At 37.7% G+C, this 72,089-nt stretch overlaps 3 protein-coding genes across 3 annotated transcripts; 2 read left to right on the top strand and 1 right to left on the bottom strand.

The window, feature by feature from the left end:
• Positions 1-26,807: 26,807 nt before the first annotated feature.
• LOC131640440 (uncharacterized) lies at positions 26,808-27,482 on the top strand. Its single transcript, XM_058910833.1, has one exon. It carries the CDS (start codon positions 26,808-26,810, stop codon positions 27,480-27,482), a length of 675 nt encoding a protein of 224 aa, XP_058766816.1.
• Positions 27,483-29,911: 2,429 nt separating this feature from the next.
• On the top strand, positions 29,912-36,364 carry LOC131640439 (uncharacterized). Its single transcript, XM_058910832.1, has 7 exons — positions 29,912-29,948; positions 30,066-31,295; positions 31,338-32,196; positions 32,453-32,825; positions 34,422-34,935; positions 35,494-35,647; positions 36,304-36,364. Exons 1-7 carry the CDS (start codon positions 29,912-29,914, stop codon positions 36,362-36,364), a joined length of 3,228 nt encoding a protein of 1,075 aa, XP_058766815.1.
• An 8,988-nt stretch (positions 36,365-45,352) lies between these two features.
• On the bottom strand, positions 45,353-45,847 carry LOC131640438 (AT-hook motif nuclear-localized protein 23-like). The gene has a single exon (XM_058910831.1). The coding sequence runs from the start codon at positions 45,845-45,847 to the stop codon at positions 45,353-45,355; it is 495 nt and encodes a 164-aa protein (XP_058766814.1).
• Positions 45,848-72,089: the final 26,242 nt, after the last annotated feature.

Here is a 72,089-nt window from a genome sequence, read left to right as displayed (position 1 = left end):
TTTGATATGGTGGAAGAATATGGAATTTTAGAGGATGGTGGTTTTTGCTGAGGGGGAAGGTCAGAATCAGAGTGTAAACTAGAAGTGTCTACACTATCAATGTCATTGATTAACTTCTTAAGTTGTTCAGAAGTTCTAGGGATTTTGAGAGAGAGGATCAGCTGTTGATACTTGTTCAGAACTATTAATATGTACAGAATCAGAAATAGTAATACCTGAAGGTTTCCTCTACTTCTTAGCTTTCTTTGTAGCAGGACCTTCTCCAACAGTCTTTCTCTTCTTCTCTTTTTTCTTCTTATCCCTTTTGATTAGTTCATCCAGAGTTGGAAGAGTTCTTCCACGAAGCCAAGCAGGATCAAATTCTGACTTGTCTCTTACACAAGATTCCAGATAGAAAAGGACAGAGTCTGAAAGTTCTTCCTTGAAGAATAGTTGGAAATTAGCAACTGGAATTCTTCTGACCAGAATATCATTTACCACGGTTGGAGGAGAGAGGACCTTTACAATTAATTGCATTCTCCTCAAAGTATGGGCAGTCAGAGTACTCCCACTAATAGTAATCAGATCTTTAACTGACCTATCTTCTTTCAGAACATCAATCAGACCACTCTCTGTCAGAATGTCTGATATCAGCCTTCCCATAGGAATGGTGTTCTTGATCTTAGGATACTTCAGACATTCTGCTTCTCTTGATTCCTTCACATGAGTCCTTAGATGATGGAACATAATGTGAGGTAAATCAACTCTCATACCCTTTCCAATGCAGTACAGAAGGAACTGCTGGTCTTGATTTATATAGGTTGTAGAAACAGTTGATTTTCTATGGTTGATAGTTCCAAAAATGATCTTAGCCTAAACTCTGTATGAAGGTTTCAGATCCTTGGTGTTTGGTGAACCTTTACCAAATGTAAAGATTTTTGGGTAAACTGTTTCCCAATCTGTTCTTCCAGGAATAGCGCCAGTTACTCCACCCAAGCCTTGGAGATTCAATAACTTCCTTATGAGATTCTCAGTAATTGAAATCTCTTGCCCTAAGACAAAGGAGATAATGGCGTTGGGGGTTAGGGTAGCATGAGACCAAAAATCCTTTACTAAATCAGGGTAAACTGGTCCAATGAGACGATCAAAGTAGTTTGCCCAGCCTTAAACTAACATGTTCGTCTTGATGTTGAAGTTATGCGCTTGAAGATTTTCAAAGTCTACCATGAGTTCACAGAGAACTTATAAATATGCGTATGGCATCAAACAAGGTTTTATAGGTTATGTGAGAGCCGATTTCTCTTGTTGTTGAGCAGAAGCAGGTTGCTGTTGTTGTTGGAGCTAAGATGCAGACAGGTTTGATAAAGACGAAGCCATTGATGAAGAGAAATTCAGAAATCTGGGTTGCTTAGGTTTAGGGTTTTGGTAGAGACGAAACAGAGAGCAAAAATGCATAAACAATGAAGACGATGAAGGAGTGAAAAGAGAGAAAATGAAGATATAATGAGTTTATAAAGACATGGATTTGAAAATGAAATGCAATGAGATTCTGAATGCAACGGTTACAGAATATGAATTAATCACATTTAATGTTAAGAGACGTTAAAGGAGATAGCGTGAGATTTGAAAAGATTTGCACAGTTACATAGGGCGGCATCTAATCAACTGCACGCATGTTTGTCCCTTCTGATGAACACGTGGTCATCATCTGGAATAGCTGGTGACAGCTATTTTGCTTTAACAGAAGTTCTGAGTCATACATAGACACATGAAACGTTAGTGATAACAGATTCAGAGTATCCATATGAACATACATAATCAGAACATCTGATAGGTAAAATACGCAAGTAAATAAATCAACATCTTCAGTCTAATCCATATATCAGATCATCTCAACATCTTCATTTTGGGCATAAATCCATACTGATGTTCTTCAGAATGAACTTAAACCTATCTTCAGCAAGGGTTTTTGTAAAGATATCAGCCCATTGGTGGCCTGTATCTATAAAGTTTAAAGGAAGAACACCCTTCTGAACATAGTCCCTAATAAAGTGATGTTTAATCTCTATATGTTTAGCTTTAGAATGTAAAATAGGATTTTTAGATAAACAAATAGCAGAAGTATTATCATAGAATATAGGAATGTTACTCTCATATTGTCATACCCCAATTTTTGCCCCATATATTTCATTCATTTAGGTGTGTCACATTTTTATTCACCATTTCATATTTCATTCAAAAAATTCTAAAAAAAAATATTTAGTTCATGTCATTTTACTTTACTTCATCGTTTTGCAAATTATTTGTTTTACCATACCTTTACTTCATCCATCACTTTGAATATCTTAACCATTGTTTTTTGACCAGTGATTACTTTGCTTTACATCAATAACATCTTTCCAATAAATGATTTTGATTTCGATAGATGCTTTGAGCCTTGCATTAAAATTTCCGTTTTTGAATGAACATTTTATTTGCAAGTAAGTACTCATCTTTCAAGGAAGTTCAAACAGTTGAGAAACTTGGTCCGTGATCTTATCAGGGGCATTTCACTTCAAGGTCCTGTTCAAGACTTATCTCAGCGCGAGCTATTCGCATAATTGGTTTATCAAAAGATCTCATTCAAGACTCATGCTGGGGCAAGCGCTTTTCAAGCGCACAGTAAAGCTGTCATTTCAAGAATTACTCCAGTCGGAGCCATGATCAGCTTGTTTTACATCAATCAATCAATCTGGGGCAAACCTTTTCAAGAAAATTCCTAAGCAGTTTACCAGTCCTTCTCAAAGGATCATTAGTTCAATACAGTTTGCAAGAAGAGCTTTTGGCAATATTCTCTGTGTTGAGGAACCAGATGTCCTTTTCTGCCGCACAAAAGAGTATGCCTCAGTTGTCACAAATAATTGCATTTCATTAATCATTCATATCATGCATAGAAATAAAATTCATGCTCATTTACATTCTCCGAGGTCCTGTTGTTATCAACATCTTACCTTGAGATCAAAGTCCAACTCACTTGGCATCAATCAAACAATTTTATTCATTTGTTTCAATTTGTCTTTGTTTATCCGATGCTTTTCCGGATATGTCTCTGTCGTTCTGATGCTCTCCCATAACCATTTTATCCAATGCTTTTTTAGATGTCTCTGACGCATTTTCGGGTATAGGTATCCTTTGCGTTCAATATGTCTTTGGTTGTCTCTAAGATTTTCATAGTTTGGACTCCTTACCATCCAATGCTTTTCTGGATGTGTTTTCCGAAGATTATTCAATGCTCTTCCGAATGTCTTTAAAGATGCGTTCTAGAGTTTATTCAACGCTTTTCTGGATATCTCTGATGTTTGTTTCTCGTACATTCAATGCTATTCTGGATGTGCTTGATTGCTTTCCGAAGTTCATTCAATGCTTTTCTGGATGACTTCAATGTTTTTTTTCAAGAGTTTATTCAATGCTTTTCTGAATATCTTTGGTGCTCATCACCTTTTACCCAATTGTCTCTTTCATTAAGTCTCTTACACATTCCACTGATAGTTTGTCTCTTGTGGCGCCTTATTCCCCACAGAATTCAAAGTCTGTCTTTCATATCATACCAATAAAAAATGTGTCAAAAAAGGAGTTCATGCATTGCATTTCATTTGCATAGAAAGGACAAAAATTTGCGTTCTTCTGTATTTAATTACCTTCGGCCATTGATATCACGAAGACCAAAATCTTTCATGTTATTTGGCTCGAGATAATTAAATAGGGGCATCTGTCATACCCCAATTTTTGCCTAATATATTTCATTCATTTAGGTGTGTCACATTTTTATTCACCATTTCATATTTCATTCAAAAAATTCTAAAAAAAAAAAAAATTTAGTTCATGTCATTTTACTTATACCAAAAATTATATTCTTAGTAGCTTTATTTAGATTTACATTTTTTTCCTTTATTTCAAAAATCTAAAAAAATATATAATCACCATAATTTTATATTATTGTTTGATCTTAATTTTAACTTCAATTCAAAATTGAGATATTTCCTTTAAAATTGAATTGTTGTGGAGATTAAAATTAATTTATAATATAAAATAATTCCCTTTTTTTTTTATTTCATTATTCCTTTTTATTTTATTTGTCTTTATTACTACTTTTATTATTTTCACTAACCATTTCAATTATTATTTTATCATTATTATTGTTTGTCTATTGTTTGTTTAACTAAATAAATATGGGAATGAAGAAAATGTAAGTGGCCCCTAGCTGGTGTTTATTGTATCAGGTTTCTATGTTCACCAAAATTCCAATAACAACGGTCCAAAACCGTGCTACTGCCTGCACAAGACAAAGCTTGCTGCTCCCATTTTTCACCACAATAACCATAACACAGTCTTCATCAAAAAGTAATAAAACAGAGCTACTGAATATGTTCAAATTTCTTTAGTTTTTCCTCCCAAAACCTCACAAATGGATCTATAAGAATAAAACTCATACACAGCACAAAGGGAGGATTAACCTACAAAAACTCTGCACAGAAGAGAACCACTCTTAAATCTCTTTTCACTCTCAACCTGCAAAAGAGATCCAAAAAAATTCTGTAGAAAAACTTAAACCTTCAACACACATAACTTCAAGTCACCTTCACAAACCTCATGAACAATCACTCACCATAAACACCAACAATCTCTACGAAAACTCTGTTGAAAAGTCACACGAAAAACTCTCTTCAAACTAAAATCGGTTGAAACCTTCTCTTGCAGCCAAGTCACTAACCTTCATCCATTCAGACCTTCAATCATAACACTCATAAACTTCCTCCATAACTCATCCTTTAAACTTTATTCTGCAAAAGTACAACAAAAAACTAGATTCACAAACTCACCTTCATACACACAGCGACGACATCAGATTCGCAAACCTTTCATCATCACATAGCAGACCGAACAACATTGTCGTCAATGACAGAATAGCGAACTCAGAATCAGCATCGTATCTGCGCTTCTTTCTCAAAGAGATTCTCCTCCACATCGGTAAATAATTTCTTCTAAACTCTTATTTCCTTTTTCCATGTATGATTGATAGCCATCGAAGCTTATGATTTGCAACTTTGTTGTTCGATTTCACATCTGTAGCTTTTGTCATATACTTTCTAGATGCTGTATGTTTAAATTTTTTGTATGTTGAAATGGTGTTACTGAAGAGAGCACGAACAGAGTAGAGAACGGGACCGCGAGATAATTGAGAGAGGGATGAGAGATCGAGAGAGGCAGAGAGTTCGCGTTTTCTTGTGGTTGTTGTTGTTTCGTTCATGGAGAGCATGAACCGAGAGAGGAGAGATCGGTTTGTTGTTGTTCGAATACGAGTGAGAGAGAACGTGTTTGATGATGAAACGCAGAGTGAGAGAGAGAGGACATTTGACCCATTCCATTCATTGTTTTAAATTAATTTTTTTAGAATAAAAAAATATATTAATGTCGAGAGTTAATAGGGATGGAGGCGGCTCACTCTTTTTATCTTTAGGGTGTGATTGTTTGAAGGAATAAAATTATAATTCTTGGAATATCATTCCTTGAAATATTGTTGTTTGGAACTTTATTTCTATCAATGTGTTTGACAAATCAATAAAGTTGTTAGGAATATTTTTAGATTTTGTTTTAATTAAATTGTAAAAATTAAAAAGTAAATTTGTTAAAATAATATGAGAGTGGGAAGTTATGGTTGGTTATTTTATATTCTCATGGGAATGTAAGATTTCCATCCTTTTACATAAAAATGAAAATGAAAAAACTCATGAACAAAATTTATTTCTGGGAATAAAAAGTACCCGGAAATAATTTATCAAAATTTGAAACAAACAAAGGAATATGTGAATTCCAATGTCACATTCCTGGGAATAACATTTGTATCTCCAAAACAAACACCCCCTTAGGGTTTTCTAAACTTTAGTTAGCTCCTGGGCTGATGTCATGAAGCCCAAGTCCAATTTCCTTACTATACACCCCCTCATGTATGCTGCACACCCCTTACCTTTGGACTGAATCTTCAAGTCTTGGGCCTATGCTTTGAAATTCAAGCCCAACGTTTTCTTTATTATTCACACCCTATGTAGCTGTTTTTTTTAGCCCATTTTACTATGTTGTTTTATTTTAACTTTTTTATCTTGTTTGCTTTAATTTCTAAAAAGAATATCAAAAACATGTTTTTTAGATTAGACTTTTATTCTCTTATTAAAAATACCAAAAACATTAGATTAATCTTTCAATTAAAAAATAAATAAACTTTGGTCCAATGCCAAGTCGTTTCAAATAATTTCTCGATCTAACGTCGAGTTTCATCCTTTCACAAAAATCTTTTTTTTTTTAAAACTACACCGGAAGGTTGAGTGACAATTGGTGAACACCTCTTGAATATCTCGATCTTTTGAATCAATAGCTTCTACAAAAATTCTTCTTTAAAAACTATACCGAAATATCGAGTGACAATTGGTGAACACCTCTTGAATACCTCGATTCTTTTGGGTTTAAATACATTAAATAAAGTTTTTTTTTAAATCTTTCTTAATTAAATCAAGAGATCAAGTGACAAGAGGTGAACACCTCTTGAATACCTCGATTCTTTTGGATCAAAACACGTTAAACGTTTTCCTTTTTTTAACCTTTCTTAATCAAATCAAGAGATCTAGTGACAATTGGCGAACATCTTTTGAATACCTTTGATCTTTTGAATTAAAACATATTAATTAAACTTGGATAACAAGTGACAATTGGACTCGCATCCTTTTGAATACCTTGGGTAAAGAACGCGCTAGGTGAACACCTATGCTCAAACACTTTACTAAACGTCCGCAAACATCCTCTTTCATTAACTTGGATAACAACTGACAATTGGATTCACATCCTTTTGAATACCTAGGGTAAAGACGCGCTACGTGAACACCTATGCTCAATCCTTTACTAAAAGTCCGTCAATATCCTCTTTTACCAATGTGGATAACAAGTGACAGTTGGGCTCGCATCCTTTTGAATATCTTGGGTGAACAACGCGCTAGGTGCACACCTATGCTCAAAATTTTCACTAAACATCCCTTTAAAAAACAACTTCAATTTCATTCAAACCTTTTTGCCTTATGGCTTTTTTCATCTTAAAATCTCTTTTTATAAACGAGACACTTATTCAATTTCAAAATGCGAACATACTTCCACATGTGAAGATCGAATATCTTCCACTCGAATGCGATGATGGCCAAAATCTCGTCTTACTCTTGATTTAGTCATCCATTCTTGTAGTGATCTCTTATCCAAGTGTGCGTAGTATTGTCTCTATTTGAAAGCAATCGAGTACCTCTCACTAAAATCAACCAACAAACTTTCGTGGTTCTTCGCCCGAACTACGATTGCTCTGACTTTCCCATTGCACGAGGGAATACGTAGGCACAAGACACAAACGTCTTGGCGAGCATAATAATAAAAAAATCATTTCCTTTTTTTCATAATAATAAAAACCCTAAAAAATCTTTTCTTTTATCTTTTCTTGATTAGTAAGCTAAAGAACACAAACATCTCACTAACACTCAAACACAAAACTAACTAAATGGGTCCCATCAAGTACGATGGAGGTGAGGGGTGCTAACACCTCCCCCTTGCTTAACCGACTCCCGAACTCTAATTTGGTTGTGATGACCATCTTATCCATTTCCTTTTTATTCGTGGGTTTTATCGATATTCTCCCTTTCCTTTTTGGAATAAATAAAATTTGGTGGCGACTCTGTTATATTTCGAGTGTGTGAACACGTCGAGTATTATTTTACCGCTACACATATATCTGATAGTCTTCTAGTTGAATTTTCATCTAGAGCATCTGTGTACTACATCCAGCAGCATCTACATATTCTGCTTCTGTTGTAGAGAATGCAATTGTTGCTTGCTTCTTGCTGTATCAGAAGATCAGGTTACTTCCCAGAAACTGACAGCTTCTAGAAGTAATTTTTCTTTCTACTCTATCTCCAGCGTAATCAGCATCATAATATCCTACTAAGTTGTATTCTTCAGATCTTCTGTAGACTAAACCAACATTAGTAGTACCTTTCAGATACTTAAGAATTCCCTTAACAACAGTTAAGTGAGTTTATCTAGGATCTGATAGGAATCTAGAACACAAGCATACATTGAATAAAATATCAGGTCTAGAAGCAATTAGATAGATAAGAGATCCTATCATACCTCTGTAGATCTTCTGACCTACCTTCTTGCTTACCTCATCCTTACCTAAAACGCAAGTTGGATGCTTTGGTGTTTTAGCTTCTTTGCTTTTAGATAATCTGAACTTCTTCAGAAGTTATTTGACATATTTAGTTTGATGAACATAAGTTCCTTCAGCAGTTTGGTTGATCTGAATGCCTAAGAAATACTTGAGTTCTCCCATCATGCTGATCTCAAATTCTGCCTGCATAGACTTAGCAAACTCCTTTCCAAGTGTAGCATTAGATGTTCCAAAAATAATATCATCAACATAAATTTTACAAATTAAAATATCCTTTTTATATGATTTACAGAAGAGAGTTGTGTCTACTTTTCCTCTTGTGAAACCATTATCCAGAAGGAAAGAACTTAATCTTTCATACCAAGCTCTGGGAGCTTGCTTCAATCCGTATAATTATTTCTTTAATTTAAAAACATGTTCTGGAGACTTAGAGTCTTCAAAACCAGGAGGTTGGTGGACATATACTTCTTCATCTATATAACCATTTAAAAAGGCACGCTTAACATCCATCTGATACAGAGTGTTGTTATTCTGAGTGGCAAAAGAAATTAACAATCTAATAGATTCTAACCTGGCCATTGGTGCAAAGGTTTCAGTATAGTCAATACCTTCTTGCTGACTATAGCCCTGAGCAACCAGTCTGGCTTTGTTTCTGACAACTTCACCTTTTTCATTTAGCTTGTTTCTGAAAACCCATTTTGTTCCAATAATATTGAATCCTTTAGGTCTCGGAACCAGATCCCAAACATCATTCCTTGTAAACTGATTTAACTCTTCTTGCATAGCAATTATCCAGTCAGCATCTTCCAGAGCTTGATCAACAAAAGTTGGCTCAATCAAAGACACTAAACCAAATTGACATTCTGCATTGGTCTTTATGAATGCTCTTTTTCTGATGGGATCATCTTTATTTCCAATTATAACATCTTCTGGATGAGCAGAGTTGATTATTGAAGATCTTCTGAGTGTTGGCTCTTCAGATATTCTTAGATTCTCTAAAGAAGCTGCAACTTGATCTTCTGAATCATCGTTTCTTCTGGGTTCTTCATGATCTGTATCAGAAATGTCTATATCTGCAAAAATTCTCATTCTACTTTAGCTTTTCAATTACAAGATTATCATCAAATCTGATATTGATTGATTCCTCAACTATCAGAGTCTCAGTATTGTATACTCTGTAGCCCTTAGAGCGTTCAGTATATCTAAGAAGGAAACACTTCTGAGCTTTGGAATCAAACTTGTTCAGATGATCTTTAGTATTCAAAATATAACAAACACATCCAAATGGATGGAAATATGAAATGCTGGGCTTTCTGTTCTTCCACAATTCATAAGGAGTCTTATTTAGAATAGGTCTAATTGAGATTATATTCTGAATATAACATGCTGTGTTAATTGCTTATGCCAAAAAATGCTTAGCCATATTAGTCTCATTGATCATGGTTCTGGCCATTTCTTGGAGAGTCCTATTCTTTCGTTCTACAACTCCATTTTTGTTGTGGAGTTCTAGGACAAGAGAAATCATGGGCAATACCATTTTCTTTGAAATAAATTTCAAAGAATTTGTTCTCAAATTCACCACCATGATCACTTCTGACTTTTATGAATTTGCATTCCTTTTCAGATTGAATCTGATTACAAAAGTCAAAGAACACAGAATGTGACTCATCCTTGTGTTTTAAGAACTTTACCCATGTCCATCTGTTGTAGTCATCTATAATGACCAATCCATATTTCTTGCCTCTGATTGATGCTGTTTTGACTGGGCCAAACAGATCAATGTGCAGAAGTTCTAAAGGCCTAAAAGAGGAAACAACATTTTTAGATTTAAACACAGGTTTTGAAAACTTCCCTTTCTAACATGCTTCACAAAGAGCATCTGATTTATATTTCAGATTAGGGAGTCCTCTGACCAGATTGAGTTTGTTAATCTGAGAAATATTTCTCAAACTAGCATGACCCAATCTTTTGTGCCAGACCCACTGCTATTCGTTAACAGACAGAAGGCAAGTAACATGTTGGTTCTTAAGATCTGAAAGATCAACCTTATAAATATTGTTCTTTCTTTTGCCTGTAAATAGGATTGGGCCATCCTTCTGACTAACAGCTTTACAGGACATTTGATTAAAGATTATGTCATAACCATTGTCACTTAATTGACTTATGGACAATAAGTTATGAGCTAATCCATATACTAAAAGAACATTAGTTATAGAGGGAGAATTACCAATACATATGGTTTATGAGCCAATAATTTTGCCCTTCTGATTCCCTCTAAACTTTACTTCTCCAGCAGATTTAAGTTCCAGATCTTGGAACATAAACCTTCTTCCCGTCATGTGACGTGAGCACCCAGAGTCCAGGTACCATGACATGTTTGTTTTTTGCGCTGTGAAAGAGATCTGCAACAGGAATTATCTAATCCTTAGGTACTCACATTCTTTTGGGTCCTTTGGGGTAAGTCCTTCTCATGTTCTGATTGAACTGAGATTTTACATAAGTTTTTCCAGAATGGGCAACAACATGTTTCTTTGTGTGTGTGATGTGGAAAATCTTAGAGTGAGATGTGTGTTTGATATCATGAGAATGACCATACTTAAACCGTTCATGCAGAGGTTTGTATTTAATGATCATTTCATTAACAGATTCTACTCTATATGGGATTTCTCCCTCAAAACCTATACGTATCCTTTTGTTTCCACTAACACCATAAATCATAGAGGCTAGCTGAATTCTGCCTATACCTCTAGATAAGAACTTTCTAAAGCTCAAGTTATATTCTTTCAGAATATTGTTAGTGCTTGGAATAGACGTGTCTGAGCTTGAAGATGTTTTCAGAGTTTCAACATCTTTAGTTAATTTTAAAACTTTTTCTCTTAGCTCAGAGTTTTCTATTTCAAATCTCTTAGCTTCAGATACAAAAGTTTCTTTGAGCTTTTTGTATTTGAGACTAAGTTTACTCTTGACTTCCAAAAGTTCTGATAAGCTAGAAACTAAGTCTTCTCTAGTGAGTTCAGAAAATACCTCTTCAGAGTCTAAATCAGAGGTAGATTTTTCTTCAGCATCAACTGTTGCCATGAGTGCTATGTTGGCTTGCTCATCTTCAGAGTCTAACTCTTGATCAGATGAATCAGAGTCATCCCATGTAGCCATCATGCCTTTCTTCTTTTCAAACTTCTTTCTGGGCTTTTCCCTCTGAAGCTTAGGACATTCATTCTTGAAGTGTCCAGGCTCTTTGCATTCATAGCACACTACCTTCTTCTTGCCAGATCTCCTGTGTTCAGAAGATTCTCCCTTTTCAGGTCTCTTGAAGTTCTTGAATCTTCTCTGCTTGCTCTTCCAGAGTTGATTCACCCTTCTGGATAAGAGAGACAATTCATCTTCTTCTTCTTCTGACTCTGACAGGTCAGATCCTTCTTCTTCTGCCTGAAAAGCGTTAGCACAATTTTTATTTTTAGATTTTAAAGCAATAGACTTACCTTTCTTCTGAGGCTCATTTGCATCTAGCTCAATCTCATGACTCCTCAGAGCACTTATCAGCTCCTCAAGAGATACTTCATTCAGGTTCTTTGCAATCTTGAATGGTGTAACCATTGCCCCCCATCTTCTGGGTAGACTTATGATTATCTTTTTAACATGATCAGCTTTTGTGTATCCATTGTCAAGCACTCTCAATCCAGCAGTCAGAGTCTGGAATCTGGAGAACATTGCTTCAATGTTTTCTTCATCTTCCATCTTGAATGCTTCATACTTCTGGATGAGAGCCAGAGCTTTTGTCTCCTTGACTTGTGCATTTCCTTCATGAGTCATCTTCAGAGATTCAAAGATGTCATGAGCAGTTTCTCTGTTTGTGATCTTCTCATACTCAACATGTGAGATTGCATTTAACAGTATAGTTCTTGATTTGTGGTGATTCTTGAACTCTTTCTTTTGATCATCACTCATAGCCTGTCTAGTAAGCTTGACTCTTTGAGAAGATACTGGATGCTTGTAGCCATCCAACACTAGATCCCATAAATCACCATCTTGGCATAGAAAGTAACTTTCAAGTCTATCTTTCCAATATTCAAAGTTCTCACCATCAAAGACTGTGGTCTATTGAATCCATTAAAGCTAGAGTTACCATTGTTTCTTTGTTCAGTAGCAGTTGGTATTGGAGTAGAAGAATTTGTCATAGCGTGTTTTTCTTCCTAAATCTTTTCTCTAATACGGTTAAGTGTTTGCACTTAGAACCGGCGCTCTGATGCCAATTGAAGGAGTGAAAAACACTTTGAAAGGAGGGGATTGAATAAGGGTTGTTTCTTAAAATGATAGATAAAAGATAATCACACAGATATTTTTATCCTGGTTCGTTGTTAACCAAAATACTCCAGTCCACCCCTTACAGAGTGATTTACCTTAACTGAGGATTTAATCCACTAATCAGCCTTGATTACAATGGTTTTCCACTTAGACAACTTCTAAGTCTTCTAGAGTATACAAATCACAACTTGATCACTTTAGGAATTTCCTTTTACAAAAGTAACCAATGTTACAAGAGATTAGAAATGCTTCTCTATAAGCTATAACCACCAAGTGATTTTTCTATCAAGATTAAGTTCTAACACTCACTAAGATATTACAATTTGTGAGGTTGAAGATGAAGTTTTCTTTGCTGTTTGTATGTTAACGTTTTGGAAGCGTAATGGTACTTAGAATGAGCGTTGTTAGCTGCTTCAGCATCAGAACTTCTCTTATATAGGCAGTGAGAAATGTGACTGTTGGGTAGCATTAAATGCTTTGTGTGAATAGTACACTGGTGCATTTAATGTTTCACTCTTTTGTCAACTACCTCGAGCCATGCTTCAACTGCTTTTGCTGACTTTGCCTTTTGTAGGTTCTAATGTTCCTTTTGTCAGTCAGACAGATTTGACGTTGTAGCCTTTTCATATTGTACTTGCTTCTGGACTCAGACCATTAGAATGACGTTTGAATATCAGAGTCTTCAGCGTTGGTGCAGATGCAACTTCAGTCATCAGACTTTGGAAGTGCTTTGTAGCGTGATACCATCAGATCTTCAGATCCTTGCTTCTGATTGCCATCTTCTGATGCCTTCCAGATCATGTTCTGCTTTTCTCAAAACCATCTTCTGATGTCTTCCAGACCATGTTCTGATGAAGTCATCCAGATCTTCTGGACCAGAGCTTCTGAATGCTGATTTAGTGCATTCTCTTTTAGACTTTTCCTGTAATGGAAAACGTGAATAATTAGAGTACCACATTGTCTTATACAAAATTCATATATAATGTTATCAGCAAAACTAGAAATATTGATCAGAACATTTCATGTTCTAACAATAACATGATGGTTGCACTTGCTTTATCCTAGATGCTTATTTCACTAGTGCATAAGTTTATGTAATTTAGGTTATGGATTTCAAAACTAAATTAGTTTATGTAATGTAGGGTATCAGTTGAATTATGAAATGTATCTCTGTTTTGGATCAATGGAAAGTGTGTCATTTTAATTGTTGCATATTCAACATTACAATTCTATTACCACTGCATCATGAAGCTATATCAGTTTATGTAATGAAGCTATATCAATCTAATGTGTATCAGTTTGAATTATGATGCTATATCAGTACAAACAAAATAAGATACCAAACATAAAGATACCATTGCACAAATTATACCAAACTTAAATATACCATATTCAACATTGTAGGTCTATTACAATCATAAAGATAGAAAACATTACAGGTCTGTTACATATGTTCCATCATCACAAAATAAGAAGTTTTTCAACCCTTGCACAAAATACCATTACATATGATCCATCATCACAAAATAAGAAGTTTTTAATAGTTGCACAAAATAAAACATATCCCAACTAAAACTACTTAATCAATCTCTGCTTTTTTTTTCTTCTTCCATTTCTTCAAAGACCTAGTGGACACTCCAAGGTTAGACTCATGAGCACTTGTTTTTTCTTCAAGCTCTCTTATTGTAATTGGTTGGTCAAGTGATCCTGGACCTATAATTGGCTTCTTGAACCAGTTCAACTTGACTCTTTCACTCTTCCTCCTCCTTAATGTAGGGACTGGTTTTCTTTCCTTTTTTTAGATTGAGACGGACTTGTGTCTACAATATAATACTGAGTCATACTTGTGTCTACAACTTCATATTGCTCCACATTTGGCATAGCAGTTGCTGGCTCAGACTGTATATCAGTTGGGTTGACAGTTTGATCCATATTTGGCACCTCAATTTGATCCATAGTTAGCTGAGACTGTGCATCAATTGGCTCCACAATTGGCAGAGACTGTACATCAGTAGGGTTAATAGTTTGATCCACATTTAGCACCTCAGTTTGATCCACAGTTGTATGAGACTATGCATCAGTTGGCTCCACAGTTGGCACCTCTGTAGCTGCTACTTTTTCCCCCCAACTTTAACCTTTCTCTACACAGTAAAAAAACAATATAAGTTACTGTCATACCCTAATTTTGACCCCCCCTGAGGTGTCACACCTCCAGACATTTCATCAGCCTTGGACAGGTACATAGAGCAGTCACCTGTTTATCTGTTGCTCAATCGAGGATGCTCAAGGATAAAGGAGTTCAGGAAAAGGATCAATCAATGAGAGATTGACCTCTAATACAATCACATGACTCAAATGATTCATTCATTCACCTATGATTGATTAGGCACCAGTCATCAAGACTCAGGTTGGCTCAGATCACCAGATTAGGGTTTTGAGCCCATCAAGGACTGAAATCAAGGACCACATTTGGGAAACCCTAAAAAGCTCCAAGACATCACTAAATGGATTCAATCATCTTCAAATGATCCATATAACAATATCCATTAAGCATTGTACCTCAATTCAAGATCTACAATCATCAATTTCATCTGGTCGACAATTAGGGTTTTTGACCTAATTCACCAGGACAGTCGACTTTTAATCAGGACATGTATCCACAACTCAAAACATGGCTCAAGAACTTATATTACCTCAATATAATACTTTCATACCATTCATTTGAGGAGGAGAGCTTGATTCATCACAGAAGTCCAAGATTTCATTTCATTTGGAAAAAGTCAACTGTACAAGATCACCTTTGACTTTTAGGATTTTAGGTCAAACCATGACTTTTAAGGATCAATATCATCAACATATGATTATTGAAGTCATTTGACCAAAGAAAATCAAGAAAATTCATCAAGGATAAAAAAGTCAACAAAAGTCAAAATTAGGGTTTTTAAGGGCATTTTGGGAAACTCAAAATTTCACCTACACAACTCAAAAAACTCCCAACATGAAAGTTGTAGATCTCACAAAATAAAACTACTTCTCACAATGGAACTTTTTTCAAGAGATCAATCATTTAAGAGATATGAGCTTTGGAAGTTATAGGTCATAAAAACTCAGAAAAAATTCCAAGTGTTTTTAACCTACTTTTCTCCAAACTTTGGGCCTGTTTTTCACAATTTTCCCAAGAGATTTTGAAGAAACTCCAAACTAATGAATTCAAGTACATGTTAAGCGCTTTCCAAATTATGCTTAACCTTCTCCAAATTCATTTTGAGCTAGGAGTTATGATGGTTCAAAGTTGGGCTCATGGAGTAAAATTATAGGTCATGCCTAAGTTTGAAACTTGCAACTTTATGCAAATTCCTACACTATTTGGTACCTCTAAACTTCAGAAACATTATGAGGGATAAGAGAGGATCAAATGCATCATTGCAAAGAGATTGAAGAATATTCAAAAATTCAATGCCATGTGATTAAGTAATCATTACAAAATGGAATATTAGTGAATCATCAAGGAATCTTTTCCTAAGCCAATTGGAAGCCATTCTGCATCAGAATTGTCCCCTATGATCAGAAAAGATCAATGGATGGGGAGCTAGCTCGAAAACACCATCAATGCATCTTGGAGATTCCTTGAATTTCTTCATGGCCAAGAAACCAAAACTCCCTCATTAAGCAAGCTTACTATCTCCAATTGCTCTGAACCTTTTGCCTATAAATAAGAGAGCATACCTCAGTAATAGAACACACCAAAGCAACAAAAATCTTGCTTTTTCTCTTCTTCCTCCATACTTAAGGTTTTTCAAAGGCTCTTTGGCAAGAAGGCTCGGATTCTTCAAACCAGAGCTCTTCCTTTGAAAGTAAGTATTCAAACACCTCAAGGGAGGTATTTAGAAGTGATCCAAACACCTGGAACACTTCTGTACATGGAGAATCATCATCTTCACCTCTCACTTGGGGCTACATCAGTTGGGTTCGAGCAAGAGGTTCTGGGGAGTTTCAACTCAAGCCAAGCATCTCAACACCTTCCTGAGGGATCACTGAAGCTATCTGGATCACTGCAACAACTCTGTAGCACACTTTGATCAGAGCTCGATCTCCATTTTGAGGTAAGTTACATGAACTTCAAACTCCATAATTCACGCATGATAAATTAAAAATGAAGTTACCAGTTAGTTTCTGCACCTTTGAGGATCATTAACCCTCAATCAATTGCATCATATCATGCATATAGAGTATTTCATGTTAAATTTCAGTTTTAGGATTCGTACTGTTCATGCGTGCGAATTTTGAATTACACTGAAAATAAATGAAATCAAAGGATACCATCACGATCCTTGTCCAAAAACGAGCAAAATCCATGTTTACATCTTTAAGTTTGGTTGAGAAACGAATGAGATAGCAAAATAAAAAAATTTGAAGCTTGAGGTTGAAGATGAAGATGGTGGCGCCATTTTTCAAATTTCCCAGGAATGATTTTATTTTATTTTGAATGATGGGTGTGTCATTTACGAATTCATCGTAATGTCACAATAGCTACAGCACGCATCCAAAGTCTCTCTCTTGCCCATGGTCTGGGGTTCGAACCCCCCTCAGACCTTTTGTTTTGTTCATTTTTATTTTTTTCCTTTCATGCACTTATTTTAAAACATAATGAGCTGAAGGTATATGTCTAACAAGTCACGCGCGTGGTTCAAATGGTAAGTGTTTTGTGTGGTGATCTAGAGGGCGTGAGTTCAAGCCCTTTGGGAGACAAAACCTTATTTTTTTAACACTTTTCTCATTCAATTTCTTCACAACTTCACATAATTATTTCACCTATCAAATCAAATCATTTTTACTTGATTTTTCACACACTCTTCATTTAATATATATATTTTAAGAATAACCAAAAAATTACAAAAAAAAATATTATTTTGATATGTTTTAATTAGGTTTAAAATCACATATTTTAAAACCTAATCTCTTGTAAATATTTTAGAGTACTACGGATATGTAGGGTGCTTAAAACCTTCCCTATGTATAACCGACCTCCCGGACTCCAGAATTTCTAGTCTAGGTGAATCTCCACACTTAGCAAACTCCTAGGGTTTATTTGAGATCTTTTTCCCCTTCCTTCTCGTAGGATAATTAAAAAGTTCGTGTGTTATCGTAGGAAGAACTGAAACAAAATTCATCCCGCAACGGGCACATTCTCCTTCCAAATTTCGCGTGAAGGGTCTAGCGTGCCGTCCTCCCAAGTGAGACGGGGGTGGTAAAAAAACGACACCACAATTACCCATTGCTCAAAAACATAAATCGACCAATATAAAAACATAACAGATCATGCCTTTCTTTTAAGTGCAGCAGGGTCCTGTGTGAGGCTCTTACATGTCAATGCATTGTGACCAAACTGATCACCTTTAGTACACTTGTATGTAACCCCGGGTCTTCTTTTCCTTGCACCTTCCTCACCACTTTCATGAATCCTTTCCTTTCTAGGTCTACCATGTCCTTGCTTGTATGTTGGGGGCTGCAACTCATCCATCTTAACTTCTGGCCACATGTCCTGCCCATTGATAGGTGACACAGAGAAGCCATAGCAATGTGCATATTTTCCCTTGTGTAGTATTCATCAATAAAGTCACCAGGTATTTGTTTCTTGTAACTTAAAGCAGTTACAGCATGTCTACAAGGAATTTCCACCAAGTCCCAAAAGTTATAGCTACATGTTTTTTTCTATGTCAACTATGAATTCTTGGGTGTTGAAACTATGTGTCACATGGAATTTCTCATCCATAGGCCAAGTTGGTAGCCAATGACTACTATTGAACACTTCATTATTTAACCTCTTCCTAGGTATAGGCACAACTCTATGTTACCATTTTTCAAGTTTGGTTGCAGTGCTACCATATTCATTAGACACTTCCTAATCCACTCACACATAGTAAGAATTAGTTTGTCTCTAGCAAATAAAATTGTAGCATTAAAAGATTCAGAGATATTATTCATTAATACATCACACTTAGGATAGAAACTAAAGGCATGCTTACACCAACACTTGGTAGGAACAACCATCAACCAATTCCATGCATTCAAATCAACCTTCTTCAACTCATTCATCTTCTGTACCCAACCTTGATGGTATGCAGCCTTAGAAGCTCCCATCATCAAATCCCTTATTAGGGTTCCAACACCAAACTTCTTCTTGAAACTAGCATACAAATGTCTGAGGAAAAGTCTATGTTCAATCCTGTCAAACATCTCCTCAAACACATCAACCAGACCTTGAAATTAAAGTACCAATAAACAATTAGGCAACAAATCTAAAGGCAACAACAATTAGGCAACAAAACTATAGGAAATAAAACTAGTACTTTTTTGTTGATTGGAAATAAAAACATATCTTCTCTCTTGACCAATATCTTCCATCAAGAGTTGAATGAACCATCTCGAACTTTCCTTTATTTCAGTTTCAACCACACCAAAGGCCAAGGGGAAGTATTGATCATTTGGATCCCTTCCAACTGCAATTAGAAGTTGGCCACCATACTTAGTTTCTAGGTAACATCCATCAACCCCAACAAAAGACCTACATCCATTTATGAGCCCTTTCTTGCAGCCATCAAAACAAAAATAGAAAGATACAAACCTAGGTTGGATAGTTTTTTGCATAGTAAGATTAATATCTCAACATAAAATCTCTCTTGAGGAACTTCTATTAAATTATTTCTTGAGGAACTCAACTTAAGGTCTCATCTAAGGGGATCAACTTAAAGGTTCACATAAGGGATTCAACTTACAGAATCGCTAAGGGTCTCAACTTAAAATATCCCTTAAGGAACTCAAATGAAAATCTTACCAATGGAACTCAACTTAAAGTCTAGCCTAAGGGGTTTAACTTTAATTCACAACGGAGGGACTTAACTTAAAGTCTCTCCTGTGGGATCCAAATTAAAGTATCGCCTCAAGAATGAAGCATAGAAAAACACAATAAGGGAGGGGGTTAGTTGGGGTTTTAGAAAAAATAAAACTTTAAATAAGTTGGTTATCCTAGTTTGCTTATAAACAAATCTACTCCAGTCCACGCGCCAAGTTGATTTCGCCTCTCTCAATTGAGGTCTTAATCCACTAATCAAATCTGATTACACAAACACGAAGACTACTATCAATGTCTTCTTGAGATCAAACCACAACTTGGTTTCTCAAAGAATTTCGACACAAAACAATTATACAATGTATGTTTACAATTGCTTCTGAAAGCTTTATCACAACTGTGATGTTTACACAAATTTTAGCATAAAAAGAAAGAGATAAGTTGATCTATGAAAATGTTTTAGAGAACTCTTTGTTTGTATGCGTAGGATCGTGAAATGATTCTTCTTCGTAGTTCCTTTATATAGAAGTTTAATTCAAAGATCCATTAAGAGACACATTTGCTGGTTTTGGAAGGATGATGAATTGAGAATAATTTCCTTTCCAAAAATAATGACATGCAATATGATTGATAATTCTTTCAAACGGTCCTTTCTTGATCCTATAATAAATATATTTAATTTTATGTTGGATCTTCTGAGCTTCATAATATCTTGTTTGTTGAATGTATAACTCAGAACTTTAGTTGTGATGATCACATCTAAGGTTTCTCCTAAGGGATTTAACATAAAGAATCTCTAAAGGATCAACTTAAAGTCATGTCAGAGGGACTCAACTTAATGTTTCTTCCATGGAACTCAAACTTAAATCAAGCTCGAGGGATTCAACTTAATCTTTTGCATGAGGGATTAAACTTAAAAGTCTCGTCGAGGGACTCAATTTAAAGTCTCGCATGTGACAGCCAACTTAAAGTATTTCCGTAAAAACTCAAACTAAATTGTTTCCTAAGGGACTCAACTTAATGTTTATTCTGATGGACATAACTTAAAGTGATTCCTAAGAGACTTAACATAAATTCTTTCCCGAGGGACTAAGCTTAAACCCTTTTCTAGAGGGACCCAACTTAAGGTCTTACTTGAGGAACTTAACTTAAATACTCTCTTGAGAGACTCAACTTAAATACTCTTCTAAGGGACTCAACTAAAAGTATTGCTTAAGGTACTCAACTTAAAGTCTCTTCCCAGGGGTTAAATTTAAAGTATTTTCTCAGGGACTTATTTTAATGTCTCTCCTAAGGGACTGAACTTAAAGGCTCGACTGAGGGGCTAAACTTAAAGTAACTCCCAAGGGAATCAACTTATTATCTTGCTCAAGGGACTCAGCTTTAAGTCTCACTTGGGTTACTAAAATGAAAGTCTCGCTTAAAGGACTCAACTTAATATATCACCCGAGGGACCCAACTTAAGTTCTTGTTTAAAGGACTCATTTTAAAGACTCTCCCAAGGGACTCAACTTAAATTCTCGCTTGAGAGATCCAAGTTAAAGTCTTGCCTGAGGAGATAAACTTCAAGTATCGCCTGACAGACTTAAATTAAAGTCTAACCCGAGGGATTAAACTTAAATTTTCCCTCGTGGGAATAAACTTAAAGTCTCACTTAAGGGAGTCAACTTAAAATCTCACCCAAGGGAATCAATTAAGACCTAGCCTAAGAGACTCAATTTAAAGTTTCTCATATGGGACCCATCTTAAAGTTTCTCCATAGGGAATAAACTTATAATTTCGCTTGAGTAACTTAACTTAAAGTCTCGTCCGAGTGATTCAATTTAAAGTCTTGCCCAAAAATAAATTATCTTTTGGATGGATTAAGCCACTTTGTCCTTTTGCAAAGACCTCATGCTTAAGGAAAGTGAACTATTATTATTTTATGGGCCTTAACAAGGGATACCCATTTGAAGTAGGGCCATCCAAACCAACCTTCTAGATCCACTCATTCTTGTAACGTGGGAATGATGTGTTTTAATAATAATTTAATCAAATTTAGTCAAGGGATCATAATCATCTCTCCATAAGGCAATTGACTATATCCTGGTGTTGCACCCCAAAATTTGCCCATTTATTTATTCTCCAATTGGCCGTCACATCACATTCATGTGCATACCTCATATAGGCTATTCATTCATTACATTCATCCATATCATGGTTACTATTCAGATTTGATAAGAAAAGAGCTTCTGCAGAAGAAATTCCTGATAAAAAATAAAAGAAGATTTGAAGTCTGATTATATGGCATCAACCCCATTGAAGTCCTCTTGAAATTAGGGTTTCACAATCTTCAACTCAAGGCATTGATTGGAGAATGTAAGCTTGAAGTTCATCTGGTCTTCTCGAATCAAGGTTTTGACCAAAGTCAACGCAGTTGACTTTTTGGTCAACATTTAATCAGGAGATGATTTTTTTATGAAAATATGGTTACCTTGAAGGAATATTCAGTGGGTTGTGTTGATTGAAAATTGATTGAGAATTAGATCGAAAACTGATTAATCGGGAAATTCAACTAGAATCGAAAAATCAGGAAAAAGTTGACTTTTTGGTCAAAGTCAAAGTCAACTGCTCAATTTTGAGTGTTGGTGGAAAATCGGTCAAAGAAAGTCAAAGAAATAAATAAAATCAAGAAAATGTCAAAGTTACCAAAAATGCAAGTTAGTTGAAAATGGAAATTGCCATAAATAGAAAGTTTCACACTTAAAATTTTTTTTGGAAGATTGAGAATTGGTTGGGTAGCTGACTTCATGGTTGACTTACACGTATTTCAATGCTGCATTTCAAAAAAGTCAGAACATAAAAAATATCCTATTCATGGCCCTCTACAATTTTGTAGTTGGGAAGATTTTCATTAGAAGTCTAGATCATGAGATAATAAAGTGTGAAGATTGAAGAAATTCATTTGTGCATGTCATGGGGCTGGGCAGGATCTCAAAGTCATGTGCAACATTTTCACAAGCACGTGGCGTGCCATTTTTGAAGTTGATTATAAGGAGAAAAAAGTATCCATTTGACTCAATCTCAGTATCAAAATTTTCTCCTTCATGCCCTCTACACACTGTGCCAAGAGTCACTCATTTTGAATGTGTGGTTTGGAAAATATGATGCCTTAAAGTCATGACCTTGCCGAAGTATGTATGGCCAAGATGCGGGCCAGAATGTAGGCCATGCGTGAAGCAATTGATCGAACAGGTAGCGTGCCATTTTCAAGGCCAATTATAAGGAAGCATGAGGATCTACTTGATTCAAATCCAATGTCAATCTCTTCTACTCCTTTCCTTCTTTCATATGGTACTAGTTTTATGACCATCCATCAAACATAGAGTGGGGTATGAAGCCAACAAAGTGAGTGTCCCAAGTGGTTAGTTTGCACAAGAAGGCGAGTCAGCATTTGCATACATAAAGATATAGAAGACCATGCTACAATTGTCAAAACTTATACACTAAGTGTTAAGAAATACTACTCTACAATGAGTCACACCAAAACTCCCATACACCACCATGCTATATAAACAAAACCCTTCACAAAATCTCGGAGAGGCATTCATTTTTCACAGTTTCAAAAACCTTCATTTTTTCCACTCTCTTCTCTCGACTCACTCTCTCACTCCCACGTAACAAACTCTATAACAAACTTCAAAACCTCCATCAACGTGCAACCTTCAACCACCATCCTCACCACCTTCATCTTCCTCCTTCATCAATCACCACTACCACCTACTTGCGATCACCATTTTCACGTTATCCTCAAGCAAAGATTCATCATCCTCACTGACTTCTTGCAAGATTCAAAGGTTCAAGTTTCCACCTGAGTTTATTTCTCAGGAGTAAGAGCAAGTGCAAACTCGCCATAGTCTCGTCCAAGATCCAAGTGCAAAAGGAAGTAGAAGTTTTCCGAAGGCCTTCGTCTGAGATCCGCATCAAGTAAGCTCTCTGCTCCTTACACTTAGAAGCATGTATAGGCCTGGAACCCGTCATCAGGGATTGGGTTAGGACAATTAGAACCACCATGTTTTCAAGTATGTGTTGCATTCTATGTGAATTTTTGGATCTTGAAGTTTGATTTCGATTTCTGTGATATGATGCTTATTTGAATGTCTGAGTTACGTATTCGAGTGATATACCTCATAAATATTGTTTAGGTTTCTTGGATCTGTGTTTTCATGGAGGTAATAGATGTTAGGGTTTCTGAGTGTGCTTCGGTTAAGAACTTAGAGGAAGAGTTAGGAAAATCAGAGGCCATATTCGTGATCAGCTCGAAATTCTGAGTCGGAAGGTGGCCTCTTTTATTATTTTTGCGCGTATGGACATTTTCCGGCGGGGAGAGGTGCCGGAGAAGATGACCGGAGGAGACTAGCTCCGGCGACTGTTTGTTGTTCATGATAGGTATACGCGGCTTCATGTTATTGGCATGCATCCAACGTAGCGTTTTTCTTTTTCTTAATCTGGCTGATAGTTTGAATAAAAGTCTTGCTATGTGTTGCTCTCTAATTGGCTGGTGTTCATTTTTTTGTCACGTAGTGACTTAACTCTTTGCTGACCCATTGATATCATGTCTATGTGTTCTATTATATGTCACATGCTGATTTAATATGCTGTATGTAATAAAGTAACATCACGTACTGTTAAGCAAATGGAATATTAATAAGTATACGTACTACAGTGTATGATCACATTGGAATTAAATAAATAGAACCATGCTGATTGTATACAAAAATGGATTAATGATAGTAATGTGCATGCTGACGAGAATAAAATAGAAATAGTTACAATGCTGAGTGTGTATAAATGGAAACATAATAATTGCAAGCTGTTTGTAGAAAAGAAAAATGAAATAAAATCTTTTTGAATGTTTAAAAGAGAATAATAAAAATAGAATAGGTGATAGGTAGTAACGAGCTGGGCCTTGTGATCCACAGGTCTAGCGTTTTTTTTCTATTTCCACCCTTAGTTTCTGGCCCAAATGCTATTAGCAAGAAAACTCAGTTTAAATTTTTTTACTTTGGCACCCCTGGCTCTTAGGCAGAATTACATTTTATTTGAAACTTATTTCTCTTTTAACTTTTAATTCATAAACCTGTTTTGATTCAAATAAAAAAATACTAAAAATATGTTTTAGATACTTTAGGGTGTTGAGATGATTGTGATATTTTTTGTAGAATTTTAGATACTTTCGGTTTGGATACCTTGTGCGATTGAATTCGATTGAGCGACTTGTAAACTGAATTTTGTCAATCTTTTTTTGTGTGTGATCAGTAGAGATGCATATATTGTTACATATTGAAAACCAAGTGCTGATTTTACTTTTTGATAGGGTTTTGAAATAGTTTCTTTAGTACCCGATGTTTTTACGTTCTTAGACGTTGCTTATTTGTTTTCACTCATAAGTGAGTTTATTTTGGGTGATATTTTTGGATTCTTTTGTATGCGTAATATAGAGTATTCAAGGAACACATAGGACCTGACTTTTAATTTTTTTAATCATCTCCGCTATCCTCTTTTGCAATTTCCTTTTAAATGTAATAAAAAGTTGTTTTTGGTTGTAACCTTGTTTCTCACACTTTTACTTTGCCTTGTTAGGTATTGATTTCTTTGATACTTGTTAGTATTAAAAGTGGGATGATGATCCCTTTGCTTATGCTTCTTGATAAGTGTTTTGTTAAATGCTTTTCTTGTGTTTTCTTCTCATCTTGCTGGAGTTGTAACTCCATTCTTTTGCCATGTTCCCTTAGACTCTTCCTTCTTTGTTAAGAGGAATTGAGATAGGTTAGGATAGTTATCCTCAACCTTAGGGCCATTCTTATTTGTTAGCATTAGGTTAGAAATGTATGTTCCCCTTTTGCATAACAAACAAAAATCAATAAAAACACAATAAAACATTAATAAATAGTGAAAAATAATAAAAAGGAATGGAAACTCTCGTCCCTCTTGGTTAAGGGGATCACTTGAGTGGAAATTCCTAAACTTAAAAAACACAAACCAAGAGTCGATTGAGTCTTCCTTGTTTAAGGTTCACTCGAGACGCTCGACATACTTTTCTTTTGCTTTTAAGAGCATGTTACTTCCACTCTAATCCCAGCGTGAGTCTCCAAAGGTCGAGCGGCGGAGTGTGATGTAACTGTTCACCAAAAATACCAACAAATCCTAAAAAACATAGAAAATCTTGAGCAGAACTACGGCGCTCTGATTCTTCTTAAGAGGATACGTAGGCATATAGGCAACTATAGCGAGCACAATAATTATTAAAAAACTTTAGGTTTAATCATGCATTGCATTAGCGATAGATACACCCTTTAGATAGAAACAAACATAGGTGGATACCATCGAGTACGATGGGCGTGAGGGGTGCTAGCACCTTCCCCTTGCGTAACCGACTCCCGTGCCCTGTTCTCTGGTCGAAAGACCTTGTTCTTGTTTCGAGTTAGGTTTCTGATATTTCTTTCCCGCGATGGGATGAATATATTAGTGGCGACTCTGATTCCATTTTTCGCGGTAGCGACAGCTGGCGACTCTGCTGGGGATGTGATAGACCTGTGCTGGTCCATTCCTAGCGAGTCGATCCTAGCCTTTGTTTGTTTCTTTGGTTGGGTGTTTATTTATTTGTTTAAATGTTTACCTTTTGTGTATATGTTTGCATATCATGTCTATTTCCTATTTGCATATCATGCATCTGGACTATATTATGGGTCCCCGTGGGGGCCACATATTTTCCTGATCTGTTTTGCAGGTGGGGGGTTTGTGTGAGGTAAAAGGCCCACTACCCAGGCCAGTGATACTTAGGATTAGTGTGGATGCCCATGTCAACTCCCGTAGCGTTTGGTACGATCGAGCTTGACATGGGGTACCACGACCAGGCGAGGTTCTTTCATGGAACATTGTGTCTGGCACGTTTGTGCCTCAAACACATTGTACCCCATGGGAATCATTAACCCTGGTGACCACTAGGAACCACCTGTCCGTGTCTAGAATTCATACCCGTGAGATTGGGGTGGTACAGGATACTAGCCTTCATCATACCCGGATTTCTATTTTGCAATCTGAAGCCGGAATTTTGAACCTGTTACATTCAGTATAATCCAAATGTCTAGATATGCGAGAGAATCAGTCTCTCAACACATTGCACACATATCACATCACATCACTATTATATCCACTTTGTTTCGTCGTGGGAGGATCCTAAAGTCTGTTTTGAAAAAAAAAAGAAGAAAAAAAAGAGAAAAAACAGAATATTACAAAAAAAAAGGAAAAAAAAGAGAAAATGGATATAAAGAAACAAAAGAGAAGACTTTATGATTCTCCCCTAAACGAAACACATTCCATCATATCATTTAACATGCATGTTTCATTTATTTTCAGGATCTTTTGGCTTTGTCTCCGATCAGCATACCGTTCTCAAAGATGAGGCCTGGCAGAAAGAAGACCTACTCCTACACTTTTCCGAATCCGAATCTTGATTCTCTCAAGGGATTGGCAAGTCAGATTACACTGGATGAGTTGACCAAGTTCAAACAAGATTATGGGAGGATTCTGTACTTCCTCAAGACACCGTTTACCAAGTATGAATGGGAAGGAGTTCACACTTTGCTCCAATTCTACAACCCTTCTCTCCGTTGTTTCACATTTCCTGACTATCATTTGGGTCCTACCTTGGAAGAATACTTTTTTTTTCTCGGCATCTCTATCAAAGAGCAGATACCATATCATAGTATGATGAAAGCTCCTACTTCTATTGAGATTGCAAAGGCTCTTTATTTGAGCAAATCAGTTGTGGAAGCAAACCTCAAGGAAAAGGGAAATTGTCATGGATTTCATTTGGAGTTCTTGGTTCAGAAAGCTTATTACGCTGTTGTGGCTAAGGAGTGGGACACATATAGAGATTTTCTGGCTTTGAGTATCTATGGCATAGCAATGTTTCCCAATGTGGTCAATTTTGTTGACATGAATGTGATCCATATCTTCATTCTGAAGAACCCAGTTCCTACGCTCCTGGGTGATGTTTATCACTCAATACATCACAGAAATGACCGAAAGGGGGGATTGGTTCAGTGTTATGCTCCATTATTGTATCGTTGATTTAGGTATCATCTTCCTGAGCGCGGCCCTTTCGTTGACAATAGACATACATCAAGATGGTCCGATAGAATCATGGTGCTGGTAGCCAAAGACATTGTCTGGTATAATAGGTCGTTGGATGACGTGGAGATTATTATGGGTTGCGGAAAATTTAACAATGTGCCTCTCATGGGTTTAAGAGGAGGAATCAATTACAATCCCATCTTGGCTAGAAGGACTTTTGGATATGCTTTTGTGAGTCCCCCTGAAGAGAAAGAAGTTGATGATGTCATGTTCTACCATTTGGTCACAAATTCTGGTAAGCTGGAAGAAATGGTACAAGCCTGGAAAACAGTTTGTCGGAAGGGTAAGAAGCACTTTGGCCAAAAGGATTGTGCTACTTATGAAGCCTACACTACATGGGTGAAATTTGTGGCCGAAGCTCAAGGGATGCCTTTTCCTCCTAAGGATCCCTTATACCCTCCATCTGAGGACCAACCCAACATTGTTTCCATGCCATGCTACAATCAAACGGTGAATCAAAATAGGGAATTAACTGAACAAATGGAAACAATGCATGTTAAGATGGACATTGCTCGCCAAGAGAAACTGTCCGCGAATACATAAATTAAAACAGAAAGAAAAAGAACTTGAGGAATTGTATGCTGGTGGGAGTACCTCTAAGAAAAAATCACGAATAGCTGACAATTCTAGAGAAAGGAAAATGAAGGAGCAATATGAGGCTCAATTGGCAAAATTGACTGAGCAACTTCAGATTCAAACCGAGAAGGCCCATTCTGAAAAGACACGTCGTCAGAAGGCAAGCAAAAGTCTATTTGAGGACCAAGGAAAATTGGAAGCATGCTATGCAAATGTTAGAGAATTGAAAAGCCAGGTGGAACGCAAAAATCAAGAGAACACTCAGGCTCAAGAAGAGGCGAGGTACTGGGAGTTGAGAAACCGTCAAATGGAAGTGATGCACACCAGAAAGGACCTGCTAATCCAAGAACTCATCCTGAAACCTAATCATGAGGATACCAAGATTTTGTTCGATGAGATGAAGGCTTGGAGCGAAAAGTATATTGGAGAGAGCGCACTTCGTCATGTTGACATGGAGGGTCCTCCTTAGAGATGATTTTATGTCGGACCACCACCAGACTTGTTGGTTGGGGTTCTCTTTGTTATGTTTGTATTTTGTTGGCTCATGTGAGCGGGATTATTTGTACTTGGTATTGCCAGAATTGGGTTTTGAAGTTAATGGATTTGTTTCTCATTCCTCGTTATTGGTTTCGTGATCTCATTATTATCTTGTGTTGTTTGATTTGAGACAAAGCTAAAGAATCCTAAAAATAATAAAAACATGACATTCATATGCACACCATGCACGCATGCATTTCATACATTCATGTATAACAGGTACATCATATGGTATTCTTGTTTGAATGATCAGGTTTTCTCTTTCAGCAATTGCACCTCCACCTACGCATCGCTATTATACAAGGGCTAATCAATCACTGCAAATGGATCAGTTAAGGGATGATCTTATCCAGATGAGAACTCAGGTTACTGCTCAGATGGCTTAGTTCATGGAAGTCATGCAAGGCATGGCTGATCGCCAAGAAGAGCTCAGAATCCGGATGGACACAGTTGCTCAGGTTGTTGCGGACCCCCCGCAAAGAAATTCTGCTGATATCCGTGTCAATGGTGAACCTGTGAACGGAGGACCTGGTGTAGTCCCTCCTGCTGCTAATCAAGGTAATCCTCGTGGGCCTCCCCAGCCTACTCCAGAAGGACAAACTACACAACAAATCAGAAGGGTTGCTGCTATCCCCGTGTTGGAAGAGGACCGACACGAGGATTTGTTTCCTGAAAGTGAATGGGGACTTCCAGATGATGCTGGAAGGATGTTTAGAGGTCTGGAGGAAAGGATGAGGGCAATGGAAGGCCAAGGACTTGGTATGGACATCAGTGATTTGGGATTAGTTCCTGATGTCCGTGTGCCACCGAAGTTCAAGATACCTGATTTTGAGAAATACAAGGGGAATACTTGTCCTAAGACACATGTTCGAGCTTACTGTCGCAAAATGCATGTATACTCTAAGGACGAAGGATTGTTGATGCACTTCTTCCAAGATAGCCTTACTGGGGCATCCTTGGAGTGGTATATGTGGTTGGAGAGAGCTCACATCCGAAGTTGGAGAGATCTGGTTGAGGCCTTCGTGAAGCAATATCAGTATAATGTTGACATGGCCCCAAATCGCACTCAGTTACAGAACCTAGCCCAGAAGTCTAATGAGTCCTTCAAGGAATATGCGTAGAAATGGCGCGAGTTGGCGGCTAGAGTCCAACCACCTATGCTGGAAAGAGAGATGATGGATATGTTCACCAATACTCTGGAGGGCCAATATTACTCCGCCTGCTCTGCGTCCTCGAGCTTTGCCGAGTTAGTCATGATTGGTGAACGTATTGAAAGTGGGATTAAGGCTGGTAGAATACAGAATCCAAGTGTTGTTAGTTCCTCCTCTGGGGCAGGGGGGAGGAAACCGTATAACGGATTTGCTAAGAAAAGATAGGGTGAAACGAGTGCTACTTACTATGGTAAAGGCAAAGGCCATGCTTATCAACGAGTAGTCGTTGTGACCATACCGAATGCTCCTCTTCAACAACAACAACAACAGAGGTATCCTTCGCGTCAGTATCAGCAAAAGCCGAGAGCACCAAGAAATTTTGATCCCATACCTATGACATATGCACAACTACTTGCTCATCTTTTACATCGTGAGTTGGTGCAACTTCGTACCATGGGCCCTCCACCTGCTAAGCTCCCTCCTAACTATGATGCGAATGCTCACTGTGATTTTCATTCTGGGGCTGCTGGTCATGATATTGAACGTTGCATAAGATTCATGCATAAAGTGCAAGATCTGATTGATTCAAAGGCTATTGAGTTCACCCCTACTCAAGGGCCTAACGTTGTTCAGAACCCTATGCCTCCCCATGGAACTCATGCTGCAAATGCCATCGAGGTTGTTGAAGACGCTCGCTTGGTCAAGGATGTGACCGAATTGGGATCTCTGTTGCCATTATTGAAGATAGAATTATTGAGGATGGGTCTATACTCTGGTTTTGGAGAATTATGTACTGATTGCATGGCCATTTCCTCAGTTTGTGACAAGGGGAAAAGTGGGATTCAACAGTTGATAGATAATGGGTATCTACAGTTTGAGCATGTGCGACATCCTGAATTAGTCAAGAATGAAGTCAATGTGGTATCCATTCCTTATACTCCTGCCAAGATTCCGATTCCTGCCAGAGCACCTCCTTTGGTTATTACACTGCCTGGTCCCGTCCCGTATACTAGTGAAAGAGCAATCCCATGGAATAATGGAGCAGAAGTTTTCTACCAAGGGACCAAGCATGAGATTGAAATTCCAGTTGAGAAAGAAGATGTGGACAATGTTGTTGGCATTGGGCGAATGACAAGGAGTGGTCGTATTTTCAATCCTCCTCAAAATGCTCGCGATGATAATGCAGAAGCCCTAACTCGAGATAAAGGAAAAAGAGTGGCAGAAGATACAGTGGATCAGGGGCAAAGCTCTAAATCTGAAGATACAGTGGCCAAAGAGATGGAAGAGTTCCTAAAGATCATCAAGAAAAGTGAGTATAAAGTGGTTGACCAGCTGAGTCAAACTCAATCAAAGATTTCGATCTTGCAGTTGCTCTTGTGTTCGGAGACACATCGAAATGCTTTATTGAAACTTCTAAGTACTGCCTTTGTCCCTCCGGAGATCTCAGTGAATCAACTTGAAGGGGTGGTGTCAAACATCAACGCTGGTAATTGATTGGGATTCACCGATGCAGACTTGCCTTCCGAAGGTAGAAACCATAATAGAGCTTTGCATATATCAGTGGAGTGTAAAGGGACTATGTTATCACGTGTTCTCGTGGATACTGGATCTTCTTTGAATGTATTACCGAAGTCGTCTTTGATGAGGCTAGATTATTCTGGCATTGAGATAAGGCCGAGTGAATTGACGGTGAGAGCCTTTGATGGCTCAAAAAGATCAGTGTTTGGGGAGGTTGACTTGCCGATAATGATAGGCCCTCAGCTCTTCACTATTACTTTCTTCGTGATGGATATCCACCCGTCCTACAGTTGTCTCCTAGGACGCCCATGGATCCATGCTACTGGGGTCGTGACTTCCACATTACATCAGAAACTCAAATTTGTGACTCAAGGAAAGATAGTCACAATATGTGGGGAAGAAGAACACGTGGTAAGTCATCTTGCGTCCTTCAGGTATATCGAGGTGGAAGGAGAGGTCCACGAGACGCCTTGCCAGGCCTTTGAGGCTGTCCAGACTATCAAGATCCCTTATGTTGAAAATAAGAAGTTGGAGGCTCCCATGTCTCCACTAAAGGAAGCTAAAGCTGTGGTTGAATCTGGTCATCCTGAAGGATGGGGCCGAGTCTTGGATTTACCAATCAAGCAGGATAAATGTGGGATTGGATATCAGTTGGGTCAGAGTTCATCTAATGGGGCCCCCAAGAAGCCTGGAACCTTTGTTCCAATCAAGTTCTCTAGTGCTGACATTGTCAAGGATCATATTTGTGTTGCTGATGACGATATGGATAGCGATTATGACATTGAAGAATGGATCAAGCCGTGTGTCCCAGGACAAAAGCTTCTCAATTGGTCGTCCAAAGACATCATCTCAATTTCTCTTGATCAAAAGTAATACTGTTTGTTTTTGTTTATCATGCAATAATTCATGTGTTCTGCCCAAGACACAGTGAACACATGTAGGGCATCTTTTGTTGTTTTTCAATGTTAAAATCATTAATAAAAGGACGCTTTTGCATTTCAAACATTTTTGTTCCCTGTCTTTCTTTTTAAATTTTACATTTGTTATAAATAAAAAAATGGCAACGTTTCTTATTCATCATCATCCCTCCATTCTAAAATAAAGCATAAATCATAATTCATGCAGATCCATTTCTCCTCCAGATTCTGTTGATAACGATCTTGCTATGCCTCGTTATGACTTCGACAATCCTATCAACACCGCTGAAGAAAGGGATAAAGAAGATTGTGAACTCCCTGACGAGTTGGCCAGATTGTTGAAACAAGAAGAGAAAGTGATCGAGCCACATCAAGAGCCTATTGAGACGGTGAATCTTGGCACCGAAGAGATGAGAAGGGAGGTTAAAATAGGGGCTTCTTTAAATGAGTATGTGAAAGAAAAGTTGATTGGAATGTTGAAAGAGTATTCTGATATCGTCGCTTGGTCTTACGAAGATATGCCTGGATTAGATACTGATATTGTTCTGCACAGATTACCTCTTAAAAAGAATTCTCCGCCTGTCAAACAGAAGCTCAGAAGAACACGTCCTGACATGTCCAAGAAAATCCAGGAAGAGGTTCAGAAGCAGTTTGATGCAGGTTTTCTTGCTGTAACAGTTTATCCACCATGGGTCGCCAATATTGTACCTGTACCTAAGAAAGATGGGAAGGTACGAATGTGTGTCGACTATCGAGATCTGAATAGAGCGAGCCCGAAGGATGATTTCCCGCTTCCTCACATTGATGTGTTGGTAGATAATACTGCTCAGTTCTCAGTTCTCTCCTTCATGAACGGTTTTTCTGGTTACAATCAAATAAAGATGGCGCCCGAGGACATGGAAAAGACAACATTCATTACGCCTTGGGGCACCTTTTGTTACAAGGTCATGCCGTTTGGGTTGAAGAATGCTGGGGCAACCTATCAAAGAGCTATGGTGACTTTATTTCACGACATGATTCATAAAGAGATCGAGGTCTATGTGGACGACATGATTGCAAAGTCCCATACTGAAGAGGAGCACCTTGTTCACCTGAAGAAATTGTTTGAAAGGTTAAGAAAGTTCAAGTTAAGGTTGAATCCCAATAAATGTACCTTCGGAGTGAGATCAGGAAAGTTGCTTGGTTTCATCGTAAGTGAAAAGGGTATTGAGGTCGATCCTGCTAAGGTAAAAGCTATACAAGAGATGCCTGAGCCGAGAATTGAGAAACAGGTTCGTGGGTTCCTGGGAAGGTTGAATTATATTGCAAGGTTCATCTCACACCTTACCGCCATGTGTGAACCTATCTTCAAGCTATTGGGAAAGAATCAGGCAATAAAGTGGGATGACAATTGTCAAAAGGCATTTGACAAAGTTAAAGAGTATTTGCAAGAGCCTCCAATCCTCATGCCTCTAGTGGAAGGTAGACCGTTGATTATGTACTTGACGGTCCTCGAGAATTCAATGGGGTGTGTGCTGGGTCAGCATGACGAGTCCGGTCGAAAAGAGCACGCAATTTATTACCTTAGCAAAAAGTTTACCGATTTTGAATCAAGGTACTCACTACTCGAGAAAACTTGCTGTGCTTTGGCATGGGCTGCTCGCCGACTAAGACAGTATATGTTGACTCACACCACTTTGTTGATTTCAAAGATGGATCCGATTAAATATATATTTGAGAAACCAGCATTGACAGGAAGGATCGCCCGTTGGCAAATGATCTTGACAGAATATGACATACAATACACTACTCAAAAGGCCATTAAAAGTAGTGTAATTGCCGATTATCTTGCGCATCAACCTGTGGACGATTACCAGTCTATGTACTTTGAGTTTCCTGATGAGGATATAATGTGTGTGGCAGAGACTTCCAAGAGTCAAGATCAAGATGAAGGACCTGAACCAGGGGCGCGATGGACGCTCGTGTTCGATGGTGCCTCCAATGCATTAGGTAATGGTATTGGGGATGTGCTTACTTCTCCGACAGGTTTTCATATTCCATTCACGGCCAGGATTTGTTTTGATTGTACTAATAATATGGCTGAATACGAGGCTTGCATATATGGTATTGAGGCTGCCATTGATTTGAGGATTAAAAATCTCGCAGTTTATGGAGATTCTGCTTTGGTGATTAGTCAGATCAACGGAGATTGGGAGACACGCCACCCTAACCTGATTCCCTATAGAGAACATGTTGTGAAATTGGCTCAATACTTTGATGAGATCACCTTTGATCACATTCCTCGAGAGGAAAATCATTTGGTTGATGCTTTGGCCACTTTAGCATCCATGTTCAAAGTCAAATGGGACAATGAAGCACCTTCAATTGTGATCAAAAGGTTGGATGAGCCCGCGTTCTATGGCGTTATTGATAACGTGCCTGATGAGAAACCATGGTTTTATGACATTAAGAAATTTCTGGAGACCCAAGAGTATCCTGAAGGTGCTTCCCTTACGGATAGGAAAACTCTGAAGAGACTATCTGCCAAGTTCTTCCTTGCTGGAGGTGTGTTGTACAAGAGGAATTTTGATTCTGTGTTGCTCAGATGCGTGGATGGACACGAAGCAGCAAAGATCATGCAAGAGGTGCATAAAGGATCCTTTGGTACACATGCAAGTGGACACACCTTGGCTAGAAAAATATTGAGAGCAGGTTATTATTGGTCGACCATGGAGCATGATTGTTTCAACCATGTGGTGGTATGTTACAAATGTCAAGTGTATGCAGATAGGGTTCATGTACCTCCGGTTCCTCTGAATGTGTTGACATCTCCTTGGTCGTTCGCTATGTGAGGCATCGATATGATTGGAGAAATTAAGCCTACCGCTTCCAATGGATATCGTTTCATCCTCGTTGCCATTGATTATTTCACCAAGTGGGTTGAAGCTGCTTCTTATGCAAATGTCTCCAAGCAAGTAGTGACCTGCTTCATCAAGCACAATATAATCTGTCGTTATGGGGTTCCTGAGAAAATTATCACTGATAATGGATCCAACCTCAATAGCAAGATGATTAAGGAATTATGCGAGAACTTCAAGAATAAACATCATAACTCCTCCCCTTACAGGCCAAAGATGAATGGTGCAGTTGAAGCGGCCAACAAGAATATTAAGAAGATTGTGCAAAAGATGGTGGTCACCTATAAGGATTGGCATGAGATGTTGCCCTTTGCTTTACATGGTTATCGTACTTCGGTGCGTACTTCCACAGGAGCAACTCCTTTCTCACTAGTATATGGCATGGAAGCAATTCTTCCGGTTGAGGTCGAGATTCCTTCATTAAGGGTATTGACGGATGTGAAACTCAGTGAAGCTGATCGGGTTCAAACTAGATTTGATCAACTGAACCTTATTGATGAAAAGAGGTTAGCGGCCATATGTCATGGGCAAGCCTATCAAAAGAAAATGAAGAAAGCCTTCGACAAGAAGATCCGTCCCCGACACTTTCAAGTTGGTGACCTCGTGCTCAAGAAGATCCTGCCTATTCACAATGATCCTAGGGGAAAGTGGACTCTAAATTACGAAGGGCCTTATGTCGTAAAGAAAGTCTTCTCAGGTGGCGCCATGATCCTCTCAACTATGGATGGCGAAGACTTCCCACTTCCCGTGAATGCCGACGCAGTTAAAAAATACTTCGCATAAACCTGATAAAAATAAAATAAAAGAAAAGGATAAGATCAGGCAAAAGAATGAAAAAGAAATAAAGTACACCCGCTAAGTTGAAAACCCGAAAGGGCGACTTAGGCAAAAAAGGGGTCCTGGTGGATTGAAAACCTGAAAGGGCGATCCTGGCAAAAGAGAGACAAAAAAGCGAATGACTGTGTCGTGTATTAAACCCTTGAGCATAATTAGTAACCCCGACCAGAGAACTCAGAAGGATAAAGATCAACCTATTCATCCGCTTCAGAAAGCAAAGCAGAAGGAACGTCGAGGGTCTACAAGGCATAGCAAGATTGGAACCCAACGAAATCTTTTCTTACGTTGCCATGTTTGTAAATGCTATTTGATTTCTTTTTGGTAGCCACCTCTTTAAGGGGGCCACTTCCGGATGTACTCGCCTATGTTGGGCAAATTTTCATTAATGAAAAAATATTTCATTCAAAAAATTCCTACATCGTTTTATTTTTACCGTTTTGTTTGCAAGGACGTCCAATTATTTTGGTAAGCATTGCATTTCTAACATCGAAGTTCTACAAAAAGAACATGATCTAAAACAGATAGAATTGCTTAAGACTTAGAGTACTTGGGGTGGTGGACGAGGTCGAGCCACCATACCTGGGGCATATTTGTTTGATTTTTTTTGCAGGAATTTCCGATCATTCAGTATAGTCAGATGCCGGTACCCACGCTTCAAGAAGTGTCAATTGGGCATATTCCCTTAAGATGGAGCCCAAGGGTTTCCTTTTTTCAGAATCCGGGAGTTTATTTCTCTTTGGAGCTTTCATCCATGGCCTAAAATCTATGCAGTGATGATTAGATTCCCTTATCCTTCAACAAAGATGCGGAAGTTCAAAGGGAGAGGTTCAATCTTCAAGTTTCCAAACAGGATGATGGTAATGTCTCTCAAAAGTGCCATCGTGCTTCCTTCCTCACAAGTCTCCTGGTGTGAGTCATCTCCATGCAGAAGTTACATATTGGGGTCGGTCAAGAAACTATCTGGTGTGGCCTGACAAAGTCAGGACATCAAGAAGAATTCCCCGCAAAGTTCTCTAGATAAAAGGCTCTCTCCGATATTCATCCACCCTCTTTTGCATATAGTAATCATTGCATCTATAAAAACGCGTAGCATTTCCATAAATATGGAGCATTACGCCATGAAAAATCAAACATGCATCAATGCATAAGCCAAGATCACATAAGTTACGCAGACAAATTGATATATCCCCAGAAGAGGTCTCACTTTCTCTCTCCAGTGTGGATGGGATACAGAGTCATTCTTCGTCAAGATCATTGTCTCTATAGTTATTTCCCATTTGCTGAGCTCAATCGTTTGGATAACCCATACTTTGCGTGTGGAAATTTGAATGATTGTCACTCTTGAAGAGTTACACCCCGACTGCTGGCCTGTGGGATTCATGTAGTTCTTGCACTCTGCAAGCATCGATGCCTCTTGAAAGCCCAGTGTTTACTGGCACCCCCTGATTGATTCTAGTCAAGTCCAATGGTTATTGGCATCACCTTCAAATCCAGTGTTCATCAACATCCCCAATAGAGTCTAGTGGTTACTAGCTTTTTCCTTAAAGTCCTGTTGTTACAGGAATCCTTTGGTTAGGTCTGATTGTTATTAGTCCTTTCTTTCAAAAGTCTGGTTGTTACCAGCAAAAGTCCTGTTGTTACAGGCATCCTTTGGTCAGTTCTAGTTGTTACTAGTCTGTTCCATTAAAGTCCTGCTGTTACAGGCATCATTCGGTTAGGTCTGATGGTCATCGGTCCTCTCCTTCAAAGTCTGGTTGTTACCAGCAAAAGTCTAGTGGTTACTAGTTTGTTCCTTAAAGTCCTGTGGTTACAGGCATCCTTTGGTCAGGTCTGATTGTTATTGGTCCTTTCCTTTAAAGTCTGGTTGTTACCAGCAAAAGTCCTGTTGTTATAGGCATCCTTTGGTCAGTTCTAGTTGTTACTAGTTTGTTCCTTTAAAGTCCTGTTGTTACAGGCATACTTTGGTTAGGTCTGATTGTTATTAGTCCTTTCCTTCAAAGTCTGGTTGTTACTAGCAAAAGTCCTGTTGTTACAGGCATCCTTTGGTCAGTTCTAGTTGTTACTAGTCTGTTTCTTTAAAGTCCCATGGTTATGGGAATCCTTCAAAGTCTGGTTGTTACCAGCAAAAGTCCTGTGGTTACATACATCCCTTGGTCGAGTCTAGTGGTTACTAGCCTTTTCCTTAAAGTCCTGTCGTTACAGGCATCCTTCGGTTAGGTCTGATTGTTATTGGTCCTTTCCTTCAAACTCTGGTTGTTACCAGCAAAAAGTCCTATGGTTATGGGCATCCCCTGGTTGTTACCAGCAAAAGTCTAGTGGTTACTAGCCTTTTCCTTAAAGTCTTGTGGTTACAGGCATCCTTTGGTTAGGTCTGATTGTTATTGGTCCTTTCCTTTTAAGTCTGGTTGTTACCAGCAAAAGTGTAGTGGTTACTAGCCTTTTTCTTAAAATCCTGTGGTTACAGGCATCCTTTGGTCAGGTCTGATTGTTATTAGTCCTTTCCTTTTAAGTCTGGTTGTTACCAGCAAAAGTCCTGTTGTTATAGGCATCCTTTGGTCAGTTCTAGTTGTTACTAGTCTGTTCCTTTAAAGTCCTGTTGTTACAGGCATCCTTTGTTCAGTTCTAGTCGTTACTAGTCTGTTCCTTTAAAGTCCAGTCGTTACATGCATCCTTTGGTTAGGTCTGATTGTTATTGGTCCTTTCCTTCAAAGTCTGGTTGTTACCAGCAAAAAGTCCTATGGTTATAGGCATCCTTTGGTTGAGTCTAGTGGTTAATAGCCTTTTCCTTAAAGTCCAGTGGTTACAGGCATCCTTCGGTTAGGTCTGATTGTTATTGGTCCTTTCCTTCAAAGTCCGGTTGTTATCGGCAAAGGTCCAGTAGTTGACTGGCGTTTCTTGTTTATGTCAAGCATTTAACAGTGTCCCTTATTTGGAGCCATTGGTAACTGGTTTCCTTTTTCAAACTCACAATTGCAAAAGTCTCTTTGTTATTCCTGAGCGCAAATTTTTTGGTTCATTCGGTATTCAATCCACTTGCACCTCTCATGTCCGAAACTCGTGTCGTTCGTACATTCAGGTTCAAGAAGATTGAATAGGGGCAGCTGTTGCACCCCAAAATTTGCCCATTTATTTATTCTCCAATTGGCCGTCACATCACATTCATGTGCATACCTCATATAGGCCATTCATTCATTACATTCATCCATATCAAGGTTACTATTCAAATTTGATAAGAAAAGAGCTTCTGCAGAAGAAATTCCTGATAAAAAAATAAAAGAAGATTTGAAGTCTGATTATATGGCATCAACCCCATTGAAGTCCTCTTGAAATTAGGGTTTCACAATCTTCAACTCAAGGCATTGATTGGAGAATGTAAGCTTGAAGTTCATCTGGTCTTCTCGAATCAAGGTTTTGACCAAAGTCAACGCAGTTGACTTTTTGGTCAACATTTAATCAGGAGATGATTTTTTTTAATGAAAATATGGTTACCTTGAAGGAATATTCAGTGGGTTGTGTTGATTGAAAATTGATTGAGAATTAGATCGAAAACTAATTAATCGGGAAATTCAGCTAGAATCGAAAAATCAGGAAAAAGTTGACTTTTTGATCAAAGTCAAAGTCAACTGCTCAATTTTGAGTGTTGGTGGAAAATCGGTCAAAGAAAGTCAAAGAAATAAATAAAATCAAGAAAATGTCAAAGTTACCAAAAATGGAAGTTAGTTGAAAATGGAAATTGCCATAAATAGAAAGTTTCACACTTAAAATTTTTTTTGGAAGATTGAGAATTGGTTGGGTAGCTGACTTCATGGTTGACTTACACGTATTTCAATGCTGCATTTCAAAAAAGTCAGAACATAAAAAATATCCTATTCATGGCCCTCTACAATTTTGTAGTTGGGAAGATTTTCATTAGAAGTCTAGATCATGAGATAATAAAGTGTGAAGATTGAAGAAATTCATTTGTGCATGTCATGGGGCTAGGCAGGATCTCAAAGTCATGCGCAACATTTTCACACGCACGTGGCGTGCCATTTTTGAAGTTGATTATAAGGAGAAAAAAGTATCCATTTGACTCAATCTCAGTATCAAAATTTTCTCCTTCATGCCCTCTACACACTGTGCCAAGAGTCTTTCATTTTGAATGTGTGGTTTGGAAAATATGATGCCTTAAAGTCATGACCTTGCCGAAGTATGTATGGCCAAGATGCGGGCCAGAATGTAGGCCATGTGTGAAGCAATTGATCGAACAGGTAGCGTGCCATTTTCAAGGCCAATTATACGGAAGCATGAGGATCTACTTGATTCAAATCCAATGTCAATCTCTTCTACTCCTTTCCTTCTTTCATATGGTACTAGTTTTATGACCATCCATCAAACATAGAGTGGGGTATGAAGCCAACAAAGTGAGTGTCCCAAGTGGTTAGTTTGCACAAGAAGGCGAGTCAGCATTTGTAGTATTTCACACCATCGGTGTTGCCCAGTAAAGCCATGCCTGTTGCTGCATACATAAAGATATAGAAGACCATGCTACAATTGTCAAAACTTGTACACTAAGTGTTAAGAAATACTACTCTACAATGAGTCACACCAAAACTCCCATACACCACCATGCTATATAAACAAAACCCTTCACAAAATATCGGAGAGGCATTCATTTTTCACAGTTTCAAAAACCTTCATTTTTTCCACTCTCTTCTCTCGACTCACTCTCTCACTCCCACGTAACAAACTCTATAACAAACTTCAAAACCTCCATCAACGTGCAACCTTCAACCACCATCCTCACCACCTTCATCTTCCTCCTTCATCAATCACCACTACCACCTACTTGCGATCACCATTTTCATGTTATCCTCAAGCAAAGATTCATCATCCTCACTGACTTCTTGCAAGATTCAAAGGTTCAAGTTTCCACCTGAGTTTATTTCTCAGGAGTAAGAGCAAGTGCAAACTCGCCATAGTCTCGTCCAAGATCCAAGTGCTAAAGGAAGTAGAAGTTTTCCGAAGGCCTTCGTCTGAGATCCGCATCAAGTAAGCTCTCTTCTCCTTACACTTAGAAGCATGTATAGGCCTGGAACCCGTCATCAGGGATTGGGTTAGGACAATTAGAACCACCATGTTTTCAAGTATGTGTTGCATTCTATATGAATTTTTGGATCTTGAAGTTTGATTTCGATTTCTGTGATATGATGCTTATTTGAATGTCCGAGTTACGTATTCGAGTGATATACCTCATAAATATTGTTTAGGTGTCTTGGATCTGTGTTTTCATGGAGGTAATAGATGTTAGGGTTTCTGAGTGTGCTTCGGTTAAGAACTTAAAGGAAGAGTTAGGAAAATCTGAGGCCATATTCGTGATCAGCTCGAAATTCTGAGTCGGAAGGTGGCCTCTTTTATTATTTCTGCGCGTATGGACATTTTCCAGCTGGGAGAGGTGCCGGAGAAGATGATCGGAGGAGACTAGCTCCGACGACTGTTTGTTGTTCTTGATAGTTATACGTACGTGGCTTCATGTTATTGGCATGCATCCAACGTAGCGTTTTTCTTTGTCTTAATCTGGCTGATAGTTTGAATAAAGGTCTTGCTATGTGTTGCTCTCTAATTGGCTGGTGTTCATTTTTTTGTCACGTAGTGACTTAACTCTTTGCTGACCCATTGATATCATGTCTATGTGTTCTATTATATGTCACATGCTGATTAAATATGTTGTATGTAAGAAAGTAACATCACGTACTGTTAAGCAAATGGAATATTAATAAGTATACGTACTACAGTGTATGATCACATTGGAATTAAATAAATAAAATCATGCTGATTGTATACAAAAATGGATTAATGATAGTAATGTGCATGCTGACGAGAATAAAATAGAAATAGTTACAATGCTGAGTGTGTATAAATGGAAACATAATAATTGCAAGCTGTTTGTAGAAAAGAAAAATGAAATAAAATCTTTTTGAATGTTTAAAAGAGAATAATAAAAATAGAATAGGTGATAGGTAGTAACGAGCTGGGCCTTGTGATCCACGGGTGTAGCGTTTTTTTTCTATTTCCACCCTTAGTTTCTGGCCCAAACGCTATTAGCAAGAAAACTCAGTTTAAATGTTTTTACTTTGGCACCCCTGGCTCTTAGGCAGAATTACATTTTATTTGAAACTTGTTTCTCTTTTAACTTTTAATTCATAAACCTGTTTTGATTCAAATAAAAAAATACTAAAAATATGTTTTAGATACTTTAGGGTGTTGAGATGATTGTGATATTTTTTGTAGAATTTTAGATATTGTTTTAGTATTTTAATTAGGTCTTTTTCGCAAGTATATTCACATTTGTTTCGGTTTGGATACCTTGTGCGATTGAATTCGATTGAGCGACTTGTAAACTGAATTTTGTCAATCTTTTTTTGTGTGTGATCAGTAGAGATGCATATATTGCTACATATTGAAAACCAAGTGCTGATTTTACTTTTTGATAGGGTTTTGAAATAGTTTCTTTAGTACCCGATGTTTTTACGTTCTTAGACGTTGCTTATTTGTTTTCACTCATAAGTGAGTTTATTTTGGGTGATATTTTTGGATTCTTTTGTATGCGTAATATAGAGTATTCAAGGAACACATAGGACCTAACTTTTAATTTTTTAATCATCTCCGCTATCCTCTCTTGCAATTTCCTTTTAAATGTAATAAAAAGTTATTTTTGGTTGTAACCTTGTTTCTCACACTTTTACTTTACCTTGTTAGGTATTGATTTCTTTGATACTTGTTAGTATTAAAAGTGGGATGATGATCCCTTTGCTTATGCTTCTTGATAAGTGTTTTGTTAAATGCTTTTCTTGTGTTTTCTTCTCATCTTGCTGGAGTTGTAACTCCATTCTTTTGCCATGTTCCCTTAGACTCTTCCTTCTTTGTTAAGAGGAATTGAGATAGGTTAGGATAGTTATCCTCAACCTTAGGGCCATTCTTATTTGTTAGCATTAGGTTAGAAATGTATGTTCCCCTTTTGCATAACAAACAAAAATCAATAAAAACACAATAAAACATTAATAAATAGTGAAAAATAATAAAAAGGAATGGAAACTCTCGTCCCTCTTGGTTAAGGGGATCACTTGAGTGGAAATTCCTAAACTTAAAAAACACAAACCAAGAGTCGATTGAGTCTTCCTTGTTTAAGGTTCACTCGAGACGCTCGACATACTTTTCTTTTGCTTTTAAGAGCATGTTACTTCCACTCTAATCCCAGCGTGAGTCTCCAAAGGTCGAGCGGCGGAGTGTGATGTAACTGTTCACCAAAAATACCAACAAATCCTAAAAAACATAGAAAATCTTGAGCAGAACTACGGCGCTCTGATTCTTCTTAAGAGGATACGTAGGCATATAGGCAACTATAGCGAGCACAATAATTATTAAAAAACTTTAGGTTTAATCATGCATTGCATTAGCGATAGATACACCCTTTAGATAGAAACAAACATAGGTGGATACCATCGAGTACGATGGGCGTGAGGGGTTCTAGCACCTTCCCCTTGCGTAACCGACTCCCGTGCCCTGTTCTCTGGTCGAAAGACCTTGTTCTTGTTTCGAGTTAGGTTTCTGATATTCCTTTCCCGCGATGGGATGAATATATTAGTGGCGACTCTGATTCCAGTTTTCGCGGTAGCGACACCTGGGACTAGGAGGACCTAATTAATAAATCAACCTTAGAGCTGGGATGTGATCTCCAATTTCTCTTCAGAAGGAGCACTCTAAGCATCTAGTCATTATGATTCAGCACGTCCAAAAACCCTACAAACACTGCAAACAACCCTAGAAATCCGTGACTATCTCTTTCCAAATTGTACAATTATGCTTGCCAAATTCTTAAGAATTACAATTGATAAAAACACAAATTAGCATTAATAATCACACCCAATTATGACACTCTCAACAGAAAGATAAATTTAAAATAGTTAAAATGTCATTAGCCACCATTTGATAATTCCTTGCTTAATATCTCTAAAGTTTTTAATTCATGTATCTTAGAAAAATTAAGGACGGTAAAAAACACATTAAAAAAATATTGTGTATCAATGTCAAACACACGAAAACGTACAAAAATATGAGACAAAGAAAAATAAATTAGGTAAAATTAATCACATGATAAAGTCATAGAACATATAACGATAATAAAATTTCATATATCTTTTCATCAACCGCATAATTTTTATTTAATTCATGATTCAAGTAAACTTACTAACCATAAAAAACATATTACAAATATTTTGTGTGATAATGTCAAATAGATTTTAAATACAAAAAACTATGAGAAAAATAAAAATGAAAAAAGGGGGAATGAATCACATGATAAAGAGATGGAACTTATAAAATAGTGGTTGTTGGTGCTCGTGCTAGGGAGAACACTTTGTGTCCGCTTTTTTCTCCCACTTTGACGTTGTGGGAAACCTTAGGGGTTTCTTCTTTGAGAATTCATTCTCTGATTTTGGAGATCTAAAAGAGGGTGTGCATATATTCTATGTCATTGTTAGATAATATAATCATTGAAGAATATAGTTATAATATTTAAAGTGGTTGAACTGGATGCAAGAGATGCAACTTATAAAGTCAAATTCTAACTTCTTGTTATTTATTGAAAATTCAACCAACGGTCAAAATAATCTAAATATATATATATATATATATATATATATATATATATATATATATTAATTTCTTTCAAAATTTATAGATTATACTTGTCAAATTTTTAAGAATTACATTTTATAAAAATACAAATTAGCATTCATAATCACACACGATTATGACACTATCAATAGAAAGATAAATCTAATATACTTATAATGTATTTAACCACCATTCAATAATTCATAAATTAATATCTCCAGAATTATTCAATTCGTGCATCTAATAAAATTAACGACGGTAAAATACTCAATAAAAATAAGGGGGGGGGGGATGATTCATATGATAAAGTCATAGAACATATAACTATAAGAAAATTTATATTTTTTTAATCAAACTCATATTTTTTTTATTTAATTCGTGCATCTAAAAAAATTACAGACCATAAAAAACACATTAAACTTTTTTTGTGTATCAACGACAAATAGATGTCTAATAAAAATGTTAGTCAAATAAAAATGAAGGAGTGGGACTGAAACACATGATAAATGGATGAGACTAATAAAAAAAGAAATTAAGCCGATTTTATTTAAACATTAATGAAAAAGGATTTTTAAAAACAATTAGAAAACCTTTAAGACTCCTTTTGATATCTAGTAACTAGTGATACTGGTAGAATAATTCCACTGCATGACATTCTCATAACCAGACATAATCTGAGTGTTTTTGCATTCAAGTCCAAAATCTTTCAAATCATCTTTTTAAATTCTTGAATACTTCAAATGATGGTGGCCTCCCCTAAAAGACTTGGACTTCTTTGAAAGAGTGGCGGTGATTAGAATATCACCTGCAGCCTTAACCTTTCCTTGAACAACCCCACCAAACACTTTTCCATCACCACGAGTTAGGAAAATGGAAAAGGAGGAATAAGTAGGTTCATCGATGGGCCTGGAAGGAACACAACCATAGTTGGTATTAACATATTCTCCTGATATAGATGTCATTTGAAAGGGCCCATGTAATGTGAATACATAGGCATGGGACACTGGATTATGAAAAGTAATATCAGAGATAAGACCACTACCTTTTAGTACTCTGATATTAGCTTGATGATGCAAAGCAAAATTGACGATGGACTCCACTACATCGTTTCCAGCAGGGATTTTGATAAGAATTTGCTTCATAGTGGTATTAGTGTCTTCCTCAATCTTAATAGGGGGTTTAGGCTTGTTCATAGAGCCTTGAGGTTTATCCATGGATATCTTAAAAGATGGTGTGGTTTGATTCTCCTTGAGGAAGAGAGTAACAATATTTATAGTGGTATTATTGAATGTGGGATGCAACTTATAAGTCCAAATACTAATTTTTTATTATTTATCGAAAATTCAATGGTCAAAATGATATAAAAATATGTACATATATCAAAATTTATAAAATTGATAGAATTATAATAACAAATTCAAAGCAAAAAAATATAACAATTGATTCAATGTTCATTCACTGTGCAAAATGAATCATTTACAACAATGCAATGAATAATACATATGTTTTTAAAGGAATTTGTTAAAAAAAAAGAATTGTTATAAAATCCTTAACTTATTACTTTATTGCTAAAAAATCTAAATTTAACATTACCGCCATCAATAGTGTTAGTTTTGGCATAATTTCTTCATCTTCATCTTGCGAATGAGATTCTTTTTAGTGTGGAACTCTCATCTCGTCCGTTGATATTTGCATAATTTTAGATAAATGTGATATGTATTAAACATTTATATATATGATATGATATCCATGTAAGTGCGCAATTAATTCACATAATAAAATAATCACTTTCCATGAATATTTTAATTGAATATCAATTTTATTTTATTTTAAGATTAGCTAAATGAGTGAACAATTGTTTTATGGTGTAACACCCCGTACATATATGTCTAGATTAATATGTAGTGATGCTATAAATGTTACAAGAAACATACATAAGCGGTAAAGACAAGAAATTAGATCTATATACAATTCAAATGTCTAACTGAAAATGTATCCAATCGACTTATCTTCAACAATGCATAGCGGAACGATAATCGGATTAGGTCATCCTGCCATCTGCTCATCCGTCGTCTTCAATATTAAACATCTAGCAATCCATCTACTTCTAACCTGTTCCTGAAAAATAATAAGAGGATTGGGGTGAGATTACTAAATCTCAGTGAGTTCCTCTATCTTATGGGTTCGCTCAATTCTACAAGGTGCATGCAATCAGACGGATTCACCGAGAATTCGGGTGTTTCCTCACGGCTAGGTACAAGTACAAACAAGGTAACACCACCATTGGAAGTCTCGTGACTATCCAATGAGGCAACAACAATAAGCACAAGCCATGTACAAACAAATATGCAGACCCATACCCATGTACGAGGAATCCAAGAGTAAGTTTACTTTCCTGCTACATAGACTACGCATCCACACCCTCAGTGAGTTACACCCATACATCGCATTAAGAGACTTGCACATACACACCGCAAGACTAATCAGATTCACTTCCTAAATGGATTCCATCCGAGATGAGTTACAGCGGTGACATTGCCTAGGTGGCGTATGACCCCATCATTGTCTTTACACCGATGTGTTAACGGCTAGTGCAAATACGCCATCTTGACAATACGAGTCCATCGGGCGAAAGCCTAGTGATCTTGTCTACGTGACATCACTAGAGGTGAGTTAACCGAGAAGTGCATCATATATGGTACCACTACCTCACCATACCAAGCACGCCGATGCTATTAAACGTTGGTGGAACCCCTTTCAAGACCCACACAAGCACATCACAATGGTAGCTCAGGTGCGTAAGATATACCAAGATCACAAAGCAAGGTATCCAAGATCACAAAGCAAGGCACACACTAAAGATCACAAAGCAATAATCGTGATCTTAAGCGATTTACCCTTTATTAGCTAGGCCTACTCCAATTCAAGCATATACACACATCACTGAGATCACGCAACACGGTATAGGCCATCAAACAGGCAATCACATCTGAATGTTCAACCGAAACAAACGGGAAACAATGCATAATTATACATAATATTACATATGATTCATAACTCATCAAACATGCTGTCGCGGGGAAAAATCGTATCCTTTTTCGGGATGAGACACCTGATGCCTTCTTTGGGCTCGAGTGCTCAAAAAATGATTTTTCTTTGTTTCGACCAAACTTTTTATTGTTTCCAAAGTAGGAAAAGGAAAAAAGCTGCAATAACCTTAAAAGTGGGGGGAGAGATCTTTGGGTAAGAGGGTTGGTTATACGAAGGGAAGGTATTAGCACCCAACGTATCTATAGTACTCTATAGGTTTCTTTTCTATGTTTTTCATTCCATGTTATTGAGAGGTTCTTGTGAAATAGGTGGGACCTAAGGTGTTTGTTTGATTATGCTTGCAAAGATCATCGCGATCCTCTGCATACATATCCCTTAGAGGGAATCAGAGCATCTGTAGCTCGAGGTCTACGGGTGCTAAGGTTTGAGTGGTTTGAGGGAGAAGTTTTGCTCGCCAAGGATACGACCTTGTGCCTACGTATTCTCAAAGGGATGTTGAGAAAGTCAGAGCAATCGTAGTTCCCACTTATGCTAGTGGAAGAAAAGGAAAAGAGACAAATGTCATCTCAATGTTCGATGTATCTAATCTATATCATCACATACATCTGTTTGTTTTTTGTTTGAAAATCTTTTCATTATAAGCCCTGGGCCATGCCACTTATGGTGCTTAGAATGATAAAGATGCTTTTTAGCCAGCCTTGTGGCAAAAACTTTCAATGAAGTCAGCCTTGTGACAAAAAGTTTTGATTAATCAGCCAGCCTTGTGGCAAAAGTTTCAATGAAGTCAGCCTTGTGACAAAAACTTTGATTAATCAACCAGTATGGTGGCAAAAAGTTTGATTGATTAGCCAGCCTTGTGGCAAAAAAGTTTGATTGATTGATTGATTGATTGATTGTTTGTGATGATATAGAAGAGATACTCCTATCATAGAGATGATAAATGTCTAATCTCCTAGGGTATTTGATTTGGATATTGGGGATGCTTATAAGAAGCCCATGGGTCCTTGTACGAAGCCCAAGAGGAGGCTATCCGAGGGTCCTTGCATTGTAAGCCCAAGAGGAGGCTATGGGAGGGACAATCGAGGGTCCTTGCATTGTAAGCCCAAGAGGAGGCTATGGGAGGGACAAGTCGTTTGTACAAAGCCCAAGAGGAGGCGTGGTATAGTTGGTTTGAGCTCTTAGAGCGATTTCACCGGGAAACCATACTCTATGTCCTAACCTAAACTAGGGAGATTCTTTGCACGAAGCCCAATAGGAGGCTATGAGGAACCTAGTGTTGTACTAAGTTGAACAAGCATATATATAACACAATCACAAGTATGAACAAGTACGAACAAATATGAACAAGTACATGAACAAATATGAAAAAGTATGAACAGTTATATATGACAAGGTGTGTGTATACAATGGAGTTTATGAAGGAAATATACCTGTAAGCATGATCCGTTTGTAAACACGGGGGCTCGGGACTTATACTCGGGGAGAGACCCACTTGAGTTTATTCAAAAGCTATGTAAACAAGTATTTACAAAAGGGCTCGGGACTTATACCTACATGGAGGCCCATGGTATTTTTGGAAAGATTTAAAGAAAACCTTCATTTTTTGAATTGTTGTTTAAAAAAAAAAACAAATTGAACGAGATATATACAAAAAGATGTATGTACAATGAAATACCTAATTTCATGTAAGGGAATGGGACTTATACATATGTGGAGGCCCATGTTTTATTTCATAAAACATGGTTGATTGTTTTTGTTTAAAAGCGCGAGGTTTTGAAAACAGTTTGAAAGTTTTTGTTTTGAAAGAAGTTTTCTGTTTAAAGAAAAACTATACAAAGAAAAAGGAAAGGGACTTATACTCTCTAATATTCGAGAGGCCCATGGCGAAAATCAATTGATCAATCCAAAAAAAGATTTAATCAATAGTTTCTTTTGAAATGAAAAACCAAAAAGAAACGGTTTATCGTTTTGAAAAATTGTGATCGTTTGTTTTAAAACGGTTTGAATTTTGACAAAAGTCAACTTAATTAAGATAAAAAACAAATTTCATGCTTAATTAAGACCTAAATAATTAGGGTTTGATCAAAAATATTTACAAGTGATTAAGTTTAAAAAAATCAAATGAAAAACAATATTTAAAGTATTAAAAACACTTAAAAACATGTCATTTTAAACTTAATTAAAAATGTATTAGATAAATATTTTTTTTGTGATTTTTTTAGTATTCATAAAATATATGTGTTAAATAAAAAGTGTGCAAAAAATGAAGCAAAAATGAATTGATTTGGTTAGTTAATTAATTAGTTAAAGTTGTTAAAAAAAATTGAAGAAAATAAGTGTTAAAAAAAATGGTTTGGTCCTGCCAGGGTTTGAACCCACGCCCTTACTCTCACCAGCCAAAACACTTGCCAACTGAGCCACGCTTGTGGCTTGTAATACATACGCGTTCAATTAAATATATTTTAAAACAAGGATTTGAATTTTCCAAACCAAAAAACGCGCCAAGAACACAACCCTAACTGATTTTTGAAAATCATTGAAACTGTGTTGTTTTGATCAAGTAAAGGGTCTATCTCACTCGTTTTTTCACGAGGAACATGACGGTGTCCTCATAATTCATTTATTTTTGCTCTAAGGTGGTCAATTTTGTGATGAACACGAAGAACCCTAATTCTGAATTTGAACATGAAACCGTGTACGATTGATGAATTGTGAAATTGATTGAGGGCTATTGATCAGTGATAGTGCAGAAACAAGATGGCAACTCAATTTTTCATTTATGATGCATGTATGTATGAGTTTGAAGTTCATAAGACTTACCTTAAAAAACGGCCAAACTGGGAATTGAATTTTGATCTGAAGTTGTTACAGATGCTTTGTAACAATCTGGATATCTTCAATGATGATTATGGAAGGTGTCTGGATGCTTGGAGTGAATTGAAAACACCTGGAGCAGTTGGAGGTACCCGATCTGCAGTTAAGCCTAAGTGTGAATCGAGCTCGATGATTCGGATGTTTCAGGTTGATGATGAGTGTTTGGACAGCTCATATGTGATATATGTGAGGTGTGGGAAGTGTTAATTTGGACAGAAATGATCTGGAATGAAAATTGGCATGATAAGGCTCTTCATGTGTTCATATGGAGGTTGAAGAATGAATCTGAGTTTTGGGGTGATTTGGGGTGTGTGAGTGGTTCAAACACATCCCATATGATGTTTATGAGTTGCTAGAACCATCACATTGGCCATAACTTCAAGGGTTTGGAGGTTGAGTTTTCTACCTCTTAGAAACTTAAGAAACTTGTATTCTAAGAAAGAAAGAGAAAGCCTATAATTTGTGAGGCTTTGGTGTGATTTTGAATGGAGTTTGGACCTCTATTTATAGGCCAAGAGTTCTGAATGCAGAGCTTGGCAAGTTGATCAAAGAAGTGATGATTTGGCTTAAGAGATAAAAAGGAATCTTTTACATTTAATGCAAAATGGTTAAAGTAACTTAACCATGGTCATTCTTCCAAGCTTCTTATCCTCTTCCATTCTGATCTTCAAATCAGAAAATATCTTCAATTATTGCCTTGATGCATCATTACTTGCATTATTTGGCAAATTGGTTCATAACTTAGTGAAAATGGTTTGAAATTTCAAGTGAAAATGATCACTAAATGCATAATTCAAAACCATAGCTATGCTCCAAATTTTTTCATGCTCTTGGACATTTTGGAAAGCTCATATTACACACTTCAAAACCCTAGTTGAAAGTTTCTTCAAGACCTTTAAGGAAATGGGTGAAAAAGATCCATGAACTTTGAAGAAAATGAGGTTTTAAGTGAAATTTTCAGAAGATACCAACTTTGAAGCTCCATATCTCTTAAATGGTTGATCTTTTGGAAAAAAATTATATGTGACAAAGTTGTTCATTGGATTAAAATCTACAACTTTTCATGTTGGAAGTTTTTTTCAGTTTGTAGGTGAAATTTTGAGAAATTCCCTTCCAAAGTCTGGAAAAAACCATTGAAAAACACTTAGAAATTTTTCTAAGTATAAAAGTCAAACTTTTGACTTTTTGATTCTTGATTAATTTTCTTGATTTTTCTTGACCAAATGACTTCATATATCATATATTGATGATTCAAAACTTCAAAAGTCAATGGTGATCTTGTACAGTTAACTTTTTCAAACGAATCGCGTTTCTGGAGATTTTAAATGAACCAAGCTATCCTCACCAAATGAATGGTATGAATGGATCATATTGAGTTATTGGAGGACCTTGAGCCATGGTTTAAGTTATGGCACCATGTTCTGATTAAAAAGTCAGTTGTCCAGTGAATTAGGTCAAAAACCCTAATTGTCGACCTAATGAGATTGATGACTGTGGATCTTGAATTGAGATGCAATTCCCATTGGATGCTGTCATAGGGATTATTTGAGGATGATTGAAACCTTTGATTGACTTCCTGGGGATTTTTAGGGTTTCCCAAATGTGATCCCTGATTTCAGTCCCTGATAGTTCAAAACCCTAATCTGATGATTTGAAACTTCACTGTTGATCAATCCTTGTGTAGGAGATGTCTTGAGCCAATAGATTAGGCCAAAATGATTTACTTGGGGTCTTGAAGTCATGTCCCAAGTCATTAGGTCAAATCCTGAGCAAAAGTCAGGGGTATACTGTCTTCAGTCAAAACCCTAATCTGGTTGATTCAGAGCTTTTGAGCTTGTTGAAATGAAACTTTGAGGACCAAATGTTGATTGTTGATGAAGATAATTCTTTTGAGATGAAGGGAGAACAAAACCCTAATTGATTGTTACTTGTACTGATGAGTGATTTCTTGATTAAACCCTGCTGAGTCACAAGTAGCAAACACAAACTATGCAATTTGTTAGAGATGCAAATGATGCATATGCAAATGATATGAGGTGGTATCTTAGGTCAAAAATTGGGGTATGACAGATGCCCCTATTTAAGTTTCTTCAACTTGAGATATGAAGATTGAAAATCTTCGTTTTGATAGAGTGGAAGAGACTTAAATATCAGAAGACACAAATTTTGGACCTAAGATACCAAAATTGCGAATGATGCAAGGATATCTTTACCGAGGGGATATCAAGAACTGACTCCGCTGGGGAAAAGAGATCGGGAAGGATTCCTCAATCCTTTTTTAGAAAGAGAACCCGTTTTTCGGGAAAGCAAGTGTATGTTTCACCGGGGAATGATAGCTTTGCAAGAAAAGCTTACCTATCGACATTATCGACTATCAGCATGGGGATAGACTTGTTTAATAATGCGAAGGTGAAAGGTATGAAACTGTATTACCGACTATCAGCATGGTGATAGACTTGACATGGTAAAAAGAGTTTCAAAGGTTCGGTTAATATTACCGACTATCAGCATGGTGATAGACATGTTTAATAATATAACCAGAACAAAAAGGTTACCGACTACCAGCCTCGTGATAGCGGTTCTGAAGACAAGATCAATTATCAGCCGAGTGATAAAATGATTCTGGAGACTTTGCTAGGGAAATTACTGGTTATTCAGCCTTGTGAACAAGTAATAAGACCCTGATTGTCAAATGGTCTTCATGATTGATTTCCTTAAGAGGAAAAAGCTTTTGAAAGAGACATAAGCTGCTCGGATGATGAGGCTATTGCTTATTGTCTGTTTTTCACGACTCTATTTGGGGAATCGGATTTTGAATTTTTTTGGTAAAGACAAGGTTCTAACCAAGAGTGAATTGGAAAGAAACAGTCAAACAAGACTTTGTACCCAATGAGGAATGAACTCGAATGGGATTTTCTCCTTCGTTTTGAGAGGAGAAACTAAAGCAACCTTCTTCCACGAGGGATGATCTCAGTGGGGAATTGGAGAAAGAAAATGTTCTTTTTGCTTATGGGTGACAACCTACTGGAGAGATGACACGCCCGTTCTTTTCTTTCTTTTTTTTTTCTCTTTTTTTTTTTTTGAGGATAGATATATCCTATACAAGTGATTTTAAAGCATACATTGAAAAATGCAAGAATGCATAAATGATGCAAATATGTATGAATGATGAATGCAATGAATGTAGCATGCATGCTGACGGAACTGACAGACAAAGAAGTGTATACTAGAGAGGGACCGACGTCGCAATACAACCAGATACTTGGAAAATGTTCTTCAACACGGTGTAGATAACACAGGTGATGAATGGTGTTGCGTGCTTTAATCTTCTCTGGGGATGATAAGCATCTTTTCTTATTGACCTTCTTCACTGGGGATAGAAGAGCTTCTCCTATCATAATCTTTGATTCATCCTATGGAGATAGCTGTTGATGTTCCTTCTGTTGTTCACAACTCAAAGGAAAGTTTCGCTTTTATTTTGAAAAAGGAAAGTAAATTCATTTAAAACTTTTTTCTTTTCTTTCAAAAACGAATAACACAATTAAAGCGTCATTTTGCAAGCTAGAAAAGATCAAGAATTGCAAACAAATGGGCACAAGGCTCAAATTTATTTAATAGGATGGTAATCAGCTAAAGGCGTGATTCCACGGAGTATTTACAAAAGTTGAAAATGGTAATTATGCGGAAAAGGCTACATTGAAAGCAATAACCATTATTCCCCCTAACAACTTTGAGTTCCAACTGTGCTTGTCGCTTCAGATTGGCGATGATTTGATTGTAGATCCTTCGATGGAAAAGACTCTTCAGGTGACGAAGTATGGACTGATGCAGTTACTTTGTCATAAATCCTTAATTTTTGCCTAGATTGCCCTTTCAGGTTTTCAATCTACCAGGATGAATTTTTTTCTGTTTATTGTCTCTAATTTTTGCCTGGACCGCCCTTTCGGGTTTTCAGTCCACCGAGACGCTCATTTTTGCCTAAGTCGCCCTTTGCGGGTTTTCGACTTACCGAGCTGTTCTTTTGTTCTTTTTTAGACAAAGTATTTCTTGACTGCATCAGCATTCACAGGATGTGGGAGTTCATCACCATCCATGGTTGCAAGAGTCATGGCGCCGCCAGAAAATGTTCTTTTGACAACATACGGGCCTTCGTAATTAGGAGACCATTTGCCCCTAGAATCTGGTTGAAAAGACAAGATCTTTTTAAGCACGAGGTCGCCTTCTTGAAATTCACGAGGTCGAACCTTTTTGTTGAAGGCTTGTTTCATCCTTGCTTGGTATAACTGTCCATGGCATAGAGCAGTCATACGTTTTTCTTCGATTAAGTTCAACTGATCGTATCTGCTTTGACACCATTCAGCCTCTGATAACTTAGTCTCCATGAGGACTCTCATTGATGAGATTTCAACTTCTACGGGGAGTACAACTTCCATGCCGTATACTAGAGAAAAGGGAGTTGCCCCTGTTGAAGTACGCACTGAAGTACGGTACCCATGTAAAGCAAATGGCAGCATTTCATGTCAGTCTTTGTAAGTGACGACCATTTTCTGGACGATCTTCTTAATGTTCTTGTTAGCAGCTTCAACAGCGCCGTTCATTTTTGGTCTGTAAGGAGAAGAGTTATGATGCTCAATCTTGAATTCCTCACATAGTTCTTTCATCATTTTGTTATTCAAGTTTGAACCATTGTCAGTAATGATCTTGCTGGGAACACCATATCGGCAAATGATGTCATTCTTGATAAACCTCACAACCACTTGTCTTATAACATTGGCGTAAGATGCTGCTTCGACCCATTTGGTGAAGTAATCAATTGCCACTAAGATGAAGCGATGACCGTTTGAAGCTTTTGGTTCGATCATCCCAATCATGTTGATACCCCACATGGAAAAAGGCCATGGAGATGAGAGAACGTTGAGTAGAGTCGGTGGCACATGGATCTTATCTGCGTAGATCTGGCACTTGTGACATCTCTTCACGTGTTTACAACAATCAGATTCCATTGTCAACCAATAGTATCCTGCTCTTAAGATTTTCTTGGACATCGCATGCCCGTTTGAATGAGTTCCAAAGGACCGTTCATGCACTTCATGCATTAACATGTCTGCTTCGTGTCTATCCACGCATCTGAGCAAAACCATGTCGAAATTTCTTTTGTATAGCACATCTCCGTTCAGGAAGAAACTGCCAGAAAGTCTCCTTAGAGTTTTCTTATCTTTGTTTGATGCCCCAAGCGGGTACTCTTGAGTTTGAAGGAAGCGCTTGATGTCGTGGAACCACGGTTTATCATCAATGACTGCTTCAGTTGCAAACACATAGGCGGGCCTTTCAAGGCGCGTAATTCTGACTTTGGGCATATCGTTCCAATGACTGACTTTGAACATGGAAGATAGAGTAGCCAAGGCGTCTGCCATTCGATTCTGATCTCGAGGTATATGATGCAATTCAACCTTGTTGAAGAAAGTCAACAGACGTCTTGCATAATCTCTGTAAGGAATCAAGCCAGGGTGGTAAGTTTCCCACTTGTCTTTGATTTGGTTGATCACGAGGGCTGAATCTCCATATATGTCGAGGATCTTGATCCTTAAGTCAATGGCTTCTTCGAGACCCATGATACAAGCTTCATATTCTGCGATGTTGTTGGTGCAATCAAATAGTAATCTGGCGGAGAACGGGATATGAGTACCCTTGGGAGTGATGATGATTGCCCCAATTCCATTGCCAAAAGCGTTTACTGCTCCATCAAAAATTAGGCCCCATCTTGATCCAGGATCAGGACCTTCTTCAGGTAACGGTTCGTCACAATCTTTCATCTTCAAGTACAAGACATCTTCATCAGGAAAGTCAAACTTGAGAGATTGATATTCATTAATTGGTTGATGCGCCAAGTGATCGGCGAGAATGCTTCCTTTGACCGCTTTTTGGGCACGGTACTCAATGTCATACTCAGATAACAGCATTTGCCATCGGGCAATCCTTCCTGTTAAGGCAGGCTTTTCAAAGACATACTTGATCGGATCCATTTTGGAGATTAACCAAGTAGTATTGTTGATCATGTATTGGCGGAGACGTTTTGAAGCCCATGCCAAAGCGCAACATGTTTTTTCGAGCATGGAGTAACGAGACTCACAATCTGTGAATTTCTTACTCAGGTAATAGATGGCATGCTCCTTCTTACCGGTTTCATCTTGTTGTCCAAGCATACAGCCCATGGATTCTTCCAACACGGTAAGGTACATGATTAGTGGTCTTCCTTCAACTGGAGGAATCAATATTGGTGGTTCTAACAGGTATTCCTTGATACTGTCGAACGCTTTCTGGCAATCTTCAGTCCATACAACCCCTTGATCTTTGCGGAGAAGCTTGAAAATTGGCCCACAAGTAGCAGTCATTTGAGAGATAAATCTGGAGATATAGTTCAATCGTCCGAGAAATCCTCTTACTTGCTTTTCAGTTTTTGGTGCAGGCATCTCTTGAATAGCTCTGACTTTGTCGGGATCTACTTCAATACCTCTTTGGCTGATAATGAAACCCAAGAGTTTTCCAGATCTAACCCCAAAAGTACATTTGTTAGGATTCAAGCGAAGCTGATATTTCCTTAATCGTTGAAACAACTTCAAAAGGTATTCAATATGTTCTTCTTCTGTGCTGGACTTGGCTATCATGTCGTCCACATAAACTTCAATTTCTTTATGCATCATGTCATGAAAGAGAGTAGTCATTGCCCTTTGGTAAGTTGCGCCTGCATTCTTCAATCCAAACGGCATCACTTTGTAGCAAAAGGTACCCCATGGGGTGATGAAAGACGTCTTCTCCATGTCTTCAGGAGCCATCTTGATCTGATTATAACCAGAGAACCCGTCCATGAAGGAAAAGACGTTGAACTTAGCGGTGTTATCAACCAGCATGTCAATATGTGGTAATGGAAAGTCATCTTTCGGACTGGCCTTGTTCAAGTCACGGTAGTCAACACACATTCTGACTTTACCATCTTTCTTCGGAACTGGCACTATGTTGGCCAACCATTGAGGATACTCGGAGGTGACAAGAAAACCTGCGTCGAGTTGCTTTTGAACTTCCACTTTGATCTTGTTAGCCATATCAGGGTGAGTCCTTCGCAATTTCTGCTTAACTGGCGGACATTCAGGCTTCAATGGCAAGTAATGCTGAACAATATTGGTATCCAACCCAGGCATGTCTTGGTAGGACCAGGCAAACACGTCAACATATTCTTTGAGAAGGTCTGTCAACTTACTCTTGATATCAGCATCAAGCAGCGATCCAATGGTCACTTCTTTTTTGTCTTCTTCAGAACCTAAGTTGATCTTTTCTAGAGGCTCTTTGTGAGGCAGAATGGCTCTTTCCTCGTGCTTAAGTAATCGAGAGATCTCGTCCTCGATCTCCTCTTCTTCCTCTTCCTCGACTTCGAACACAGGAAACTCAAAGTTGGGAGAGGGCATAGGGTTATTGCATTCAATGGGTTTATCAATAGTAAATCTGCACATGTGATTTATATTTATTTCAGAAAATTTATGAATGCAAGATTGTATGCAGATTTTTTTTGAAAAAGTTTTTTTTTTTTTTTTGGTTTTTTAGGATTACCATTTCCAGAAAAAAAAGCAAAAATAAAACATATAATGTAGGGAATTCAAAATGACACTTTATTTATGATTCATTTTTGAAACAAAGCCCTAAACACAAACTCATTTGTCTTGGGCAGGACAAAGAGGGAAACTTTTAAAACAAAGCCCTATACACAAAGTTATTTGGGCAAAACAAAACATTTAAAAGCAAAGCCCTATAAAACATCTCTCTGCTTTGGGCCAGGCAGGAGGTCAAAATAACAGCGAGGTGATTACTTTGAGCGGCGAACAACATTCGGAACGTCGACAGCTTTCGAGTAGCAACAAACTCCTCTGTGTATTATGTATTCAGGAAAATTCTCCTTAGAATTATCTTCAGTATTGACATTGACCGCTGGTCGAGCAGGATTTGAAGGTCCTGGTTTGTCAACCTTGTTCTTTGTAGAGTTGAAACGGTCTTCTTCTACTTCTTGAAGAGCATAAGACGAGTCACAATCTTCAGAATTTTCAGGATGTTTTTCCCAGTCTTCAGGATGAAGAGACTCATTGTCAGAGACACTTTGCGAGTCAACTGCGGGGCCATCTTCCCCTTCATCTTCAAAAATGGCATTTATGTGATAATAACAATCTTCAGGATTATAAATCTTGGCAGATGCATTGAAGCCGAAATCTTCAGTAATTTCAGGCTGCTGAGAAAATTGACAGGGCTGATAAGCCTCTTCTGGTTGACTATTATATTCAAAGGAATCTCCCCATCCAGTTGGTTGGATGTCTTCAATTGAAATCTTTGAACTTTCAGGTGCAGTATATTTCACCATATAATCATATTTTCCACTTGGTTGTCCCAAGGTGTCCCAAACCTCTGCAGGAATAGGCGGAATTTCTTTAGCACTTGTTTTCTCTGAAGGAGGATATGGTTCTTCCTGAGATACGTATCCCGAGTTATTGAGATAACATTTCCATTCTTCTTCAGGATCGGGCAGACCTTCTTCGATACATTCTTCAATAAGGACATTAACCTCTTGAGGAATTGGGTTAAGGAACCCTCCACTATGGAACGTTTCTTTGATCGGACGAAGGGTTTCATCCTTCTTGGTGCAGTTTGAGAACGTTGGTGAATATCCGAGTCCTGCTCTAGTTTCATTCTTGGTAGGGATCACAACTTGCCCCCAGCCAGTGGTAGTTCCATCTTTCACTACTTTCACTGCCTCTTTGTAAGAAGAGATTTATGCTTTCTTTTTGGAAGACTCGTCTTCTAAAGAGAGACCTTGGAACTGCGTTCCTTCCTCATTATCAGCACTTATGAAAGAGAAATTGGATAAATGGCTCACCATCAAGGCTTGTTCTCCACTTATCGTTACCAATTTTCCATTTGTTACAAATTTTAACTTTTGATGGAGCGTAGAAGTTACTGCCCCTGCTTCATGGATCCATGGTCGTCCTAACAGACAGCTATAAGTAGCTTGAATGTCCATGACCTGGAAGGTGATTTGAAATGTATGTGGACCAATTGTCATGGGAAGGTTGACTTCGCCGATAACAGATTTTCGTGATCCATCAAATGCTTTGACTACTACACCACTGAACTTCATAGGCATTCCTTGGTAAGACAAGCGAGCAAGAGTCGTCTTTGGCATCACATTCAAGGAAGATCCGGTGTCTACCAACACATTGGACAAAGAGTCTGACTGACAGTTCATAGAAATGTGCAAAGCAAGATTGTGATTTTTACCCTCCTCGGGGAGTTCTTCATCACAGAAGCTTAAATTGTTGCAAGCTGTTATGTTGGCTATTATCCCATCAAAATGGTCAACAGTCACATCGTGATCTACAAAAGCTTGATCCAAGACTCTCATCAGGGCTTCCCTGTGGGCTTCTGAATTCAACAGCAATGAAAGTATTGAGATCTTTGAAGGAGTCTGCATAAGCTGATCCACAATCTTGTATTCGCTTCTTTTGATAAGCTTCAAAATTTCATCAAAGTCAGGATTGACATTGGTTCCACTGGATTGGCCAACATCAGTGTTTGTATTACTGACAGGAGTTTCCACAGGATTCCCTACCGGTGTATCAACAGGATTTTGCCCGGTTGCAGGAGCAACAGGCTGTTTTGAAGGTAGTGGAGTATATACACGTCCACTTCTTGTTACTCGACTTACATCAGCGATGTTTACGACAGATGAAAGAGTAGGTAAAGGAACTTCTTGTCCATTCTTTATCATTGTTGTATTGTAGTTGTAGGGAACTGCCTTGTCAGAGTCATAAGGAACAGGTCCAGGTAGACAAATGATCAAAGGAGCAATAGGAACCTTTGGTTTGTTGTAAGTAACTTCTATGCGCTCAGGCATGTTGAAATGAGGAACGATGACGTTAACTTTAGGCATTTCCGAGTTGATATCTGAGACTAAAAGCTCATGCGGATAACATCCTATCATGTTAACTTCATCTTCATTCCTATTTCTGTAGATCTGAATAGTACCATTATCCAACAGAACTTGGAGATCTCTTCTCACAATCGAACATCCGTGAGGATCTACACAACATATGCTACAGGAACCGTAGTGATGCTGGCGAAAATTCTGCCCATGACAGAGAGTAGCGTGCATTTGTACCAAATCTGCTCTTGAGAAATTGATATTATAGACTCGGTATGGACCAGGACATCCATATACCATGTTTACAACATGCCCTCCATGATTGGGCAGCGGATTTGCTTGCACGTTTGGATTCAAATTTCTGAAAGAGAGGAGATTTGACCTAACAAACCTCTGAACTTCATATTTCAAAGCTATGCAATCCTCAAGATCATGGCCAGGTGCTCCTTGATGATAAGGGCAAGAGACCTCAGCTTTGTACCACCATGGGAGTTTCTCAGGTACTGGGGGTGGTGCTTTAGTTTGAACGAGACCTCTTTCAATCAAAGCAGGGTACAACTCTGTGTAGGTCATTGGAATCGGATCAAACTGTGGAGCTCTTTGTACACGATTCTGATTATTGTTAAACTGTTGAGCCTGTTGTTGTTGAAACTGCGGGGTAAATCCCGGATTCGGTGCTGTATTAACGGCTGGTGCAATAGCAGCTACCTGTCGTTGACGATTGACATTTCCTCTTGGCCTCCCTTGGGATACCATGTCAACACTTTGTTCCTTCTTCTTTGGGAAACCACTTCTGAACTTTTTGGTTCCGCTTGAAGATCCACCTTCTTTAGTTAGACGTCCGGTTCGGACCCCTTCTTCTAGACGCATCCCCATGTTTACCATTTCGGTGAAATCACTTGGAGCACTAGCAATCATGCGTTCATAATAAAACGGGCCAAGAGTATTCAAGAAGATCTTTGTCATCTCTTTCTCTTTTCACGGTGGATTAATCTGAGCAGCAGTTTCTCTCCATCGTTGGGCATACTCTTTGAAAGCTTCATGGTCTTTCTGAGCCATGGATCGAAGCTGATCTCTGTCTGGAGCCATATCCGAGTTATACTTGTATTGTCAGACAAAGGCCTCACCTAGGTCATTGAATGTTCGAATATTAGTGCTATCCAAGCCTGTGTACCACTTCAGTGCGGCACCAGTCAAACTGTCTTGAAAGTAATGGATAAGCAACTGATGATTATCTGCATGAGTAAACATCTTTCTAGCATACATCGCAAGATGGCTTTGTGGACAAGAACTACCTTTGTACTTCTCAAAGTCAGGGACCTTGAATTTAGCAGGTATTTGTACACTGGGAACCAAACATAGTTCCTGGGCATTCTTTCCAAACAAATCTTTTCCACGGATAGCTTTAACTTCCAGCTGCATCTTATTAAACTGCTCTTGGAGATCTCCCACAAGATTACGCTGATTTATGCTATCATCATGATCATGATAAATCTCATTGCCACCATAAGGAACTGTGTGAACCGTAGGGGTCGGAACCGTCATAGTGGGTTGAGAAAGTGCCATAGTGATTTGGGAAAAAGTTACCCCTGAATGTGGAATAAACGCCGAACCTTGTGTAGCAGGCGCTTCAGTTGTGGTTGTTTGAACCCCAGAGAAATTATGGCGAAAACCTGCACCAAAGCTGAAAGGCGTGCCCCAACCTTCTGGCATGGAGAAAGATGGAATGCTGAATGCAACTGTAGAAACTGGAGTAGTGACTTCAGATGTCACTGTTGCTTGACTGTTTGGTGGCGGCGGCTGATTCTGTGCGGCCATTAAGGAGTCAACCAGAGTAGTGAGACTTTCCAACTTTTCCTGAAGGGTGGTCACTGTACCACGAAGCTCAATATTCTCTTGTTCAGAGTGTTCCATTACTCTTCTTCTGCTTGAACGAGTATTGTATCTATGATCTGATTGCGAGCGCGGTCGAGAAACTTTGAGACGCGACAGCTTGACGATCTATTGGAGAAAGATCCAAAAGATGAGACTCTATACAACGGACTCGATATGCAGAATGATGTATGCAAAAAGAAATTTATGATTTTTCCAAATATTTTAAAGATTATTTCCTTGCAAACATTTGAACACAAACTATTCTTTTATTGAATAAATGGGAAATGTTACAACATTGGAGCGTAGCTCCTTACAGAAGCAAATGATAAATAAAAAGCTAAACAATCCTAAGCATCTTCATCAGACGAAGAACCAAATGCGTTGTGCAGCTTGAGCTTCAGGATCTCTTTCCCATAGTGAGCTTTCAATTCGGCCTTTTCGGTCCTTAGCTTGTTAACAACATTTTTCCAATCGTCAGGAGTTGGAGCGTTGCTTGTTGAACCTTCAAGATTTTTCTTGCTTTCTTTGATGTACCTCTTGATTGCAGCGTCTTTCTGACGAATCTTCTCATCTTTGCTCATGAGCCATCCATCTTGATAATAGAGAGTTTCTTCGTGATCTTTCACTCTTTTCTTCAACTTTCTATTTTCCACATCAGTTTTACGAAACTTATCTTCCCAAGCATCTTTCTCTAACCTCATCTTGGCTAAAGTGTCTTGGTATTCCTCCATAGTGGGAATGTTGGGTCGTTGAGAAACTGCAGGAAACATGGGTTTTTCATGAGCATAAGGCATTTGGAACTCTTTTGCTCTTTTCTTTACCCAGTAGGTGTAGGCATCCATGGCAATGCAATTTCTTGCCTCACCTTTTTCTTTCCATCGGACGTCGTACCAAGCTCTCACCATTCTTGCTTTTAACCTTTGAGGATTATCCCCTTCTCGGTAGAAGTAGCCTTCCACTGTGGGACCAATGGGCTTAGTTGAATTTGCATACCCGAGTTGTCGTCGGGCTAGGACCGGATTGTAGTTAATTCCTCCTTGTGTACCAATGAGGGGTACGTTGGCGAACTCTCCACAACTTTCAATGGTTTCTGTACCACAGCGAGCCAAGGTATACCAATGAATATCATGATTAATAAGAGACATAAGTCTTCGAGGCCAACGTAAGCCTTCTCGGTTTTCCGTGAAGATAGGAGACTCAGGTAAGTGTGAAACAATCCATTTGAACAACAGAGGTGCACAACATACAATGATTCCACCGCCTTGGAGATTCCTATGATGGACAGAGAAATACATGTCACCAAGCAAAGTCGGAACAGGATTTCTATTCAAAAAGATTTTTATGGCGTAGATATCGACAAAGTTGTCGACGTTGGGAAACAGAACTAACCCATAGATGAGCAAGGCTAGTATAGGTTCAAAAGCTATCATGCTACCAGTTTCGATGAAATCAAAGGCTTTCTTTATTAAGAAGTGTGAAGTTAAACCCGGGAGGTTTCCTTTGGTAGTCCAATTACTCTCTACTTCAGACTTCTTCAAGTGGATACTTGCTGCAATGACGTGTGACTTAGGAATGGCTTCCAAACCATTGAAGGGTATTTTGTTAGACACAGGAATACCCAAAAGATTGGCATATTCTTCCAAGGTCGGTACCAACTGGTAGTCTGGAAAGGTAAAACATCGGTAGACGGGATCATAGAACTGAACCAGAGTTTTGAGAAGTCCTTCATCAACATGAGTGTTCAGGATAGGCAAAAGCTTTCCATAACTTTTCCTAAAATCGGGAGGATCTTGTACAAAAGATGCCAACTCTCTCAGTTTTTCCACATCAGGCGCTTTGAAACCGTACTTTTTGGTATGCCTTTTTACCCCTTCCATAACTTAATCCTATAATGTTTGCAAAGAAAATTCTCTAAATTTTTTTTGGAAAAATCATGTTTTTATGGAAAAAGATGGGTTTTTTTTTTTAATGAATGTATGAATGGATGGATGCATGGATGCCACATATTCAAACATGGTAAAACATGGTAGTGCAAACATGGTAACGCAAACATGGTACTACAAACATGGTACACAACACATGGTAACAAACATGGTACACATAGGTTCAAAGGTCCAGCGTCACGAGCATGAGGTCAGAGAACCAAAAATGGGATAGTTCTAGTTAATCACCTGCACAACATGTTCTACTGATACGTCAGAGTCTACATTTTTCTTTCGGATATTACCGGCTTGCACAATTAAACTTGTGAGCCAGCAATATTCTCAAGAAAAACTCGTCTGAGTGTGGTTCTCCGCATGTCAACTAATCCAAGTCTTCACCTGAATAGTTTCTGCACCACAACCTAATAAGGCCAGGATGGGTTGGGGTTCTACGGCCAACTCAGCTTCTACAGTTCAATGAAAGTAATAATGTCTTCGCTACGAAACATGCTAAACATATATTACCAACAAGGAACCTCCACTGAGCGGAAGGATTCTCACGTACGCCTGTACATGACTATACCCTCCACCTAATTCTTATGTGTACTTAATCCGGGTTAGGATTTGTCCATAATGTATCACTTGTAACAGAACCACACAAGTAACAGAACCAGAACCACACATGTAACAAAAAATGAAATGAAAAATATAGAAAATAGAATTAACCCTTCCTTTGGAAACAATAAAAAGATGGTCCCCAGTGAAGTCGCCATTTTTCTGTCGCGGGGAAAAATCGTATCCTTTTTCGGGATGAGACACCTGATGCCTTCTTTGGGCTCGAGTGCTCAAAAAAATGATTTTTCTTTGTTTCGACCAAACTTTTTATTGTTTCCAAAGTAGGAAAAGGAAAAAAGCTGCAATAACCTTAAAAGTGGGGGGAGAGATCTTTGGGTAAGAGGGTTGGTTATACGAAGGGAAGGTATTAGCACCCAACGTATCTATAGTACTCTATAGGTTTCTTTTCTATGTTTTTCATTCCATGTTATTGAGAGGTTCTTGTGAAATAGGTGGGACCTAAGGTGTTTGTTTGATTATGCTCGCAAAGATCATCGCGATCCTCTGCATACATATCCCTTAGAGGGAATCAGAGCATCTGTAGCTCGAGGTCTACGGGTGCTAAGGTTTGAGTGGTTTGAGGGAGAAGTTTTGCTCGCCAAGGATACGACCTTGTGCCTACGTATTCTCAAAGGGATGTTGAGAAAGTCAGAGCAATCGTAGTTCCCACTTATGCTAGTGGAAGAAAAGGAAAAGAGACAAATGTCATCTCAATGTTCGATGTATCTAATCTATATCATCACATACATCTGTTTGTTTTTTGTTTGAAAATCTTTTCATTATAAGCCCTGGGCCATGCCACTTATGGTGCTTAGAATGATAAAGATGCTTTTTAGCCAGCCTTGTGGCAAAAACTTTCAATGAAGTCAGCCTTGTGACAAAAAGTTTTGATTAATCAGCCAGCCTTGTGGCAAAAGTTTCAATGAAGTCAGCCTTGTGACAAAAACTTTGATTAATCAGCCAGTATGGTGGCAAAAAGTTTGATTGATTAGCCAGCCTTGTGGCAAAAAAGTTTGATTGATTGATTGATTGATTGATTGTTTGTGATGATATAGAAGAGATACTCCTATCATAGAGATGATAAATGTCTAATCTCCTAGGGTATTTGATTTGGATATTGGGGATGCTTATAAGAAGCCCATGGGTCCTTGTACGAAGCCCAAGAGGAGGCTATCCGAGGGTCCTTGCATTGTAAGCCCAAGAGGAGGCTATGGGAGGGACAATCGAGGGTCCTTGCATTGTAAGCCCAAGAGGAGGCTATGGGAGGGACAATTCGTTTGTACAAAGCCCAAGAGGAGGCGTGGTATAGTTGGTTTGAGCTCTTAGAGCGATTTCACCGGGAAACCATACTCTATGTCCTAACCTAAACTAGGGAGATTCTTTGCACGAAGCCCAATAGGAGGCTATGAGGAACCTAGTGTTGTACTAAGTTGAACAAGCATATATATAACACAATCACAAGTATGAACAAGTACGAACAAATATGAACAAGTACATGAACAAATATGAACAAGTATGAACAGTTATATATGACAAGGTGTGTGTATACAATGGAGTTTATGAAGGAAATATACCTGTAAGCATGATCCGTTTGTAAACACGGGGGCTCGGGACTTATACTCGGGGAGAGACCCACTTGAGTTTATTCAAAAGCTATGTAAACAAGTATTTACAAAAGGGCTCGGGACTTATACCTACATGGAGGCCCATGGTATTTTTGGGAAGATTTAAAGAAAACCTTCATTTTTTGATTTGTTGTTTAAAAAAAAACAAATTGAACGAGATATATACAAAAAGGTGTATGTACAATGAAATACCTAATTTCATGTAAGGGAATGGGACCTATACCTATGTGGAGGCCCATGTTTTATTTCATAAAACATGGTTGATTGTTTTTGTTTAAAAGCGCGAGGTTTTGAAAACAGTTTGAAAGTTTTTGTTTTGAAAGAAGTTTTCTGTTTAAAGAAAAACTGTACAAAGAAAAAGGAAAGGGACTTATACTCTCTAATATTCGAGAGGCCCATGGCGAAAATTAATTGATCAATCCAAAAAAAGATTTAATCAATAGTTTCTTTTGAAAAGAAAAACAAAAAAGAAACGGTTTATCGTTTTGAAAAATTGTGATCGTTTGTTTTAAAACGGTTTGAATTTTGACAAAAGTCAACTTAATTAAGATAAAAAACAAATTTCATGCTTAATTAAGACCTAAATAATTAGGGTTTGATCAAAAATATTTACAAGTGATTAAGTTTAAAAAAATCAAATGAAAAACAATATTTAAAGTATTAAAAACACTTAAAAACATGTCATTTTAAACTTAATTAAAAATGTATTAAATAAATATTTTTTTTGTGATTTTTTTAGTATTCATAAAATATATGTGTTAAATAAAAAGTGTGCAAAAAATGAAGCAAAAATGAATTGATTTGGTTAGTTAATTAATTAGTTAAAGTTGTTAAAAAAAATTGAAGAAAATAAGTGTTAAAAAAAATGGTTTGGTCCTGCCAGGGTTTGAACCCACGCCCTTACTCTCACCAGCCAAAACACTTCCCAACTGAGCCACGCTGGTGGCTTGTAATACATACGCGTTCAATTAAATATATTTTAAAACAAGGATTTGAATTTTCCAAACCAAAAAACGCGCCAAGAACACAACCCTAACTGATTTTTGAAAATCATTGAAACTGTGTTGTTTTGATCAAGTAAAGGGTCTATCTCACTCGGTTTTTCACGAGGAACATGATGGTGTCCTCATAATTCATTTATTTTTGCTCTAAGGTGGTCAATTTTGTTATGAACACGAAGAACCCTAATTCTGAATTTGAACATGAAACCGTGTACGATTGATGAATTCTGAAATTGATTGAGGGCTATTGATCAGTGATAGTGCAGAAACAAGATGGCAACTCAATTTTTCATTTATGATGCATGTATGTATGAGTTTGAAGTTCATAAGACTTACCTTCAAAAACGGCCAAACTGGGAATTGAATTTTGATCTGGAGGTGTTACAGATGCTTTGTAACAATCTGGATAGCTTCAATGATGATTATGGAAGGTGTCTGGATGCTTGGAGTGAATTGAAAACACCTGGAGCAGTTGGAGGTACCCGATCTGCAGTTAAGCTTAAGTGTGAATCGAGCTCGATGATTCTGATGTTTCAGGTTGATGATGAGTGTTTGGATAGCTCATATGTGATATATGTGAGGTGTGGGAAGTGTTAATTTGGACAGAAATGATCTGGAATGAAAATTGGCATGATAAGGCTCTTCATGTGTTCATATGGAGGTTGAAGAGTGAATCTGAGTTTTGGGGTGATTTGGGGTGTGTGAGTGGTTCAAACACATCCCATATGATGTTTATGAGTTGCTAGAACCATCACTTTGGCCATAACTTCAAGGGTTTGGAGGTTGAGTTTTCTACCTCTTAGAAACTTAAGAAACTTGTATTCTAAGAAAGAGAAAGCCTATAATTTGTGAGGCTTTGGTGTGATTTTGAATGGAGTTTGGACCTCTATTTATAGGCCAAGAGTTCTGAATGCAGAGCTTGGCAAGTTGATCAAAGAAGTGATGATTTGGCTTAAGAGATAAAAAGGAATCTTTTACATTTAATGCAAAATGGTTAAAGTAACTTAACCATGGTCATTCTTCCAAGCTTTTTATCCTCTTCCATTCTGATCTTCAAATCAGAAAATATCTTCAATTATTGCCTTGATGCATCATTACTTGCATTATTTGGCAAATTGGTTCATAACTTAGTGAAAATGGTTTAAAATTTCAAGTGAAAATGATCACTAAATGCATAATTCAAAACCATATCTATGCTCCATATTTTTTCATGATCTTGGACATTTTGGAAAGCTCATATTACACACTTCAAAACCCTAGTTGAAATTTTCTTCAAGACCTTTAAGGAAATGGGTGAAAAAGATCCATGAACTTTGAAGAAAATGAGGTTTTAAGTGAAATTTTCAAAAGATACCAACTTTGAAGCTCCATATCTCTTAAATGGTTGATCTTTTGGAAAAAAAATTATATGTGACAAAGTTGTTCATTGGATTAAAATCTACAACTTTCATGTTGGAAGTTTTTTTCAGTTTGTAGGTGAAATTTTGAGAAATTCCCTTCCAAAGTTTGGAAAAAACCATTGAAAAACACTTAGAAATTTTTCTAACTATAAAAGTCAAACTTTTGACTTTTTGATTCTTGATTGATTTTCTTGATTTTTCTTGACCAAATGACTTCATATATCATATATTGATGATTCAAAACTTCAAAAGTCAAGGTTGACCAAAATTCCCCAAAAGTCAATGGTGATCTTGTACAGTTAACTTTTTCAGACGAATCGCGTTTCTGGAGATTTTAAATGAACCAAGCTATCCTCACCAAATGAATGGTATGAATGGATCATATTGAGTTATTGGAGGACCTTGAGCCATGGTTTAAGTTATGGCACCATGTTCTGATTAAAAAGTCAGTTGTCCAGTGAATTAGGTCAAAAACCCTAATTGTCGACCTGATGAGATTGATGACTGTGGATCTTGAATTGAGATGCAATTCCCATTGGATGCTGTCATAGGGATTATTTGAGGATGATTGAAACCTTTGATTGACTTCCTGGGGATTTTTAGGGTTTCCCAAATGTGATCCCTGATTTCAGTCCCTGATAGTTCAAAACCCTAATCTGATGATTTGAAACTTCACTGTTGATCAATCCTTGTGTAGGAGATGTCTTGAGCCAATAGATTAGGCCAAAATGATGTACTTGGGGTCTTGAAGTCATGTCCCAAGTCATTAGGTCAAATCCTGAGCAAAAGTCAGGGGTATACTGTCTTCAGTCAAAACCCTAATCTGGTTGATTCAGAGCTTTTGAGCTTGTTGAAATGAAACTTTGAGGACCAAATGTTGATTGTTGATGAAGATAATTCTTTTGAGATGAAGGGAGAACAAAACCCTAATTGATTTTTACTTGTACTGATGAGTGATTTCTTGATTAAACCCTGCTGAGTCACAAGTAGCAAACACAAACTATGCAATTTGTTAGAGATGCAAATGATGCATATGCAAATGATATGAGGTGGTATCTTAGGTCAAAAATTGGGGTATGACACATGCATACCAATGTCATAACCATAGTGTAATCCTGCATTTAATCATCATAGGAACATATATTTACTCAAACAATTCCATGAAAATTCTCATTCCAGAACACGAGGCTTTCGGTTTCCGATTCGGAACGAAACTGCACTTAAGAGGGAAAAGTATAAATTATGCATCAGACAAGTTCGCTACGTGAACTGCTAGCGAGCTCTAGCGAATGAAGTCAGAAGCTTCATCTGATCTTGGAAAGGAAGGTTCGCTACGCGAACCTTCAACGAAGTCTCGATTCGCTACGCAAACTAAGTTCGCTAAGCAAAGTTCTCAACAATGGGAAAAATCAGAACTTCTATAGTACTTTTACACTTCCTTAAATAAGATTAAGGGTCCAATACTCAGGTTAGAACAACATTATATAGCCTAATAACCAAGGTAAACATCCTTTCCTAAGTTCAACACAAGGGTAGCATCTTATCACATAAACTCAAGGCTAATTGTGCTTATTCCAACATCATGGAACACCTATTCATGTACCATAATTTATACCTGCATCAATAGTATGGTATCTATGCTATATCATAAAGAGCACTGAAATACCTTTCCATCGCTTCTTACGGCACTCCGTTTCGAGTTGTAGAACTCAAGTTATGGTCGTTTTAGTGAAACACAATTTTGTGCAGTCTACAGACATTCGCTAAGCGAACACAGAGTTCTCTTAAGCGAACCTGACAATGCAGAACACGAATTTTGGGTTTCAAACTCCACTCTTAGCATCCCAATTCATCTCAATTCAAACTCTAACATACAATAACGACCCAAGGCATATACTAATCATCCAAGGCATAAAGGAAACATCACAATAACACATTTCCATCAATTGATCAACATGCAAACATGTGATCTCACCCAAAACACCAAACATGCATAGTTTCCAAACTTCCTACCCAAGTTCTATCTAATGGAACTCACCTCAAGATTTGAAGATTCTGAGTTGAAGAGGTTAAGAGGATGATAATGGTGCTCTCAAGGATCTTCTTTGATAAAAAATCTACCACCAATAGTGTTAAACCCGCTTGCATGTCTTTCCTAAATTCAGCATCAGCTCCTCACCTTCAAACATGTTTATCTCCTTTAATACTGACCTCTCTGACACAAAATGTATATGCAAATTGAAGGGAATTTCGTGTAGATACTAGAACTTCAAGAATTTCTTAAATCAGAGTTATGAGCAGAAAGTAATGACCTGTTTAGTGAGGGTTGTACCATGAATACGAATATGGAGGATGAAGATGATGAACACGAGTCTTCCTCTTCTCTCCCATACTTCTAAGCTTCTCATTCTCCATTCCAAGTCTGATCTTACAAGCCAACAAATCCTTTTAATGACATACTTTCTCTTTTGACCAATATGCCCTCTAACTAAATGGTATCTACCAAGATGCCATTTGGTTCAATTCCAACCAAATCCTTAATATCCCTACTAATCATTTCTTTAATCCTTCATGGTATATAAATATACATGCTTATGCAATATGGGATATTACATTCTTCTCCCCTTAAATAGAATTCACCCTCGAATTCTTTCCTAGTCACTCGGAAGGCAAGCTCTTCACATCTCATTCCAATGAGGGGATAAATGTTCTTTACATTCCTCCTCTGGATAAACCTCACGACTTCCGTTGAAGGCCATTCCATCATAGAAAATAACCCACTTATACACTCGCGTCTAAATACTCTTGACTGGGAGTCTTAGTCCTTACACAACACATCTCTTTCGAGGTCCCCAACCTCTACTCATCATACTAAGCCTGTAGCCTTGGAATTGATGGCAATCCATACCTAGTTGGATATTCATCGTACCTCATATATGCCAAACTCATCCTTACTTAACATAAGCCACAGACTCTCCACTCTTGCCCTTGGTTTCTGGAAACACTGCGATTCCAATAAATCTTGCTACAACTTTCCTTCAATGACGATATTCCAGATTCACTTCCAAACGAATCCTTCATTCAGTCTTAGACCACATCACTGCCACTACAAACCACAAGGGAGTAGAATCCCGT

This window comes from Vicia villosa, unplaced genomic scaffold (genome assembly GCF_029867415.1).
Source record: "Vicia villosa cultivar HV-30 ecotype Madison, WI unplaced genomic scaffold, Vvil1.0 ctg.003129F_1_1, whole genome shotgun sequence".
Classification (NCBI taxonomy): Eukaryota; Viridiplantae; Streptophyta; class Magnoliopsida; order Fabales; family Fabaceae; genus Vicia; species Vicia villosa.
The sequence above is the reverse complement of the archived record's forward strand: the minus strand, read 5'-3'. Positions and strand labels throughout refer to the sequence as shown.

What these genes read in the sequence shown, in the direction of transcription:
- LOC131640440 (XM_058910833.1), top strand. Translation starts at nt 26,808, where the DNA reads ATGAGGCCTGGCAGAAAGAAGACCTACTCCTACACTTTTCCGAATCCG.
- LOC131640439 (XM_058910832.1), top strand. Translation starts at nt 29,912, where the DNA reads ATGATTGGTGAACGTATTGAAAGTGGGATTAAGGCTG. An exon ending in TTAAAAAGAATTCTCCGCCT is followed by an intron (nt 32,826 to 34,421) that starts GTCAAACAGAAG and finishes GTGATTAGTCAG; the next exon opens with ATCAACGGAGATTGGGAGAC. An exon ending in TAGAAAAATATTGAGAGCAG is followed by an intron (nt 34,936 to 35,493) that starts GTTATTATTGGT and finishes GTACTTCCACAG; the next exon opens with GAGCAACTCCTTTCTCACTA.
- LOC131640438 (XM_058910831.1), bottom strand. Translation starts at nt 45,847, where the DNA reads ATGGATAAACCTCAAGGCTCTATGAACAAGCCTAAACCCCCTATTAAG.